The 72089-nt window shown below is 39.3% G+C and overlaps 1 protein-coding gene and 4 pseudogenes across 1 annotated transcript; 2 read left to right on the forward strand and 3 right to left on the reverse strand.

Annotated features, from left to right (window-relative positions):
* Positions 1–14634: 14634 nt before the first annotated feature.
* Positions 14635–19769, reverse strand: LOC103442961 (vacuolar protein sorting-associated protein 36-like; annotated as a pseudogene).
* Positions 19770–34705: 14936 nt separating this feature from the next.
* Positions 34706–38216, reverse strand: LOC103414656 (AP-5 complex subunit mu-like; annotated as a pseudogene).
* Positions 38217–51870: 13654 nt separating this feature from the next.
* Positions 51871–55386, forward strand: LOC139187532 (cytochrome P450 76A2-like; annotated as a pseudogene).
* Positions 55387–56300: 914 nt separating this feature from the next.
* LOC103442957 (cytochrome P450 76A2-like) lies at positions 56301–65780 on the forward strand (annotated as a pseudogene).
* A 569-nt stretch (positions 65781–66349) lies between these two features.
* On the reverse strand, positions 66350–69105 carry LOC103442689 (protein PSK SIMULATOR 1-like). Its single transcript, XM_008381506.4, has 2 exons — positions 68851–69105; positions 66350–68471 (listed from the first exon to the last, which is right to left on the reverse strand). Exon 2 carries the CDS (start codon positions 68406–68408, stop codon positions 66702–66704), a length of 1707 nt encoding a protein of 568 aa, XP_008379728.3. The 5' UTR covers positions 68409–68471; positions 68851–69105; the 3' UTR covers positions 66350–66701.
* Between the last annotated feature and the right edge of the window lie 2984 nt (positions 69106–72089).

Consider the following 72089-nt stretch of genomic DNA (forward strand, 5'->3'; position numbering starts at 1 on the left):
AAGAACTAAACAATATTTATGAAACATGACCAATAACTAGACACTATTTATGAAACGAAACCAAGAAAGAGATACTATTAATGAAACTGTACCATATACTATACATTATTTATGAAACTGGATCCAATAAATAGACATTATTTATGAAATATGATCAAGAACTAGACACTACTTATGAAAGTGGACAAAAAACTAGGCACTATTTATTAAATTGGACCAATAAATAGTATAGTACCGTTTAGTTTCATAAATAGTGCAGTTTCATAAATAGTTTCAATTTCATAAATACTGTTTAGTTTCATAAACAGTGTATAGGTTATGCGCACACGTCATAATTTTTTTTAATTGTGTCATTTTCATTAAAATTAAGTTTTTTTGTCCTTTTATTACAATTTAAGGGTTTTTCATTAAATTTTTATAGCATGATTTTTTGTTAAAATAAACTTAGCCCAAACCCTTTTCATTAAAGTTCATTTTTTTTAAAGGAAAATTAATGAAAATGACTTGAAAACTTTGAGTTTTAACAATAAGGACAAAATAAAGGGTAAGATGAATAGTACCAGAATTGACTTTTTAGTGTAAAAATGTGATTTTTCGTTAAAGTGGACAGTACATGAAGTTTTTGTTAAAGTTCCATTTTTTTAATCCCCAAAACTTGGGCCATTCCATTTATTGTCAAAGTTGGGCTCTTGACAACCGCTCTGGTGGCACTAGGCTTGGACCGGGGCTACTACGTGGTAACAACTTGTAATCATGAGCATGTGGTCCAAGATCCTAGTAGACAGGGTGTTGCGTTAGCACTTATGCATCCTGGTTCGAAATTTCCTCCTTCCTCCTTAATAATAATTAAAAAAAAAAAACTTTTGTTATATGATCATTTGTGTAGGATGTAGATAGGAAATTCATAAAACGTCACATGTAACCTGTAGTCTGTACTCTTTGTTCAGCCGTTGGCGAAGCTTTTAGGAAGAGATGTTGAATAAGTGATATAGTACTGAATGGGTAAAATGGGCATCAGTGCTTTAGTTGCTAGTGCTAGTCTCTGTTAATTAGTCATTACATCTGCACCGAGCTTGCTTTGGGTGGGAAGACGGCTTTTTCAGTGGTAGCACTGGCTGTCCGGATTGTGCAGAATTTCTAAATAAAAATAACTACCAGAACTTCTGATTTAAAAATAATAACTAAATATATAAGTTTTGCATAAATTCTGCGCCTTTTTATGTTAATGATCATTAATATATGTTCTGTCTTCTGTGCTGATGTAAAAATAATATATATATATATATATATATATATATATATATATATATATTCTGTATAATTTCTGCGCCTTTATATGTTAATGGCATTGCAGGTTACCGGAAAAATTAGAACTTGAAGAAGCTTTTAGAGAGCTGTTTAGTGATGCAAAAGTTCTAGAAGCACATCGTATTGGAGCAAAACAAGTGTATCATACTCTATCAAGTGGTATCGTTGAAAATGTTTGGAATCTATTAGATATTCGGATTCTCCAACAAGCTTTGAGCTAAAAAGTAAATGAAGATCAGCATACAACAACAGAAAACTAGGGTAAAGTTACCCCTGCCTTTAGCATCAGAGTATTTTAAACTTATAGTTAATTAGCATGTCCTAGATTAGTAATTTAGTTAACCTGGGCATTGCTGCATCAAAATGTATTATTCCAAACGACAGCTGATTGTAAGCGTTGTGTTGTTTGTAGCACTCTCATCGGGTATAGCGCTTTGGCAACAATATGTTTTCTTTTATTAAATTAAATCCTATAATGTGCCTTTTTGTCTAATCCTGTACTTGAGAAAGATATATACGCAAGGATAAAAGTTAAACCTCATACTTCTTATTCTCTATACACACGAGATTGCATTTTCTCCTGCAAATAAATGAAAACGGCCTGTATAGTGCATACTTTTTTCATTAAGTCTTTTAAAATGCTTAATGCACTGCTTTAATTTAGCACCTTTCAATCTACTGCTTGCTTGGTATAATGGTATTTATATGAAATATTTGAAAATAGAAAAAATAGCGACCGCAGATAACTGTTGCTGCTGCTTCCACCACTGCTGCTGTAATAATCTGTCTAGTGTGTTGAACTTCTCAGAAAGCCATGAAGGGGCAAGAGAATTGATTGCTGCTTGTTCCACCTCCAAGAGAGTGAACTATATCTTCAAACAGAAACTCGTCACATGGTATAGCTAAAATGCCAGGGCTATCATGACCATACTCTTCATATGCTCGATCTAGCAGTTGGCGTAGAACCGGGTGGTTCAGGAAACCCGCTTTTACAACAAACCTTCTTCTAGCTTCCCCTACTACTACAGCCAAGTGACCAGGAGGGACATCCCGGGATGGCTTTTTTTCACCACCTCCGGCAAGCTTCCACTTCACATAAAAGAAGGGGGCCATAGAAACTTCTTTTCGAACGACTCCACTCAAGGTTGTTTGGGAGCATATGCTCCTATCAACTTTACACAGGACACACAAAAGAAATACTTTGATCCTATTAGACGGGGGATGGTGAAGAAGCTAGGACAGAAGGGTAGAGTTCAAGAGAGTAGAATGCGTTTAGGAACGTGGAATATAGAAACCTTAACGGGAAAATCTATGGAAGTAATGGAAGTTATGGTGAGGAGAAGGATAAATATTATGTGCCTACAAGAAACTAAGTGGGTTGGTCTTAAGGCAAAGGATCTAGAAAACTCAGGGTTTAAGCTTTGGTATTCGGGCACAAATAGAACGAGAAACGGTGTTGGCATCATTGTGGACAAGACCTTGACACAAGATGTTGTAGATGTCAAGAGGGTAGGAGATAGAATCATGGCAATCAAGATTGTAATAGAACAAGAACTCATCAATGTGATTAGTGCGTACGCACCTCAAGTAAGGTTGGTTACGAGTTTGAAGGAGAAATTTTGGGAAGACCTTGGAGACTTGGTGCAAGGAATTGCTCAGACGGAGAAGTTATTTATAGGAGGAGATTTAAATGGACACGTGGGCAGGGAGACAGGCAACTATGGAGGTTTTCATGGTGGCCATGGTTTTGGGGAGAGAAACGAGGATGGGGAAGCTATCTTGGATTTTGCAATGGCATATGATCTCTTCTTAGCCAACACCTTCTTTAAGAAGAGAGAAGAACATGTGATCACCTACAAGAGTGGGTCGTCAAAAACACAAATAGATTTTCTTCTAATGAGGAAAGGGGATCGTATAACTTGTAAGGATTGCAAAGTTATACCGGGGGAGAGCTTGGCTAATCAACATCGCTTGTTGGTGATGGATGTACATATCAAAAGAGTGAGAAAAAAGAACAAGACTTGGAAGTGCCCAAAGACTAGATGGTGGAATCTAAAAGGAGAAAAACAAGTCATTTTCAAAGAGCAAGTAATCACCCAGTGTGTGTGGGATAGAGAGGGGGAAGCTAGCCAAATGTGGGATTCCATGACTAGCTGTATCCGAAAAGTAGCAAAAGAGGTATTAGGAGAGTCCAAGGGCTTTGCTCCACACCAAAAGGAATCTTGGTGGTGGAATGAGGAGGTACAAACAAAGGTGAAGGCTAAGAAGGAATGTTGTAAAGCCTTATACAAGGATAGGACCGATGAAAATGGTGAAAGGTATAGAAGAGCGAAGCAAGAGGTGAAGAAAGCTGTGAAAGAAGCTAAGTTAGCGGTTTATGACGATATGTATAAGCGACTAGATACCAAAGAAGGAGAGTTGGATATCTATAAACTAGCTAGAGCAAGGGAAAAGAAGACAAGGGACCTAAACCAAGTGAGGTCCATCAAGGATGAGGATGGAAAGGTTCTTGCTACAGAGAACGCGGTCAAAGACAGATGGAGAGGTTATTTTCATAATCTTTTCAATGAAGGACATGAAAGGAGTACTCCTTTAGGGGAGTTGAGTAACTCAGAAGAGTGTAGAAACTACTCCTTTTATCGTCGAATCAGGAAGGAAGAAGTGGTTGTAGCTTTGAAGAAGATGAAGCATAGAAAATTAGTGGGCCCAGACGATATACCGATTGAAGTGTGGAAAGCCTTGGGAGAGACAGGTATAGTATGGCTCACTGACCTTTTCAATAGGATTTTGAAAACGAAGAAGATGCCAAACGAGTGGCGAAAGAGCACCTTGGTGCCTATTTACAAGAATAAGGGCGACGTACAAAATTGCATGAACTATAGGGGTATTAAGCTAATGAGTCATACAATGAAGCTCTGGGAAAGAGTCATTGAGCATAGATTGAGGCAAGAGACACGGGTTTCGGACAACCAATTCGGGTTCATGCCAGGGCGCTCAACCATGGAGGCAATCTATCTTTTACGAAGATTGATGGAAAGATATAGAGATGGGAAAAAGGATTTACACATGGTCTTTATAGATTTGGAAAAAGCGTATGATAGGGTCCCAAGAGACATTCTTTGGAGGATTTTAGAGAAGAAAGGAGTACGAGTAGCATATATCCAAGCTATAAAGGATATGTATGAAGGAGCAAAGACTGCCGTAAGAACTCAAGAAGGACAAACCGAAAGCTTCCCCATAACTGTAGGATTACATCAAGGCTCATCCTTAAGTCCTTACCTTTTTGCGTTGGTAATGGATGAGTTAACAGGACATATTCAAGATGATATTCCTTGGTGTATGCTTTTCGCAGACGATATAGTGTTGATAGATGAAACTCAGGAAGGGGTAAATGCGAAGCTTAACCTTTGGAGAGAAGTGTTGGAATCTAAAGGTCTTCGCCCAAGCCGATCAAAGACAGAATATATGGAGTGCAAGTTCAGTGTAAATGGAGGCCAAAATGAGTTAGGGGTGAGGATCGGAGATCAGGAAATACCAAAGAGCGACCGTTTTCGCTACCTAGGATCTATCTTGCAAAAGAACGGAGAATTAGATGGAGATCTCAACCATAGAATACAAGCTGGATGGATGAAGTGGAAAAGTGCATCTGGCGTGTTGTGTGATCGTCGTATGCCACTGAAGCTTAAGGGAAAATTTTATAGGACGGCAATAAGGCCGGCGATGCTGTATGGCACAGAATGTTGGGCGGTGAAGCACCAATACGTACACAAAATGGGTGTAGCGGAGATGAGGATGCTTCGTTGGATGTGTGGGCACACGAGAAAGGATAAGATTAGGAATGAGGATATCCGAGGTAAAGTAGGAGTAGCCGAAATTGAAGGAAAACTGAGAGAAAATCGATTACGGTGGTTTGGACATGTGCAAAGAAGGCCTACTGACGCTCCGGTTAGAAGATGCGACTACGGGACAGAGATTCAGGGCTGAAGGGGTAGAGGAAGACCTAGGAAAACTTTGGAAGAGACTCTAAGAAAAGACTTAGAGTACTTGGATCTAACGGAGGACATGACACAGGATCGAGCACAATGGCGTTCTAAGATTCATATAGCCGACCCGACTCAGTGACTTGGATTTTTCAAGTCTCCAATCGAGAAGTTTTCCCCACTCGGGAAATTAAGGGAACACTACCTCAACCTACATGCTCCACTCACAAAGCTTCAACATACAAGCTTCAACAAAAGAAAAATTCAAAGAACTTAGTGAAGAAGGCTTTGGTGTATTTAACACAATACGTTGAAATGAAACAAAGCTTATTTATTGATATCTCTAAGAAGTTACAAATATGTACATATACACGAGTCAAAATAAACAAACAAGAGGGAGCCTTCACAAAGGTTGCTTAGGAGAAGTCTCAGCAGTCGGCAGAGCCCCAGAAAGAGAAGGCACCGGAGGGGGATCATTCGGAGCCTCAGTACTGGACAACACCCTAGAAGGAGGAGGCATCAGAGGTTGATCATTTGGAGCTTCATTACGCGGTACAGCCCCAGAAGACGAAGGCAATAAATGCCTTTGGAACAAACCCACAAACCTCTGATGATCATGTAAAATCTGACCATCAGATTCCTTCATCTGGTCAAGCTTCCTCTTCATGTTTGTAGCATAGTCATGAGCGAGCCGGTGCAACTGTTTATTCTCATGCTTGAGCCCTCTAATCTCCTGTTTGAGACTCATCACTTCAGCCGCCAATGATTCAACTTGGCGGGTTCGAGCAAATAGGCGTTGGGCCATATTAGACACAGAACCTGCACACTGAACACTGAGAGCCAGAGAATCCTTAACAGCCAACTCATCAGACCGTTTGGAAAGTAGTCTGTTATCTTTGGGAGTGAGAAGGTTCCTGGCCACCACCGCAGCGGTCATATCATTCTTCATCACGGAATCCCCAACGGTAAGAGGACCAGTAGGGGATAAGAAAGATGGGCGCCATATGTTGTCTGGAGAAGGCGTGGCTGGCTCTTTAACAAGGTTCAAGTCAAAACGACGATCGGAGGGGCCAGACATTTTCAAAGATGTTGAAGAGAAAAGAGGTCGGACAAATCAAGATCTTAGAAATGCAAGAAGGGAGCTTCTGCTGGTGGAGATTCAAGTGTGCTTTGGAACTTAATACCAGCCTCTATAAAAATCTGCACTCGATGGAGCTTCAGAAATCGAAGAGGCGCCTGCTCAGAAATCGAAAAGGCGTTTGCTTTCTCAAAAGTTGGGCTGCTCAAAGACCACGAGGGCCGATCTCAGGAATCGAAGAGGCGTTTGCTTTCTCAAAAGCTGGGCTGCTCAAAGACCACGAAGGTCGATCGCAGAAATCGAAGAGGCGCTTGCTTTCTCAAAAGCTGGGCTGCTCAGAGACCACGAGGGCCAATCTCAGAAATCGAAGAGACACCTGCTTTTTCAGCCTTGTCAGCACCTGTCACATGCACACTCAACTTTGCGGAAATTACGGGCATTCTGTCGAAGATTTCTAGTGAAGTAGAAAGCACGTGAATGTTACTGTTCAATCATTCACTTTCCACACGCAACATCAGCTCATGGGTACCACAGATAACTTTGCCAAAAATCTCTGACAAAGTTTAGACACGTGAAGCTTGCAGCTCCCATTACATCGCTATGACCAAGAAGGGTAAAAGAATAGCAAAGAAACAGCACTAACAAAGTTTAGACACATAAATTTTGAAGGTCTAGCTACCATATTATTACCCACAAGGGTAAAGGAACAGGACCATTGCTGGATAATTGGAAAGTCCCTGTGGGTCAATCTCTGTGCTCCGTGGCAAGGTAGACTAGCAAACAGGCCTAACCTTTACTCACATTCGAGAAAACACTCCCAACAAGATTGCTTGCTTCAAGATCGAAGAGGCACCGTCCTCCGAATCTCGAGAGACAGACTCCCAACATGATTACTTTCTCAAAAAGCGACGAGAAACCGCTATCCGAATCTCGAGAGCCAGACTCCTAGCAGGATTGCTTTCTCAAAAATCGAAGAGGCACCGTTCTCCGAATCTCGAGAGACAGATCCCCGACAGGATTGCTTGTTCGAAAACCGAAGAGGCATCGCTTTCTCAACTTCGAGAACCCCTTAGATAAAGCTTGTCTGTAATCCTCACACCGTTTTCCCAACTTCGAGAGCCAGATCTCCTTGGATAAAGCTTGTCTGTAATCTTCACACGTAGCATCAGCTTTCCAGATACCACAGACCACTTTTTCAAAATGCTCTGACAGAGTTAAAACACGTGAAGCTAGCAGCTCCCACTACCGTGCTATGACCAAGCAGGGTAAAAGAATAGTATTACTCCTTGTTAGGGAGACTCCTATATATGTTGACCTCCATCCTTAACGGACAGGCAGACCTGCAAAAATGCTCAACCCTTCCTCATATCTGAGAGGGCACTCCCAACGAAGCCTCTCGAAATACTCAGCTTTCTTTCCCCCCAAGAATACCTCTGCAAACAAGCTACACTAGAGCAAGAATATCTCATATCATCAGGGTTAAAAGCAAGAGTATCCCATATCATGCTTTTTCCCTGTCTTTTCCTTTGGCCTTGTTCTTACCTGCAAGACAAGGAGAAAGAGAGCAATCAGTCAGCACTTGGAATCAAGCTTCCAGTCCGGAACTGATTGCCTGGAACCCCATTGCTCTCGAGTACTCATCTTCAACATCTTATGCTTCCCGAGAAGATACCACATCTGCCTGAGGAACAAATAGGGCAAGTGAGAAGGATACAAGGAAGCATGTGGAGACAAGCGCAACAGAACACGTGCCGATACATCCACTACTTTGTCAACAACAAAAGTATCCCATATCAGCAGGGTCGAACGTACTCTAGATTTGATGGACTTGTTTTGACCCTCAAATTCTTCAGTTGGCCTTATACTCTGGCGGAAACAAGAAAACCCTCCAGCCCAGTTCAAGAATAAGCCTGTGGAAAGTTACTTCTTCAAAAGAAAAAGTATCTCATATCACCTTTTCTCCTTTTCTTCTCTTTATCCTTCATGCTACCTGCAAGATAAGGAGAAGGATAACAATCAGCCGGAACTCGAAATCAAACTTCTGATCTGGGACTGATTGCTTGGAGCTCTGATTGCTTACCTTGTCTGTCACCTCTTTCAGCAGATCCCCTAGCTCAGCGACTTGGGGGACTCCTACTACATGGTTTGTATCGCGCTTGACCAAGCCTGAAACTACAAGTAAGCGTCAAGTGAAATTGATACATTACCTTGTGAATCTCCACCAGTTAAAGATACCACCCCTGGAGGGAGGAAGAGTACTCCCAAAGAAGATGCCACATCTACCTATGAGACAGATAAGGCAAGTGAAGACGATACCACTCTTCGGTACTTAAAAGTTTCGTGATTACGAGATCATTCTTCCACAATATTTCCTAATGTCATTTGTACTAAATCATTCACTTGTACTCACTAAAGGAGAGCTTGAACCTATATACTGTGTAAACCCTTCACAATTAATGAGAACTCCTTTACTCCGTGGACGTAGCCAATCTGGGTGAACCACGTACATCTTGTGTTTGCTTCCTGTCTCTATCCATTTACATACTTATCCACACTAATGACTGGAGCAATCTAGCGAAGATCACAAACTTAATATTTAAGATGATATTCTTTGGTGTATGCTTTTCGCAAACTATATAGTGTTGATAGATGAAACGCAGGAAGGGGTAAACGCGAAGCTTAACCTTTGGAGAGAAGTGTTGGAATCTAAAGGTCCTCGCCTAAGCCGATCAAAGACAGAATATATGGAGTGCAAGTTCAGTGCAAACGGAGGCCAAAATAAGTTAGGGGTGAGGATCGGAGATCAGGAAATACCAAAGAGCGACCGTTTTCGCTACCTAGGATCTATCTTGCAAAAGAACGGAGAATTTGATGGAGATCTCACCCATAGAATACAAGCTGGATGGATGAAGTGGAAGAGTGCATCCGGCGTGTTGTGTGACCGTCGTAGGCCACTGAAGCTCAAGGGAAAATTTTATAGGACGGCAATAAGGCCGACAATGCTGTATGGCATAGAATGTTGGGCGGTGAAGCATCAACACGTAGGTGTAGTGGAGATGAGGATGCTTTGTTGGATGTGTGGGCACACGAGAAAGGATAAGATTAGGAATGAGGATATCCGAGGTAAAGTAGGAGTAGCCGAAATTGAAGGAAAGAGGAGAGAAAATCGGTTACGGTGGTTTGGACATGTGCAAAGAAGGCCTACTGACGCTCCGGTTCGAAGACGTGACCACATGACAGAGGTTCAGGGTCGAAGGGGTAGAGGAAGACCTAGGAAAACTTTGGAAGAGACCCTAAGAAAAGACTTAGAGTACTTGGATCTAACGGAGGACATGACACAAAACCGAGCGCAATGGCATTCTAGGATTCATATAGCCGACCCCACTTAGTGGGAAAAGGCTTTGTTGTTGTTGTTGTTGTTGATTGTTCAAGGTGGACGTGGGTATTTATACTTGGGGCTCTCCGATTTTTGCTTCTACAATCTATTATTTACCGTGCAAAGGCCTAAGGGCCAACACAATAAGGTAAAGTATCTTAGAGCAACTCCACCGTGGGAGCCCTCCCCCCACGCAATACAATATGCTATCCACCCAGTGAACAGTAACTGCTATAAATGAACAGTAACCGCATTTTTCATCTCCACCGTTGCACTTCAATAGCCCTGGCAATAGGTAATAAAATATTTTTTTTCTAAATAATACAAAATAATTTTATTTGTAATTTTGGATAGGATTTTAATCGGTCTCGTTGTACCATTTTCTATTAAAAAATTATTTTTATTATTTCTTTTCACTTCCAAAACTTTTTTTTTAATTATTTTTCTTCTTCTTTTCACATGGTGCCAACGCACCAATTTTTCTTTCTTTTTCTCAAGCTCAGCAGCTCCCACAACCCGTCCCCCCCTCGCGCCGCCCCCAACGCACCAATCCCTTCTCGCCTTTCTTCCTCCATCTTCACCACCCCACCGCCACCTCTCTTCCTCCATCTTCACCATCCCACCCACCTCAGCCTCCATCAACGGTCCCGATCTCCGGCGACCCATCTCTGCCACCCATCTCTGCCATTTTTCAAGCTCAGCAGCTCCCACCCCTCAGCCACCCATCTCTGCCATTTGTTTGTGGGTGTTCATCACCTCGGCGACGAACTCCGGTGAGAGCCGTTGAGTTCGAAGCCTGGGTTTTAGTTTTTTTTTAATTTTTTTAATTGTACTTTTTTTATTAATATTTTATATTTTTATTAATTTTATATTATGGCTGACGTCGCCTTGACGTCAGCTTTGCGTCAGATCCACCTCGGGCTCGCGGGCTGGCAATTCCTCACGGGCCTGGCGCTCGGGCCTCCCCTGTCCCTCGGGCTCCCCTACGCTAGAGCGTGTAGCCCAGACTCTTGGGCCCTTTTTCCTAGCCTGTCCCCTGAGCAAACTCCCATGCTAGAGTTGCTCTTATAATTGCTAATTGCAAATTATGAAGATAATAGCAGGTAAAATGTGTCAAATTGATTTGGCTTTTTATCAAAAATAGTGTTTTATAGGTGATGAGTAGTGTAGACATAACTGGCCGCCCAAGGCTTTTTCCATACGAAACAGTGACAGTACGTTGTTACAAAAGGTGGCCCCAAAATAGTAGTTCCCAGAACATGTTGCATGTTCCCTATACAAGATTTGATGGCTATGGGTCATGAAGCTGAAATTGGGTTTGAGTGCAATCAAGTCCAAAACTCTGCTAATTTGATTTGATCTGATCTAATCTAATGTGGGAGGTTCCATGTTCGATGCTCTGAGCTAGTGAGTTTTTTTTATTGTGGTGAAGGGCAGGGTTAAATTTCCCATAGCCTCTCTGGGGTCGGAAGGTGTGGATAACCGTGGTTTGCCACAAGTTTTCCTCATTTTTCAGTATAAAAAGATGGGGTGTCTAGTGTGTTTGGCCAAGTTCCATAGACTTTGAAGTCCCTCGTTCAACCACACCGTAAGAGCATTTTTGGTGCTTAGGATTGGATTTGATAGCTCACTAAATTTAAAGTATGTTGAAGCAAGAAATGAAAGTCAACTTCCCAATTATGTCAAGTTGAATAGCTAGATGGATTAGCCACTAGATTTAAGGTATGTTGTTCAGCCAGTGCCCCTTTTTTTGTTATCTAATCTTACAATTCTAGGAACCACCCTTGAACTACTATTTTTTCTTTCGTCTTACGTGACAAAGTTGAGTGGCATGTAGCGTCCGTTTAAAAATTTGTTGTGTTCACTAAATTCTAGTTATAAATAAAAAATTGTCATACATGATATGTTTGAATTGAACAACGCTTTGTCTTACTCAGCTTACCACTTGCATTAGAGATCCAAACATGTGTAAAGCATAATTAGTTTGGAAAGTTAAAAGGTGGATAGAATTGAGTACTTGATTTCGTTGGTCAACAACTTTGGCCGTAATTTTAGGCAGCTTTTTTATTTAATGTAGTACCTTTATCTACTCTTCTTTTTTATTTAAAACATCCAGGTTAGTCTAAATTTAATTTGTTTGTTTGGTCCAAACTCTTACTCATCAGGGTAATAAACAAGTAACAATTAAACTGATAATGTCCCTACCAACCCTGAGCCAGTTGACAAAGAACTGAGTCTGTATTTTGGGAGAACTAACTTGTATGCCAAGGGTAAACTGTCACGGTAGCGTCCTGTGTAAATTGTACAAGGACGCGTAAGAGAAATTATGATGAGACTTATGATGTCTTTGATGAGACTTATGATGATATTTAACAATATCGTTAGATCGTTGATGATTTATTTTCACCACATGGTCTCTTATATAATGTTGTATAGCTATGTTTAGCCATAGATTATTTGTAGGTAATATTTCTTCCTAGTAGATGCTAGGATTATTGACTATTACCGGTAGTGAGTTAAGCTAGATGATGCTAGTTATACTGCATGTTATACTTATGCTAGTGGATCCTAGTGTAATTGATTGAGTAAAGGTATGTGTTGATGCACAAAACCGGAGGGGTCTTGGAACAACGTAAATCCGATCGTGAATCTGCAAGAAAGTAAAGAACACAAGATGTATCGTGGTTCACCCCAATGTTTGGGCTACGTCCACACTAATGTTGATTGTATTTCTCTATATGAATGTATAGATTACAAGTGTGAGGGGGAGTCCCCCAGAAAAAAGAGAGAGTTTAAGAGAGTTTCTCTGTTTGTGAGAGGGTTGCCCTGAATATGAGAGCCTCTGTTTGGGAATGTGAGGCCTGAGGACTATGAGGGTGAGTAGTCCCTTTTATAGACTAAGGACTCCTCTCATTTTACATAAATCATGGGCTCAATGTCTGGAAGCCCAAGTAACAAGGCCTAATATAATATGGTACCAACAGTAGTCCCCCAAGTCTTCATTCAAAAGAGTCTTTTGGCCCGAGAGTTGAAATTCAGTCCATGTGTGGGCCGAAGTAACTAGATGTCGTTTAGAACTGATACTCAATATGAGACGGTGCTCAATGTGAAATGATGCTCAACTAGAAGTAGCACATGTTGCGAGGCTGCTCGGCTTATGGCGTTGAAGGTGAGGGAGTCTCTTTTATAGAATAAGGGCTCGCTCCTCAATACATAAATGATGGGCTAGAGTTGATGCTCGCGGCGAGGCGATTGCTCAGCAAGCAACAATGCTCTCTAATGATGGTGAGGGAGTCTCTTTTATAGAATAAGGGCTCGCTCCCCAATACATAAGTGATAGGTTAGGAGTGATGCTCGCGGCGAAGCGGTTGCTCAGCAACCGGCGATGCTTTCTAATGATGGTGAGGGAGTCCCTTTTATAGAATAAGGGCTCACTCCTCAATACATAAATGATGGGCTAGAGTTTCTCTCTAATGAAGGTGAGGGAGTCCCTTTTATAAAATAAGGGTTTGTTCCTCAGTACATAAATAATGGGCTAAGTCCCTCAAGCATTTTTCATGAGGCCCAGTTGCGGAAGCCCAATATATGGTACATAGTGTAGTCCCCTAAGTCTTCAGTCAATAGAGTCTGTTGGCTGGAGACTTCAAAGTTAATCCATGTATGGGCCGAAGTGGCGGTTTTTTGGAGACGGTCTTTGTATACCATGCACTGAAGCTTTGAAAGTGAAATTTTATAGGTGAGGCTTTGAAAGTAAAGCTTTGAAGCTGGAGCTTTTGTAAATGAAGCTTTGAAGTCGAAGCTTTGTAAATGAAGCTTTCAAAGCTGGAGCTTTTGTAAATGAAGCTTTCGAAGCTAGAGTGCTGTAATTGAAGCTTTCGAAGCTGGAGCTCTATAAATGAAGTTTTCAAAGCTGGAGCTCTGTAAATGAAGTTTTCGAAGCTGGAGCTCTGTAAATGAAGCTTTCGAAGCTAGAGCTATGTAAATGAAGCTTTCGAAGTTGGAGCTCTCGAAGCTGATTGACATGAGTAATGCTCATGAATGTTTATGTTGATTGACATGAGTGATGCTCATGGATGTTGACATGAGTGATGCTCATGAATGTTAACATGAGTGATGCTCATGAATGTTTATGTATGATTGACCTGAGTGATGCTCATGAAAGTTTATGTATGATTGACATGAGTGATGCTCATGTATTATGGTGATTGTAATGAGTGATGCTCATGTATGATTTTTTGGAGGACGGGTTGTACTTTTGATCACCTGGTTTGTGATAATAACGGCAGGCTCTGAATAATTTTGGAGTACTGGACGTACTTTTGATCACCTGGTTGGTGATAATAGAGGGTGAACCTTAAGTGGAGGGATGAAGGTTGGAGTTTAAAGCTATAGGGCCTGGCTCTTTTGGGCATATAGGCCTTCGCCGTCCACATAACATTCCAGCTCACTATTTTGGGCTTGCCGAAATTTTGACTTTTTTTTTTTGGCATGCTGCTTCTTTCTTTATTTATGATTACCCTCTGGTAGGGTTATACAAATGTCTCCAAAAGATAAGAAAAGTAAATCACATCATTCAAAAAAGTTACTGGGACTTGGCAACATCGAGATTTCTCCCTTCACATCAACCTCAGCTGTTTAGCTATTGGAGGAAACCTTCACGTAGAGGTAGGTCTGGTCCGCAGGCATGGTCTCTCATACTTTGATAGTACAATCTTGGGAGCAGAAGTTGGTGGTCAACACCACGTGCGGTCATGCTCATGTCGCACACTGCACTAAAGTATGTATATTCTCTGATAACCCACTCATCCATTATGCCAAGCTTGTGAACAGATGTGCAGCATTGGCATAGTTCCTTTGCATCAACCTTTATTCCTGTCACTTCTCCTTTCCCTTTATTTTTCTTTCTTTTGGCAGATGACAGACAAGGGAATAATAATAGAATTAATAATAGAAAGCTTATCTTCTTCTTGGTTTTCCTCTGGTGGTCGTGGTAGGTAGCCTCTGTAATATGACTCTTCGTCACCGTGGGACTTATTTTGGATGACCATGACTTCACTATCAAATTTTTGAAGCATTACTGGGACATCAAATTTCTTCCAGAGCGAACACGCTTGCAGTAAATCCTCTGGTGAGATCAATTATCTGCCTCGAGCACGATTGAAGAGACAATATATGTCTATAAGATTCATCATTCCTTCAGCCCTCTCAAGTGGAAGTCTGACAAAATCTGCTAACTGACGGGACAATTGTTGGTGATACTGAGTACCAGCAGACTTCCTAGTAATAGGCGATATAATACCAACACTCAACATCCAATCCTGCATCTTTTGTTTGGAAACCAATTCCTCATCATTTGGCTGCGAAGTCGAGCCAGATAAAAGCTTCTGCCTCATTTTTTCATGAGAGCATTTAAGTCCTGGAAAGCGTCATGCAAGCTTTTATCAGTACTCTCCCACATTTCTTGCTCTTTCCTCAATATCCCCGAAACTCCAACCATCATCCCCGTATCTTCCCTCGTATGCAACCTGGAATTGGATGTCGAACCCAAACTTGAAGCCGTATCAGAGCTGCCCTGTTCGTCTGCAATCTCCCAGGCTCTACCCTTCCAGCTTTCACAAAATTTGCTAAAAAACGCATCCAAAATCACCCTTCACCCTCACCACCACCGTCATAACCACCAACCTCGAACTCGAAACCAAATCCGGAACCCAACCTTCGGGCGAAATCGAGAGCTGAAATCTGACCCGGGGCGAGGCGAACATGGACTTGATTGACTCTTTGGTGGCAAAGATGTGAGTGATGGCAACGAGAGGGATAACAGAGGCTGAAGAAGAGGCGATGGCGTTTCTCTGGTTCTTAGGCCGTAGTTCAAAGATCAGGTTTAACCCAGCTGGTGTATAAGGAATCGTTCCACTAACTGAGTCCACTCACTCAGTAACTCGTCTTTCGTCAGTTATGTTTGCTGATCTCGAAAGATTTGTACATACTCGGCAGACTCAGCTGGAGTGAGCGAGGTTGGGATCAGGAGCTTCTCGAAGATGAGGCGGAGGCTGATACTGTGGATGGGTCCGCCGTGGTCAGATCTATTAGCATCATCCTTGACGAGTCTGCCATAACTAAAGCTATTGCAAACGCAGACAGAGAGAGAGGGAGAGTTGAATTTTTGGTTTCTTGGGTTTTCGCAGATTCACAGTGGTGAGATGAAAAAATGAAAGAGAACCGACATAGCTTTTCGTGTCGTTTCCCACAGACGGCGCCAAATGTTGATGCACAAAACTGGAGGGGTCTTGGAACAACGTAAATCCGACCGTGAATCTGTAAGAAAGTAAAGAACACAAGATGTATCGTGGTTCACCACAATGTTTGGGCTACGTCCACACTAATGTTGATTGTATTTCTCTGTATGAATGTATGGATTACAAGTGTGAGGGGGAGTCCCCCATAGAAAAAGAGAGCTTGAGAGAGTTTCTCTGTTTGTGAGAGGGTTGCTCTGAATATGAGAGCCTTTGTTTGGGGATGTGAGGCTTGAGGATTGTGAGGGTGAGGAGTCTCTTTTATAGACTAAGGGCTCATCCCCTTTTACATAAATCATGGGCTCAATGTCTGTGAAGGTGAGGAGTCCCTTTTATAGACTAAGGGCTCATCCCCTTTTACATAAATCATGGGCTCAATGTCTGGAAGCTCAAGTAACGAGGTCCAATATAATATGGTACCAACAAAATTTTTGAATTTTAGATTGAATGTTTTCAATTACGGGAATTTATATGATTTTCATTTACTATTATGGTAGTAAATACTATTTTGTAGTTTTCATTATATATGTTTTCGCAAGGTTCTAAAAAACGTTAGGCGCTAGTCGGGTGATGGACTCCTAGTACCTAGGCGTCTAGGTAGATTTAAGTAAATTTATTATTTATTATTATAAATATGTACATATTTTCTCATAAAAAACTATACTTCCATGTTCATTAGTTTTTAGTTCACAAAGAATGTTCTTTGATTAATAGGTAGTATAATAAACATTTAATTGACAACTTTCATTAATAGATTGACTAGGTTTATTTTGGACTTTACTATTTGGGTGAACAAGCCCATTAAAGTGTGCGGAAGCCCATTAAATTCTCACTTAAAAAATACCAACGGACAACGTCGTTGAACCTTAGGTTATTTTAAAATGTTACTATTCATCATCTTCTTCTTCTCTTCTCGACCTGCCCAACCTTTTTTTACCCAGATGGCAGAGAAGATGAAATGGTGCATCTCCAAAAACTTAGTTGATATGTTGCCTCCTAATGCCGCCTTGCCCAGCCTAGCCCCCATGGGCGCCTAGCGCCATACCCTACCTAGTCCCCCACCTAATGCCACCTAGAGGGTGATCCGATTTTTCTAACGATTAGGCCTTAATCGGAACGGCAACTAGCTATGGAGCCCTTAGGTGGCCGCCTAGGCCGATTTAACACTGTGTTTTTGAAACATGGGTTATTATGTTGAATGATTTTAAATGTGATAAAACTGGTCCACTCATGTTTTGTTTTATCGACCCCTTCAGAACGTAACGAGAGTAAGGAGGACATCGGTGGTGACAAGTTGGCTTGGTAGTGAGGCTTTCATCCTCTAAACTTTGGGTGATGGTTTACTTACTGCAGTTTTATCCAGTTTGTAATAAATTGCATGATCGTACTTTTGATTATGCATAGCACTGTATGTTTATGTGTTTACTATTATATGAAACTTCTAGCTGCTCTGGCGTGATGAGATAATAATGAGAGTTAAATCTCGAGATAATTTGTGTCCCCAAATGGGTAAGATGATAAGGAAACTATGTAGCAACTTTGGATTTTTATTAATGAACATTTTTGGTTTAAATTCTTACACATCATAAATATCTTACTATGGCTTCATCACTAAGTTGGTTTGTGACGTCATCTTCCGATAGGGAAATATGGTTAATTTAGTTTCGGCCAGCACATCGTGGCCTCATAACTTGTGTTATTAGGGCCGGAGTGTGTCAATTAGTTCAACTGAGACTTGTTGCTAACCATCAATACTCTTCAGTACAACTCGTATTTAGGCATCAACCAAATGTTTGCCTACACTACTACAAAAGTACCCATTAGTGTCGGTTTAAAAACCGACAAGAAACCCTAATTTTGTAAGATATTAGGTTAAATCGACAACAAATGGATGCACTCTTGGATAAGAGAACCGACTGGTGTCAGAAAAGGCTTTTTCTGTCGGATAAGACTCTAAATCCACCAAGAAAAAGGTGTCGGATAGAATCGACACTACCACTCATGTCGGATACAACCGACACTAACTTGAACAATATTGTCGGATATAACTGACAGAGAATATATTAATAATAAAAATATATAAAAATGACAAGTTAAATAAACACAAACAAAACTAATAATTGAATAAATAATACTAAAAATAAAACATATATTCACACACACGCACACACACACACATATATATAAGTTCGTTAATTATGTTTATAATCTTTTACTAATTATACAATTTGTAAAAATAAAAAATAAAAACCTACATTCGACTTTCTTTTCATCTTCCTTAATCAAGCACCAATCCTTCATCAAAAGAAAAATATACAATTTGGGATTCCACAGCTCCGAGTTCTCCGTTGAGGCATTGCTCCTTGTTAATAACAAAAAAACATTGTTGATGCATATTTACAAAAACAAAACCTACATAAAAGCTCTAAACAAAGACCAATTTTCAATTTTTGCATAATATTTGATAAGGTATCTCAAGTCAAGATTCAAAATACAGACTCGATTTAATAACATAATCAAAATTTAAAACACAAACTAAATGTAATACAAATAATTTAAAATGTATAGGTTTCATAATGTTGCTCCTCGAATTGTTCATCCATGGTGATTGAAGCGAGAAGCAGGAGGGGAGAAGAGAAGGAGTGGGGGTTTTTTAAATAGAATACATTTTTAAAAATTAAATAAATAGTTGTTTGGTTTAATAGATAATAACCCATGTAAAATATGCGATAAAGAAACAAAAAGATAATTGTACAATGAGAATGTCATCACACAAACTAAATATTGTCTAATCAATACTTGAAAAACATAAATAAAAATTTAGCACAAATTAACTTTCCCACTTCAAAATTTAGGCAAATTTAACGGAGATATGCATTCTACGAAACTAGTTTCAATGATCTAACCGTCAAACTTGTTTGTAGATACTACAAGATCGTATACGTAAAAATCACAAAAAAAAAAAAATATTAAGAGATTAGGGTAATGGAACAAAAGTTTTCGAGGGTTATAAACGAAAAATCACAATTTAACTGTTATTTTAGCTCTGGTTTTGATGATATTTTACAGCTACACTCCTTGACCCTATAAGAATGCAATGAATGAATTCAATCTTCAATTTAAAATATTTACACTAGTGGATACCACAAAATCTTATTTTACTTAATGGAAGTATAATATTAACTCAAAGTGTTTGTTTAATCTACCGTTTTGATGCGATATGCATTCTACGAAATTTTTTTCAATGATTCAACCATCAAACTTATTTGTACACACTCTAAGATCGCATATGTAAAAAATCTCAAAAAACAAACATTCAAAGATTACGTAACAGAATAAAAGTTTTCGACGGTTATAAACATAATTTAACGATTATTTTAGCTCTGATTTTAGTGATTTTTTATAGCTACACTCCTCGACCCTATAAGAATGCAATGAATAAATTTGATCTTCAATTTAAAATATTTACACTAGTGGATACCACAAAATCTTATTTTATACTTAATGGAAGTATAACATTAACTCTTAAGTGTTTATTTAATCTACCGGTTTGATGCTATACACATTCTACATAACTTTTTTCAAATCTCTTTGCCACTTCTCAAGGTAATAGCCTTAGCAGTTTCAAAACCTCCCTTTGGATTTACAATGGTTGAACTAGGAAGCTTGCCTTGTTCCCTAAATTGTCCCATGAATTCTGTCATCTGCCCCATTTGATTCTTCATTTCACCCATCTCTTTAGCTTAATTTTGTAAACCCTGAGTAAAAAAAGTTAGTGCTTGAAGAATTTTATCATTATCCATTGATGAACCTGAATTTGGTTGAGAAGGTTGTGGGGGCAGTTGTGGTGGTGCAAATGGCTTTTGATAGAGCCCAGGAGGTGGCTGTCTATATCCTCCTTGTTGTTGAGTTTGTTGAGGTTCTCTCCACTTCATATTTGGATGATCTCTCTAGCCCAGATTGTAGGTGTTGGAAAATGGGTCATTCCTTGGTTGATTTTGGCCTTGATAACCTATGGAATTGGCACTTTCCCATCCCCCATTCTTGATTAATTGAGGACATTGATCAGCAGGGTGTCCTTGCATAGAACACACGCCATAAGCAGCCACACCTTGCACTTTCGATCCTTCAACAACTTGTGATATAAGAGTAGAAAGATTGGCCATTTGAGATTGAAGTTCCGAAATAGCACTTACCTCATTAACTTGATTTTGCCGTGTATGTTCTCTTCCTCCAACTCCTTCGTATTTTTGTGCATTCAATGCTCGATTTGCTATTAAGATCTTCGCAACAACGGGTGTTTTGTCAACCAACGCACCTCTTGCTGAAGTATCAAGCACTTGTCTCTCAAGTGGAAGTAGTCCTTCATAGAAATATTGAATTAAAAGCTTTTCCTTCATTTGATGTTGTGGACAAGATGCAACTAAAGTATTGAAATGCTTATAATACGTTGGAAAGGATTCTCCTGGGCCTTGTTGAATTCCACTAATTTTCTTCCTCAAAAGAATGACTCTTGAAGTTGGGAAGAATTTCTCTAAGAATGCTTTCTTCATGCTTTCCCAAGAAGTGACGGTTCCAGGTGCTTATTCAAAGAGGCAATTTTTAGCCTTTTCCAAAAGAGAGAATGGAAAGGCTTTCATCTTCAAGATATTTCCATCCACATTAATTGGTGTCATACTCGAACACACCACTTCAAATTCCTTAAGATGCTTGTTCAGATCTTCCATGGACAGCCCATGGTATTTGGGAATGTGATGCAGTAAACTAGACTTCAATTCAAACTCATTGGTTTTGCCTTGAACTGCCACAGGGTATTGGATGCAAAGAGGAACGGCATTGTCCAATCCTGAGGCTGAGAGCTCCTTAATTGTTCGATTGTCAACAACTATGTCTTGTTCTTCTTCCTCTTCCTCAAATTCAGATTCAGAGCTAGAACTAGGTGGATTGAATTATGGCCGCTTCCTCTTCCTTCTTAAAGTTCATTCAAAATCGTCGTCAAACTCCAATATATGCTCACGAACAGGTTAAGAACTTCGAGTCATAAACTAATACCTAAAACAAAGAAAGTAAAACAAAACTAAATAAGAAACACAAGAAAAAAACACGAACAGGAACAAAAGGGAAGATTAGAAATTTTGCTAATCCCCGGCAACAGCGCCAAAATTTGATGTGGTATAAACTAACACACAAATTAAACCCTATAATTTAGATGATTGTAGTATGAGCAAGTAGGGATTGTTCTAGGCCGGGGATTAGGATGGATGCTAATCATTAAACTTAAAAACTGAAAACTAAGCTAGACTAACACAAAATAAGAATTGAGAGGGTTTTTGGACGAATTTTAACAAAAATAAAGTAAATTGCGGCAAATAAATTAGGTCTTGTACGAGATATAGGTGAAAGGCTAGCTAGAGGATTGTTCTCCACACATGAAACATATGCATACAAATTGATTTCCAGTTATTATTTCTATAAACCATGAATGACAATGCCCCAAATTAATTGTAAACAGTACTAATTAACTCTCAAATTTTCCTAAATTCATTGAATTGGACTCAGCAACGCAATCAAATTATTCTTCTCAAATTCCCTAACTATGAAAAGCATGATAGCGATACATCTCAAAGATCATTAAGTTTTGTGAAAATCATAAGCATTGACAAAGCATTCGTAACTATGAAAAGCATGATACTTCTGCCAGGAATTTACTTAACTTAATCATGACTAGTGACTTTCATTACTTGCAAATATAAGTTCATAATGATTAGGTGAAATTCCCTTATATTTTAGCATCAAATCCCTGCATGCAAACTAAATATGCATCCTTAATAATACAAGCATAAGGTAAGGATTCGTAGAATCAGATAGGAAGTGTTGGAATGTGATAAGGATTCCTCTTTGCAACTGGAGATAAGATAAGGTAAGATTGGATAAGATAGGATAAAATAAGGTTGGTTAAGATAAGATTGGATAAGGTTGCTCTTTCTTGTCTAATTCCTTATCTTCCAAGCCTCAATTTTAATTCCTCCAAATTTTAGCACAAATCGAACACCATTTAAACACCAAAAATGTTAGCCCAAATGCTCTCCACGCATGCTATCCTATCCAAGTCCAAAACTGCTCCAAATTGCTCCATTTTGCCTTTTATTGTCATCTTTACCTATTGGACCTACAATAATACGAAAATAACATAATTACCAAAATAAATGGAAATTAACTAAGTAAAAGCAAAGAAATAAGGTAACAAAGTCGCATAAATATGCTCCTATCAAATTTGCAGGAGAGTGTAATGAAGAGAAAGAGAGAAAGACAGACAGAGAAAGACTTACAAGAACCTGAATTCGCAAAGCACTTCATGTTCTTGTAAGACAGAGAGTGTAATAAGGTTCTTGTAAGCCTTGCATGCTTCGTAGGAATGCTTCTGCTTTAGCTAATATCAGTAACCTTGCTTCACAGAGCACTCTTGCAAATTCAAGTTCTTCAAAGATTCAACGAACTAACAATGCTCTTCTTTCTCTCCATTTTTCTTTGCTTTCCTCATTCTTATCTCTCATTAATATTATAATCCAAACTTCCAGGCAATGCTATAAACACAACCTCAATTCATAAAATTATGTGCATGCCTGTACCTGGACAAAATCAAGATGAGAAAAATTGAGAGCTGATGAAATTAAGACGGAGTCGATAATCGAAGTCTAATTAATTTGTAGTCTGCAATCGCACTGGGTTGGTCGTGGATGATGACAATTCGTTGGCTGTCGGGCTGATCTGTGGGGATTGATGGTGATTAGGTGAGGTGGGTCGTGGGTGATGACGATATAGTGGCTGTAAATTCAGTAAAAAGGAGAGTGTAATGAGGAGGAGAGAAAGACAGAGAAAGACAGAGAAAAAGAGAGACTTGCAGAGAAGTGAGGTGAGGAGAGAGCACGGGAAGAAGAGAAAGGTGAGGGATAAGGGAGACAAGATGGTGGTGTGGTCCTTGTTTTGCATGTGTGTACACATGCATGTGTGATGCTCGGGGAGGAGAGAAACACAGAGCACAAAAATGGGACTTTTGTAGTCTCAAGACTTTTGCATGTGTGGGTACGCGTGTACGTGTGTGTGGTGCTCTTTTGTAGTCTCCCGTTTAGTATTAAAGAACTGAAAGGTTTTAAATATAATAAATATTTATATTTTTTATTAAAGAATGAAACTGGGCGAGTTCGGGTATGGGTTTGGAGCGGATACCCCTATAACTATAACCGAACCTGAAACTGAAAATTTTACCCAACAATTACCCATAACCGTAAAAAACTCATAAATTTGCTCCTCGAAACCGAACTGTTCAGGTCGGTTACCTGCGGGTATCAATTTGACGAATTAAATTACCGTCACTAAATAGACCATATGAGCATGCCCAAGCCAAATGAATCAACAATTAGACTAGCAATAAGCAAGTGCATGTCATAAAAATAATCCCAAGTAAAGCACAAGTGATGCAACTCATAACGCAAATTCCTAAAAGGAAAACTACTCCTTGAAAATTAGTGCTCTTCTAAATAACTCACTCCCCTTAAGCTATACCCCGATGACTTTCAAGCTAGAATGCAAGAGAGGAACATACAAACATAACTCTTTAGAATGGAACTTGTCCTCAGAGACATAGCCACCTAACCCAAACTGACCCGATATGTCTTCTTCCAATAAGTGGACAGAAGCTGCAGTAATACTATAGGCGCATAATTCAAAGCATACAACCTCTAGGGTTTTGAGGAAAGGACCAAAACCATAGATAACTTAAATGAATGGTGGAGATAGAGTAGAATTGTAACTTGACATGAGAGAACCACAAAAGAATAGAGTTAGGAAATGAACTTAGTACATGCAATACACAAAAAAACAATAAAAAATTAAAAAATTAAAAAAATTAAAAATTTAAAAATTTAAAACTATACCCCCCCCCAATGAGTGCTCTCATAAATAAACAAGATTCCAGCATAATACCAGATGTGAAGATGGAGAGCAAGGCACAATATCAACACAAAGTGATAAAATGATACATATGGGTGCTTAAGAGATACCCAGACTTAGTGATGTCAGCATAAGTGATGATAATATAGTCATATGGTGAAAACCTGAGAGATGTGACTGAGATGATTCCATATCAAAAACATATAGAGCATTCAAATTGACAATCCCAAATGACCTATGTAACCCTAAAATTTTTCACTTTTCTCCGAGAACAAGTTACTCGACAAATAAGAAAACATGTCCATCTAAAAATGATTTTGTGCAAGAACACACAACAATGTACCCAAACAATTTGGACAATACACAACAAAAAATTGAGATCAAGGAAGATATGTATAATCTTAGCACCAATAAACTATAATTAACGAGACAATCCACAAAGGAATCGAAACACAAAGTAGTTTGAATATCTATGCTTCCAAGGTATGATTAGCAATTCAAGAACTTGAGAAATAAACATGCAGTGCAGCTCTCAAAAGACAAATCTTCAAACATGGACAGTAAAGCATAGATTAACATAAGCTCATAATGCAACAATGATGTGCCAAGGTATAGGAAGAGAAACATATGATAGCCTTCTTGAAATCATAGTTCCATGCCACTAGGCCCAAGGTTAATTCAAAGGCTAACCAAACTTTTAATAATTTATTAAGCTTAAGAAACAACACTTCCTTCATAATATGAACAAAGGACAAGACTTACAAAGAGCAAGACACAAGCCTTGAAAGAAAGTGAACTTTGGTCTGGAACTTTGAGTGAGGCGCCAATTTGAGATATGCCAAGGTCAATAGAATGAAGGTGAATATTTATGAGACACCATTTGATTTTTAGAAATTCAAATCCATGACCTGTAGAGGGGATCTTAAGGCACAACTTCATGACATTGCATGGAAGGCCAAATTAATGGGACTTTTCCATTTTTTTTATGATATATAATTTATTTTCGAAGACACCCTTCTCATACAACACTCTCCCATTTGAATTTTTTATTTGATTTGGAAGAAGACAAAATGAAGAAGAGAAATGACACATGGTCCAAATTATAGAGTAAGTAAAGTCACTACAACTTAATCAAGACCAAAGTAAACTTAGCCCTCAAATCAACCCAAGCTATAGTGAGGTAAGAAAAATGATTTTTCAAAGGCTATCTGAAGTAATAGGGAGAACCTTTGACATCACAGTAGAAAATTTATCCAAGGTTAATCCATAAAATACTAACAATGTATGACAATTAAGTCATACAAGGCAGAAACATGCACAGAAACTGGACATACTAGAAAAACTTGGAAGCTTAGCTATTCAACCTATTTAATTTAGTATAAAAACAGCTATTTGTATAACAGTTGGCACAAAGATTACCTTTCATGAGATCTCTAATGAAGTGATGTCACAAGTCAAATGCACACATGTTGACACAAAATCAAGAGATTGTGTGATCCCTAAAACCATACAATCGCAAAGACACCGAGCACTTGGAGTATATTACACCATTGGAATTGCTAGAATCCTCAAAACCATTTGGTGAATCAATATTGACTTCTTCACTTAGATGACAATTAGGAATAATAGTTTTGCCATCCATTTTGAACAATTTGAACTTTAACTTGAATGTAATGGCACAAGGGAAATTTATAGATTCAAGTTGACGAACAAATTTGAAGGTTTCATCAATGTCAACACCATCAAGTTGAGAGTAACCTTTAGTGCCAGTAGTATTGATGATGTATATCCATTTAGTGTCAGTAATATTAATGATTGATGGATGAATGGCAATGGACCAGATAACATTTCTTTCAAGATGATTTGGTTTTTCCTTAACAGCTAAGATCCATTTCTTATCAGTCAACGCATATTTGATTTGCATTAGCTCAGATTGGGAAACAAACCACACATGATCAATGTTGATTCTTATTAAAGCGGGAGCACCAGACGTAGATTTATTCAATGTAACTTTATACTTAATGAGAAATTGATGTGAAATGTTATTTGTCTCTCAAAATGCACACCCAGGTGGACATAGAGTAGTGATCCATAATTAGCAGACTGAAATTGTTCCCATTGACAAAGGAAGAATTGGACCGATAATATTCCTATGTATTACTTGAAGAGAAATAGATTTTCCAATGTTAGACAATTCCTTGTGGGCCACCTTAGTTTGTTTTCCCAAAAACCATGTTCCACAAACACAAGAGTTAGAGATAAAATGATGTGGTAGCCCCCTAACAACCTCTTTATTGGATAATCTATATAGATCCTTGATGTTCACATGATCAAGTATTCTATGAAACAACACTTGTTTCATCAATTGCTTGGTCAAACTTTGAAAATTCACCAATTTTAGAAGCATCATGAATGTAGCACTTGTCATTAGACCTTGGAAAGGCAAGCATATTCTTTCCAAATTTATCAACAATTTGGCAACCTTGTTTGGAGAGACTCACTTTAGCAACCACTTTGTATAAGGAATATTGATAGCTCGATTTTCAGTTATTAATCATATACAAAGTCACCACCATTAAAGGGAGCAAGGGATAAGAAGGCACTTTTGTCTTTGATCATGTGACGAGAACCCTAACTGTCAAGATGCCACACATTTAGTTTAATAACTGAAGGTGTATTGAGGATCACATGACATTTATCAAAAAATTTCTTGATCCATTTAGAGCTTGGTTGCGCATGATTAGTTTCAAATTATGTTAGCTTCAACGACTAGTTAATCAACCTGACCTTTCAACGAGTCATTCTTTGCAGTTTGATGCATCCAATACTTTGATCGAATATGACCTACTTCATCACAATGATGACATGTAGGAAAGAATCTTCTCACCGTACTAGGATTGATTTCAGTTGCCACAAGCTTTGATTCCTTTACACACTTTATCTTAGTAATCACGGAGCTTGAAGTACTTTCAACAGAACCAAGACCACTTTTATCACCTTATGGCATCCCAACACTTAGCATTTTTCAACCTTTTCAGGACCAATTGTTAGTTGAATAACCATGTTGTTAGCTTCATTCAAATCAGTTATCTGTGTCAAGTTAGTCTCATGGTACATTACATTGTTGGCCTTCAATACATGAACTTAATTTAGCATATTTTCTTGAGATTTCTTTAAGTCTTGAACTTAAGCTTCAAGGGCAGCAACAACTTCATCATTTTCTTTTCCGTCATCACAAGCAAAGCCCATTCCGTTTAGAAACTTGACTTGAGCCCTAAGAGAAACAACCTTTTCACCAAGTTCCATTCTGACAAGTTAGAGTGACTCATTTTCTTTATGCAGCTCATAAACTTTTTTGGACAACTCAACATTATCCACTTTAACAACACAAGTCTCATCAAAAAGTGAGTCATGCTTAATATACAGAACATCGTAAGTCACATCTAAAGGATCATCCAACACATGTTCATTAACATTGAGTTGGCCTTCTTCCAAAGAAGCAACAAGAGCAACAATTTGTACTTCATTATCAGATGACTGGTGAAATTGTTGAGAATGCTTACACTTACAATCACTTGAAGGTTCTGTCTTAGTTTTATCTTATCGTAAACTAGTATTTTAAAGCTACTGGGGCATAAATCAGCATGATGACCAGCTCTACAGCAAGTGAAGCAAGGTTCGGGCTCACTCGAAAATGATGTATCTTTAAGATTGAAAAGTTTTGCTTGCTACTTGTCAAAAAACTTCTTTTCTTGTGATTGAAACTTGGGATATTTCAAAGAGTTACTAGTCCTTTTGACATGTCTTCCTTTGTTCTTGAGAGACATTCTAAATTGTTTGATGAACAAAGCCAAATTTTCTTCAGTAGATAGATCTTTTGATCTCACATTAGCTTTAGCTTTTTGAACCCCTTGGAAAGTAACATCCTTCCATTTTTTCAAGTCTTCATCTTCCAAATCAAGAGTAAAAGAATCAAGGGCAATCAAACCCTGAGCATCCAAGAAGATTTGAAACTTCTCACTCCAAGCAGCATAATTCGTTACATCGAATAAGGGAGCTGAGTTATATAAACCAACAAATCAGTCACGATCAATAATGAGATTCCTCCTAGTACCAGTAACTCCCAGAGTCACCCTATGTATATCTAAAGCAAGGCTTGATACCAGTAGACTAGTCAAATAAGTTAGTCAACTAGTTACAGGTTAGTTAGTGATATAAAGAGTAATTGCAATAACAAGTCTTAACTGACCAACATGTCCAACTAATCAGAGTCTACCTAGATTAGTTTCACAACAATAATTCCTAAACTTGAACACATTTACATATCAGTTCATTATGCAAAAAACAATGACAAAGCAATTATGAAATAGAGTATGTTGGATTAACTAGTCAAGCTCACCAGCCAGCCAAGTACAAATTAGTCAGTTAATCGAATGCGAATCTACGAATCAAACTTAGTTCACTACAAGCTATCCTAGTCAACAAAAATTCAGTTCCTTGCTCATAACATGTAGTGTAAACTAGGTAGCTAACAAATATCAAAGAACAACTCATAGGATGTATGAAACATATGCAAGTAAGTAAGATATGTGGACAAGTTTAAGAGACAAGAAGTGCAAGAAGTTTTTGGCCAAAAAAACTCACCTTTAAAAAATCGGGGACTCTTCACTGAGTCCAATCCACTAGTGTAAACAAGGTTCTTACAAAGACCACACAAGCTCAATTCCTAGATCCCTATCTATGAAGCAACTTTACCTTCGTGCAAACTTGCCTTACACGAGATCAACTTCTTTGGTCTTCATGAAGTGGCAGCTCTTCCTGAGCTCTTCACCTTGTGGCATCGATATCAACATAGCCAGTGCAAATGATATGACAATGATGGTTTTGAAAAATATGGATATAATGACTAGTTAGTTTCTCCAGGAAAATACTTGAAGGAAGAAATATATGAGAATCCAAAACGGGTCAGTCTAAAGATTTGAAACTTCAAGAACTTGACCACAAAATTAAAACAAAACCATGAAGACACCCTAATATGCAGTGATTGGGTGTTTGATGCATGAACATGGTTTTGTGGCTAGGGTTTTAATGAAGAACACAAGAGGTAGCTTAAAGCTAAAATTAACTATTTTCTGAAAATGTAAAACTCCTAGCCAAAACAAATGAGCACATAAAATGAATTTAAGCAAGCAATTTCAAAGATAGATTTAGAAATATTCGATGAAGAACACTTTCCATTAAATATGCTTGATGCTCTAGGGGCTTTGAGATGGAGATTAAAAACAATGTTTCTTTCTAAAGTTAACCGCCCTCAGCCAAAAGGATGAAAACCCAAGCTAAGGTTATATAGAAAAATCTGATTTTTGCACATCCAATAAGGACAAAAACCACTTGTCAACCTAGCCAATCGAGGGCCAAAACCATCAGCAAAAAGTGTTTGTCAACCCATGTGGGCTGTCCTAATTTGTGTGCCCAGACAGTTAGAAGTCAATGCGCAAAACTAACGAGACAAGGTCACTAGTCAAAATGAACTCAGGTTTATGCATGAATATGAATGAACAAACATTTTGTGATGATAATTCTCCTCAACCAATGCCCTTGGATGCAAAATCCAGCAAGATAAAGTCATGGCAAAATCCAGCAAGATAAAGTCATAAAAGAGTTGTAAATTCAAAGACTATATAAGAGCATGTGTGGTATATTTACAACTTTTGACAAGGAAAGCCAAACAAATAAATATAGACTTCACAACATTGTAGATGGTTGTCGCAGGACCACGAGTGGCGTCAGAAAGAGACAACATTTGTCAATGGAACATAGATTTGGCCAAGACATAGAGAATGGTCCGAAGATAATATTTTATGCATGTTGAGAAGAATATGTTTGATACACTGGTCAGAACTATATTAGACATCGAGGGTAAATGAAGGACATGATCAAAGCTCGTATCGATTAGGAGTGAATAGGAATAAGGCCACGTTAATGGATGACTAGGGAGGGTGAGATAGCCATAAAGGGGCTTGCATCTTTTTTAGTAAAACCAGAAAAGAGGAAAGAGATTTTACAGTTTCTATCCTCTGTAAAGTTTCTAGATGGGTATGCTTCAAATATTAGTCGTTGGACAAACATGGACAGCGGCAAATTTTTTGGGCCGAAGAGTGACAATTGTCATGTCATACTGCAACGCCTGCTCCTGGTTCATATTCAACACCTTTAGTCAGAAGATGTGGTAAAGCTGATTATGTTGTTGGCGAAATTTTTTTCTCAATGATCTGCTAGGACATTGCGAAAGTCGGATGTTCAACAATTACGTGTTGACACTATCGAATTCTTATGCAAGTTTGAACAAATTTTTCCTCCATCGTTATTCACAAGCATGATCAAGTGGTGATTCACTTACTGGATGAGGCATTACTTGTTGGACCTATCAACTATCGATGGATGTATCCAATAGAAAGGTATAACGTCGTTAGTAATTTATTAATTCCCGATCAATTTACGATTTAACTCATTTTAATCATAACATTTTTTTTTTACAGACTGCTCATGAGTTAAAGAAGCGTACACTGAATAAGACGAAGCCTAAATGATCAATTGTTGAGGTTTGGATGGCATTTGAGACAAATACTTTTTGTACTACGTACCTACAAGACGTTGAGATGATGTCCAATCGACCGTAGTGCAATAATGACGGTCGTGTAAGAAGTGAAAACTCTATTTTTTCACCCAAATCGCATGACCATTTGGCGAACCATTACGAGGCGATTTGTTTACCGAAGGGACATGCAAGTAGCTCATTGGTTTGTACTTAAAAACTGTGGTGAGATAATTGAACCTGGACAAGCATGAAGAGTTGATGAAGTAGGAACATCCTCTAAATTTATATGCCATGAAGCACCGTGAATTGTTTCCTCTTTGGTTTCGTGAACAAGTAAGTTGTTTAGGTTTTTTTAGGGTTATTTCTAAAAATATACTTTCATATGAGTAGTCTTAAATTTTGGTAAAACCAACATGTGGAATGTTTGTTATAAATTAGGTGAAAATTTGATGGAAACCAATTCCACCGCATACACTGAAGAATTATACAACTTGGCTATTGAAACTCTAAATGCGGAACTATACTTAGGATGTCATATAAACGGCATAAAGTTCTTGAGAGCTGATCGTGATGATAAGTTGTGTACTCAAAATAGCAGGGTACATGTTCGAGAGTGGGAGATGTTGCAGACATTGATTTCTATGGCAAACTAACAAGTGTTTGTCCAATTGCTTTACAAAGACCGTTGCCAAGTCATCATTCTTAAGTGTCGTTGGCTCAATACAGACTCTAGTAGGAATGTGAACGTTAAGGGGGACGATGGTTTACTGTTGGTGAACACTAACCGATGTTGGTAAAGTGAAGACTCATACACTTTAGCAACTATGGCCAAACAAGTTTTCTACATCAATGACCCAAAGGTCGGGAAGGGATGGAAAGTTGTTCAGAAGATTGATCACAAAGGGGTGTATGATATTCTGGACTGAGATCCTGTAGACAACGACGATGACGACAACTTTGCTAACCAACTCCTCAAAACTTCAACAGAAAATGGTGCAGAAACACTTTGGGATATTGTCCAAGAATTGTTTCAGGTAGCTAGAGTCCTCAAATCGACATTCCTATAGATTCAATTACAACTGATCTCGAAAATCTCCCAAGATACAATCCACCTGAGGCTGCAGACAACGATGTTGATGTACCAACCGATGAGGATAAGTGGGAGACCGAAATTGATCAAAGTGAAGATACTGATATTTATTGTACCGAGGTTGAGTATGAAACACAACTTTGGGCATATATCCAATGTAAACAAATTTAATTTATTAAATTTGCAATAAAATAAAGGATACACAAAACAAATTAAATTAAATTTTGCTAGATGAAACATAAAAAAGTCGTCGTGCAAAAGACACTTTACGCAACAAACCTCTCCTATTCACCCCGCAATAACTTTTGTGCAACCACTACTTATTATTCGTCGTGAAAGTTCCTTAAATTTAAATTGCCAGCAAAAACATGGCGCACCAAGAAATTTATCTTTTAAACTTGTGCGACGAACTATATATCTCCCATCGTGCAATGATGTTATACGAAATACGACTGTTTACTCTTTCTCCTTTAGCTCATTCAAATCCATGACTTTGGGCAAATGTATGGACGGAAAGGCACTTGCTTTTCTAAAATTTGTAAATAATGCGATTGCAAACCAACTTGAAACTTTTTTAAAGATATATGAGTGGCCTTTTTTCTTCTTAACTCTGCTTTCTAGGTCAGTCTATTAAAATTTAAAATACACAATCCAAAAGGGTCCCTTGCCTATGTTTAGAAAATAATTTGGAATAATTATGATCGAATTAATAAAGGAATTAAAGGGATTCATTGACCCTGATTATTAGATGCCAAATTGGAAAATATCACATTCATTTGTAAAACAATGCAAAAGATCCTTGAATTGTTTAAAGGAAGGGGACAGTATTTTCACAACTTGTGTCAAATTGGAAAGGAAAATTTTATTTGAACCAATATAACATTTTTTTACATCCAACTTAAACTTTAATTTTAATTGTCTTTTTTACTCTGTTGTATAATTACCATCAAGTACGAAATGAAATTAACAATAAAACTAAAATTGATCAATAAACCCACTCTATAATTAAACTCTACCATCACCCCTTATTTCATCCAAATGATCCATGTAATGGTTTCATCCGGCCTTCTAGTGCAAGCATGGTTCATTCGTTTGATTAAAATCACTGTAGATACAGTTTCAAGGGTGAGACAGAATTCATTCAAGTCATGAAGCTGGCTACCATTGAAACTTCATCTACTTCTAGTATGGATAGATTATATAAAACTTCCCTTGAGAAGCCCTTTAAGAATTGATAAAGCCATTTCAGATGTGAAAGAGTAACAATACCTAATTGACTGAACTAATGTTAATAAACAAATGGGAGAGAGAGAGAGCTAGAGAATGAGAGAGATTTTAAACCATGGAGAAAAGGGCCATGCTTCAGTAGGTTGTTTGATTTTAACTTTGATGAGCACTCTCCAAAAAAAAAACCCAGTGCATGGTTTTTATAGTTTTACAATTCAATTTAGTGAAACAAATAACCTATTATAATATGATTGCAAGGACGATCATATTGCGTAGATTATGAATTTGTCCATTTTTTCGTAGTACTATTTTGAAATGGATTTCTGTTTTCATATTCGGGATTTGTATTTTCTAAATGGGTGTAGAGAAAAATTTATAAATTGAATTAGGTTTGTGAGGATAGTTTAGGTAGTAAATTTGGGTTTAAAGAGATATGATAGTTTAATTAAAAGTAATATGGGTGAAAAGAGTAAATTAAATGTAAAAAAAGGTTACATGGGTTCAAATAAATTTTCCTAATTGGAAAAGCTGTGTAATGCTATTTATAAAATGATAGTGCATTAAATATTAAAGTTAATGAGAATAAATATAAATTTGTTTATTTAAGTATAATATACAATTTTTAATGGCAAACGTACAATATTGTCTTCGATTATGTTGTTCATTTGTTTTTGCTCTAACCGAAGTTGGTGAACACTAACTGATGTTGGTACAGTGAAGACTCGTACACTTTAGCAACTATGGCCAAACAAGTTTTCTACATCAATGACCCAAAGGTCAGGAGGGGATGGAAATTTGTTCAGAGGATTGATCACAAAGGGGTGTACGATATTCTGGACTCTGATCCTGTAGACAACGACGATGACGACAACTTTGCTAACCAACTCCTCAAAACTTCAACAGAAACTGGTGTAGAAACACTTTGGGATATTGTCCAAGAATCGTTTCAGGTAGCTAGAGTCCTCAAATCGACATTCCTATAGATTCAATTACAACTGATCTCGAAAATCTCCCAAGATACAATCCACCTGAGGCTGCAGCCAACGATGTTGAGGTACCAAAAATATGATACAATTTAGGGAGTTTTAACGAAATACTCCCGGTAGTGTTCACTTTTAACAAAAACCACATTTTTACTTTTTCCTGATACTATTCACTACATCTTTATTTGTTATTTTTCTTTAAAAATAAAGTTTTTTAGATTTTTCGTTAATTTTCCTTTAATTTTAGCTTTTAACATATATGGGTGGAGCACTTTACTCCATATTGTTTTGTTTTTTCTTCTTAAATAATAGTTATAATAATGTCATCCCACTTCATTGTGGCCCATTGGGAACTAGACCTTACAAGAAAAAATAAATAAATAAAAAATGGAGTCCAATTTCGAAATATTCAGTAGGTTTTCTTCGGATTTGGATATGCTTTGGACCTTAGTATCCGGAGCCTCCTAATCCATTAATCTGGGCCGCACAAGTTGAATCCAACGGTCCCTTTTAATTCATTTTCCTAGCCCACCACACACACCCAACGGTCTTGATTTAACTTGCACACCAATCAGCAGCCCTGATTTGTGGATAAGGAGGCTTTGGACACTAAGGTCCAGAGCGGATCCAAATCTGTTTTCTTCAATGCAAGATAGAACAGTTGCGGGATGTGAATAATCAGTCAACAATTCACTCACATTGTGCAACTATCCCGTGTTGGAAAATTTGTTCTCATCGCCGAGAAGAAAAATTAAACACGCGTAATGAGTTATCTAGAACATAGAACAATGAGGTATAGAGAAAAAAAATGAAGCTAAGATAGGTGAAAAACGAGAGAGAAGTTCATTTAATTAGAAGTGATTGTTACATCGATCTCACATTGGATCCGACTGGTAAGTCACTTTGGACCCGTTTTGTAGATCAACTGTAGCATTGCTATGATTTCATATAATATACTTATGCAAGTTCTATATACGATGAGCACAATGATGTCGGAAAACATTTTCTAACAATTTTTCCGCAATATGCACTGTCAGAGCTAATAAAAGTTTATCAAGCTTGAAGATGGAGAACTCTAATGAAAAACCCACCTGAGTAGAGAACTCCACTGGTGCTTTAACAGTTGGATAAACGCTCACCTGCACGTAGAAGAAACAATTAAGAGAGCCAGCAAACAAAAAATACAAGTATATATGAGCTAAATACAACAAGAATACTCTCATTTTGGCCTATCCCCGGGTTCCTGTCGAACTAGGCCATGACAGGAGAATTAAAGGCAGCAAAACTTACAGATTTTGGATCTCATGACATTCCAGACAATGAAGCCCCAACAATCTTGAACAATACCTATATAAACATGAGTCAGAAAACACCGTCCTCTGTTAAAGCTAGGTTATCAATAAATTCTTAAACACTTTAAAGTACAGAAGTGTGCTCGACTGACACAGAAAATATATTCACTAGACATAATTTGTATTATCATTACTATTTTAGTATTCAATCCACACAGACACTGGCAAGAGTATTGTAACAATAACAGAGACTGAACACAAATTTAATTCCCAATATTCGACCAATGGAATGGAAGCCATATCTCCAATTTCTAACAGACTTTTTTGGACAAGACATCACTCTCTGTTGCAAGAAATCCCGACTGATTTTTGAGAAAGAAGAAAAAAAACAAAGATGAAGCAAGTACCTTGGCATAATTGTATGCATGCCAGCAAAATGGCTCCTCCAAATCAGCTGGATGAAGATCCTTGCTCATTTTTTCCGTTAGGAACTCAACTACATTTGCCATATTAGTATTGTTACCATCTGTCTCAATATCACTACCTTCATCAGCTATGCTTCCAAAGGCTGAACTAGTGGTAGGTGATTTTTGAGGTTTCCATGGTGCAAACTGAACTTTCCCAGGGAAAGTTGCCTCAATACTTCTGGTGAGGGCCCTCCCACCCATGACAATCTTCCATTCCACAGAATGGTCTGTAGTGGATACCAATCCAACTGATGGAGTGCCATCAAAAGATACAACCCTTCTTGTAGGAAAACGCATAGTCACAGTACAAAACTCCATAGCGAGAGGTGGCTTGTATCCATCCATTAGTCGCAATTTGAATAAGAAATCACCTTTGTCTTCAGAGACCATAGACAACTGGTAAAATCCTTATATGGGTGGTCCAGACCACATACTGCTTGGTAACGCATTAGAACAAAATTACCTAACGGGGGTGAAAACATCACAGCTTGCTTATCAACACCTTGTTCTGGAACTTGAGCACAAGGAAGAAATGACAAAACTTCAATGTGATCTGCGTTCAACCCTATTAAGGGGAAGGACACGTCGGGGCAATCCTTCTAATTCTGCTCGGCATTTGACCAGAAATTGATACACTATCTGGAATCTCGTCTCGGTCATACAAAGCAGCATGGATAGTCTCATGAACTGAGAATAGTATTCTCTGCCTTCCTTTGTATTGGTAAGGCTTCCAAGCTGGTTGCTTCAGGTCCGCAGGAGGAAGATCTGGCGAATAAAAGCCATTAACCCTAATGGAAAGAATATTGGGGAAGCTTAAATCCAATGGTGTTCGTATATGTACAATCAGCAAGCACATAAGACACTAAACCAGCACCAGGCCAAAGCAAAGGTGAACCACTAAATTGTCAATAGTGATAATGATCCCGAGATGAGAAACACCATAGTAAAAAGTACCAACCAAATGGCATTGAACTACTTATGAAAATTCGGAGAGCATCTTTATCTAAAGGCCTAGAATCAGTCTTGTGAGCATCTGATGTAACAGTTCCTGTTGCTGCAATGCCGGAAGGGGTTGAGGATGCAACTGGTGCAGCTACAGGTTTCGCCCTTGAGGAGATGCTTGATATTCCTATGCTGCCAGTTAGTGAGTCTAACAATCATCCGACAGATGGGGATGCACTTACAACCACTTCAGGTTCCACCACATCACCAGTTATTATGTCACCAACAGCATGTGCCACCATAAAAGCACTAGGGGAAACGAAAAAGAAAAAGAACTGCTTAATGTCTATAAAGAAAGTCACATATGCCATTTACACAGTAGATTCAATTTATACTTTATAGGTTTATACAAACATGCAATGCCAGCTCCCTGAAATGTAATGGAGAAAAGAGAAACGTGGTGAAAAAACAGGAAAAGAAAAAATTTGGAATCAGTTGCATCCCATCAATAGAAAGCAAATACGGAATGTGCAAGGTTTTAAATTTACACAAACATCTGGGACACACTAACTCATTTGCATTTTAATCTAATTTATGTGCCCTTCACGAGTTTAATTCAGGCACTGCTCACAAGTCAATTTAAAAAAAAAAATTGATTTACAAAATACGGCGAGGAATGAAAAAACAACTAAGGTTTCTCGTATGATATTCTTCCTGTACAATACTGAAGGTATCTTACCATACCCTGTGATGGACGGAAGATCAAGCAGAATGGTAGACATACTGTCCTCCACTCCAACAGCATTGCCATAATCAGATTTATTACATAATTTTGCAAATGCCTTCAAATGCCTAGGCTCCACCATAGGCAATACAAGGATGCAATAATGGCCCTTTTTGTGCAAGATTAAAGGCCAGAGTAGATTACTATCCCCTCCCTCTTCTTTCTCAAAAAATTCTATAAATACAAGGCCATTTCATTCATTTTAGGACACCAATTCATAACCAATTCACATCACATCAAAACCTTGAAGTTTTGAAACTCTAAAGCTCCCAAGCCAATCCCGAAGGATCAAGAAAGCTCTTTTCGTTCTTCGTCAAATCCTCCTTCAAGATCAAGCCCCAACGGCCCTTGAAGAACTTCCACCAATTCATGATCAAGCCCCGACGACCCTTGAAGAAAATGTTCATCGTTCATCATCCGTTCATCCTAAGATCAAGCCCCAACGGCCATTTGGATCAACAACATCAACAAATCCACACATCCAACTGTTCTTCAAGATCAAGTCTAAAAGCCCTTGAAGATCCGTTCACCCATCAACCTTTAAGATTAAGCCCAAAAGTCCTTGAAGAAATTCGCACAACCGTTCTTCAAAATCAAGCCCAAAAACCCCTAGAAGATCCGTTCGTCAACCTTCAAGATCAAGCCCTAACGGCCCTTGGATCAACAGCACAATCCACAAATTTACGCATTACAAAGATCGCATCAGAGGCTAAATTTGTAGAAGAGATTGTAACCCTTAAATCATTAATACAAATATTATTTTGTACACGTGTTCTTGTCTCATTCATTGCAGGAATATTCGTGTTTACAAATTTGGCACGCCCAATGGGACAATCTCTACCTCTCATCTCTATCTGCAAATCCGTAAAAAGCACAAATGGCATCGAGGAAGGCTCAAGTTGTTCCCGTAACCAACGCAAAGAACAAGAGCATCCTCGCTGCAGGTGGTGCCATTTCGGGCATCACAACTCGAAGTAAGGCAAGAGCTCTTTCTGCCATCTCTTCCACCCCTGCATCAACTCTGCCGAAGGAACAAAAGCACCTGAGGCACGAGCCCGTGATCACCTTGGCCTCGCTAAAGGCGCCAAGGGAGGAAAGACCGAGGAAGTACTCCAAGTCCTTACTTTCCGATGCCGACTAGAGCGACAGCACAGCCATGCAAGTCATGGCTACCGGAGCAACTTCAATTGAAGAGCAGCTGGCTCAAATGAATTAAGCGATCATAAAACTCACACGGACTGTGGAGCAAAAGACTTGCAAATTGCCACACTTGTCGACCCAATGGTTAATCCATTACAGAAAGAAGTTGGTGTAGAAGTGATGCGTAAAATAACTAAACACACAAATTAAACCCTCTTGTTGACAATTGTAGTATGGATAAGTAGGGATCGTTCTGGACCGGGGATTAGGAGGGATTGCTAATCTACTCTAAACAGACTTAGAAACACAAAAATAAACTTAAAAACACTTAACAAGACTCACAAGACTCAAAACAAACTTAAAAGACTCAAAACAAGCTAAAAACACTCAAAACTGCCTAAAAACACAAACTGGGCAGTTTTGAGCTCTAAACACAATTTGGACGAAATTTGGGTTTCTAAAGGCTCAAAACACTTAAAAACACAATCTCAGACAAGTTCTAACTAATATGACTTAATAAAGTAAAAGGGGGTTTGGTTTTGGACGAAAATAAGTAAATTAAAACAAGAACAATTTAAACAGATTCTTAAGCAAATTTAGGTGAATTGATGAGATATGGGGTAACTAGAGGGTTCTTCTCCACACATGACACACTAGCATTCAAATTGATTTCCAATTGCTTCTCTCAATAAGTCATGAAACTCAATACTCCAGGTTAACTGTGACAACACTTTTTTAACCTTCAAGTTTTCCTTAAGTTAATGAATTGGATGGGAAAGCACATACAACAATTCAAAGCATTCTCTAAAAGTCCCCTACATGAAAAGCACAATAAAGGTACAATCAAAGATCATTAAGTTTCATGAAAACTATAAGCATTGACAAGGCAATTGTAACTATGAAAAGCATGAAACTTTTGCCAATAATTCACTTAACACGATCGTTTATAAGCGACCTCCACTACTTGCAAATATAAGTTTGTAACTATTAGGTGAAACTCCCTTATATTTTAGCTTCAAATCCTTGCATGAAAACTAAGTGTGCACTCTTAATAAACATACAAGAATAAGTTATCAATCAAACGGTTAAGCAAATTGAATTCACAACTTATGAAATAACAACTGAAGGTAATCAATTCATAATGCAAGTATAATCATGGTATTGAATAGCCCCCTAGCCAAGAGGGGCTTAGTTCCTCATGTTCGCAAAACAAAGATACATAAACTTAAACATTGAAAACAAAAGAAAGATTACACCTAGAAACACTCCAACAATCCAACGTCTTGAATGGCAAGCACGTCCAAGGGTCTCCTTCTTTCTTCTTTGCTGCGACACAAGGGTGTTTGGTGATGATTTGTGGTGAATTGTGGTGGTGGATGGATGTAGGTAGGTTATGGTGAAGGATGGAATGGCTGATTAGAGGAAAGAAGAAGAGAGCTGCGGTATAGGGCTAGGGCACGGTTTTTATGAGTTTTAGGGAAAGAAATAACTTAGCTATTTTTTCCTATAATTAAAAGTCAGAAATCAATGGAAATAGGCAAGTAAGGTGCAGGAATTAAAGAGAAAAGGAAAGGGAAATTCGGCAGAAATTGTAGGCAGATTTTAGGAATGTGTTTTAGGTCAGAAAATAGGCAAGAAAGGATATAAGGTGCGGCATAGGTTAAGGGAGAAAGGGAAAGGAGATTTGGGACACAAAATAGGGAAGAAAACAATCCCCTTGCACGGCAAAGCATTGGACAAAAATAGGAATGTGTTTAATTGCAGGAACTAGGAAAACAAGAAATGGAAACAAGGAAGGTAAAGTAGGAAAATAGGAAGGTGGGTGCGGCAAAGATAGGTCTAGGTCTTCTAGAAGCATTTATTTAGTGTCCTAAAATATTTAGGAAGCCTCCTTGCGGCTGTAACATAGGTGAATTAGGATTAGGAAAGTTTAGAGCCAAAGATGGAAACCTTCACAAATGGAAACCTCCAAGAATAGAAACTTCCAACTTTAGAAACTTTGGCTTCCAATTCTGAACTCTTTGTTCTAATTTGTCTTGAATCCAATTCTTCACATCATCATTCAATCCTATGCTCATTTGATCTTCAATTTCGTCCATCTTCTTACCTCCAAGCATATGCAATCCATTTGATGCCCAAAACTGCTCCAAAAGGCTCCAAAATGCACATGTTTGCATACTTTGGCCTTAGAATCTGAAAACACACAAAAGTGACTTTAAACACTAAAATAACTAAAGAAACACAACGTAAGAGCACGAGAACAAGCCAATTAAGTCGCATAAATATGCTCCTATCAAGAAGAGGAGCCTCCAGCGGAAAAAGTCAAAGAGAAGCCTGAGCCAAACCAAGCAATGGCATTCATGGGATCTCTCTCTATCCAGCAGTTGTATGAGATGATCGCCAGCACCATCAAGGAGCAGTACGAAGGAAGCTCGCATGACTCCGTACTATACTCAAAGCCTTACTCCAAGAACATTGACATTTTGAAGATGCCGAGAGGTTATCAGCCGCCAAAGTTCATGCAGTTCGATGGAAAAGGAAACCCAAAGCAACATGTCGCCTATTTCATTGAAACCTGCAACAATGCTAGAACAGAGGAAGACTACCTCGTCAAGCAGTTCGTACGCTCACTGAAAGGCAACGCCTTTGACTGGTACACCAACCTCGAGCCCGAGTCTGTTAACAGTTGGGATAAGCTAGAAAGGGAGTTCCTCAACCACTTCTACAGCACTCGCCACATCGTAAGCATGCTAGAGCTGACCAGTACGAAACAGTAGAAGGATGAACCTATCATCGACTACATCAATAGATGGCGATCATTAAGTCTAGATTGCAAAGATTAGCTTTCTGAAACATTTGCCATTGAGATGTGCGTTCAAGGCATGCACTGGGGGTTACATTACATCCTTCAAGGTATAAAACCAAGAACATTTGAGGAGCTGGCAACTCAATCCCACGACATGGAGCTGAGTATCGCCAATCATGGGAAAAATGAGCCGATCACCGACTTCAAGAAGGATAAAGTGTTCTTCCCAAATGTAGACAAGACTGGAAAAAAAACCCTCAAATGAAGCTTTTACTGTCAACACCGCACCCATCAAGACTTCCCCCGTGCCCATCAAGACTTCTTCCGCACCTATCAAGATCTCTTCCAAGACCAAAGCAAATGAGATAAAGAGAGGTGAGCCTTCTCGCACCCAAGACAAGTACAAAAACACCTTGAGGGAGCTGGAGCAAAAGACGTACCCTTTTCCGGACTCATACATGTATGCAATGTTAGACGACTTGCTGGAAAAAAAGGTGATCGAGTTACTGGAATGCAAGTGCCCTGAAGAGATGAATCGCGTAAACGATCTTAAGTACTGCAAGTACCATCGTGTCGTAAGCCATCCTGTTGGCAAATGCTTCATCCTCAAAGAACTCATCATGAAGCTAGCACAACAAGGGCAAATCGAGCTTGACCTTGAAAACACGGCCGCAAGACATACTATTACAATTGCATTTGGATTCTTCGATCCTGTGCCTCTCCAAGTGACACCCGACCATTCCCGTCAATGCTCAAGCTGCACGATACATTCTGCATAACCATCATCGGGGGTAAACGACCAAGATACACATATCGATGACGAAGAAGAATGGACATTGGTGACCTATAAAAAGACAAGGAAACCAAAACCACAAGCCACAAGGCCAAAGGTGGAACAAGGGAGAAAGCACCGTCGCCGCAATAATAGGAAGCCCAAAAGAAACGTAAAAGCTGCTAAGCCAACGTACACTGGGGAACATGTGGAGCAAAAGCCACGTATTCCTGTTTCCTTGCACGAGTACTTCCCGAATGACTTCTTCCAACAGTGCACTATCATTGCATGTCACATGGTCAAAGTAGAAACGGAAGAACTTTCAAAAGGAAAAGTCATCGCCATTGAGGGAGAAATTACCCTCACACCCAAAGAAGGCCTGCCGACACACTTTAGCATCGAGGAAGTGCTACGATTGCCAAAGAAAATGCGAAGAGCACTAACAACGGTCTTGGCAAGTCCCGACGACCACGAAATGCAAGAAAGCAAGGACGAATGCTTGAAACTTCGACCACATAAGTATGCCACTTGTTGTGCTACCTAAGACACAATCCACTTCATCGATGAAGACTTGCTGCTAGGATCAAAGCCTCATAACCGTCTTCTCTTCGTCTTTGGGTACGTAAGGGAGAATAAAGTCAATTGCATGCTTGTGGATGGTGGTTCGGTCATAAACATCATGCCGAAGTCAACAATGACCACAATCGGCATCAAGATGGATGAGTTATCCCTAAGTCGTCTACTAATCCAAGGTTTTAATCAAGGAGGACAAAGAGCGATGGGCATGATTTGAGTAGAGATGACCATTGGTGAACTTAAATCAAGCACGATATTCCACGTGATTGATGCAAGAACTTCCTACAGCCTGCTCCTAGGAAGGCCTTGGATCCACGGAAATTGAGTAGTACCATCCACTCTCCACCAATGCTTAAAATTCTACCTGGAAGGGGTAAAAGTGATCCAAGGTGATACCAAGCCATTCACCGAAGCGGAATCACACTTCGCAAACGCCAAGTTCTACATGGATGAAGAAATAGTGCCTGAAGCTCATCCAGAAGAGATTAAATCCACGGGCAAAGCAGCACCTAAAAAGCAAGAATGGCAAATCGTGCCATTTTTAGGCAAAAACGATGACGAGCCTGTTAAACCTGCAACAACCAAAGGGAGTAGGACGCCTTCAGAAGCATCGAACACACCCATATTTTCATACATCCCGATGTCAAGAAGAAAGAATGGTCATTCCCCGTGCGAAACCGGAGCAAGCAAAGCCGACACACAGTGACATAAGGATAATGTGAAGTTGCTTAAGACGAATGCAGTTTTGCCTCTGACACAACTAGGCAGTACTAAGGTTGCAAGACTACCACAAGGCCTTATAAAAGCTCTGCCAAAGGGGGTGGAACCAAGCTTTCTTCCAACCAAGAGAACCGAAGAAGGTTTTGATCCAAATGCCTACAAGCTCATGTTGAAAACTGGGTACGACTTCGCTTCCTCTTCGAATCCTGGAGAGAAGGTTTCAAACATCGTTAACGACAAAGAACGTAACCTCACCAAGACTCAAAAGAAGTTGAAAGAGCATGGTTACCGAGTTGACAACAACAAAGTTGGGCTCGGCTTCACACCAAATGCACCCGTGAAGATTTCAAGCATAGCGAAAAATGCTAGCACTCAACACATCAGCGTGAGCATTGAACAAAATCAAGAGAAGCCTAAGTCCGCTCATCAGACGTCAGTCTTCGATAGGATGAATCGGTCAAGGCCTAGAATTTCGACACTTGATCGCATTGGTGGTCAAGACCAAACCTCCGTTTTCAAGAGGCTTAACACACCAACATCCCAAAGCTCTGTTTTTGAAAGTTGTCAAAACCCAAGCAACAAAGCAACACGGCTAACTCTCCTTCGCGATGGTCAGCTTTAGAAAGACTTGAAGACAACAAGAAGCTTTCTAGAAAGGGGGAAATGACGCCAAAGGAAGAAAAGCTCGACGGTCTGGCAAGAAAAGATGATGTTCAAAGTTCTATTCCTTCAAGAATGAAACGCTAAGCAATCTTGGAGGTTAACACAATTGGATCACTGAAAGTAAGAAGGTGTACCATCATTTACACTGGCCAATCTTCACGCCAATAAGCCCGAAAAGACGACAATGAAGAGGAAGTCCAGGATATCTTCCATATCCCGATCCAAGAAGGTAAAGAAGACGAAATCCCCGAGGAAGACATCACTGCCGCACCACCACAACTAGAGGATGGGGGGCAAGCCACAGTTGATGATCTCAAGGAGCTCAACTTAGGCACAAAAGAGAAGTTGAAGCTTATCTTTGTAAGTGCGCTACTAAGTGCGGAAGAGACAGAAGAGTATTACCAATTGCTACTAGAGTACAAAGACATCTTTGCTTGGACCTGTAAGGAAATGCCCTGCCTTGACCCTGTCATCGCTGTGCATCATCTTGCAGTTAAGCCTAGAACGCGACCGATAAAGCACACTCAAAGGCGATATCAATTGGAGCTCATCCCACAAATTGAGTTTGAGATTGACAAGCTAATCGAAGCAGGCTTCATTTGAGATGTGCAATACCCTAAGTGGATTTCCAACATTGTCATCATCCTTAAGAAATCTGGACAAATACGTGTTTGCGTAGACTTTCAGGACCTCAACGATGCTTGCCTGAAGGACGACTTCCCCTTGCCAATCATCGAAATCATGGTGGATGCAACCACCAGCCATGAAGCACTGTCATTTATGGACGGCTTTTCTGGATACAATCAAATTCACATGGCTTTCGAAGACGAGGAACTAATAGCCTTCCGCATCCAAAAAGTATATACTGCTACAAGGTGATGCTCTTTGGTCTAAAAAAAAGCTTGAGTTACATATCAACGGGCAATGCAGAAAATCTTCAATGACAGGCTACACAAAAACGTAGAATGTTACGTAGACGATGTGGTGGTCAAGATAAAGAAAATATCAGATCACTTGAAGGATTTGTAAATACTGTTTGAAAGGTTGCGAAAATACAACTTTAAGATGAACCCATTAAAGTGCGCATTTGGCATCACCTCTGGAAAGTTCCTCGGCTTTATTGTTAAGCACCGTGGCATTAAAGTGGACCAATCAAAGATCAAGGCCATTCAAAGCATGCCTGAACCAAGAAACTTGCACGAGCTAAAGAGTCTACAAGGACGACTAACCTTTATTAAGCGTTTCATCTCCAACCTTGCAGGGTGTTGTCAACCGTTCAGTCGACTCATGAAGAAGAATGTTCGGTTCGTATGGGACGAAGCATGCCATAATGCTTTTGAAAGCATAAAAAAGTATTTATCAAGTCCACCTGTCCTGGGGGTGCCTATGCCTGGAAAACCGCTCATATTGTACATCGCCACTCAGGAAATTTCAGTTTGAGCACTCTTGGCACAAGAGAATGAATCCCAGAAAGAATGAGCGCCCTACTACCTCAGCCAAACTTTCACAGGTGTTGAGTTGAACTACTCCCCAATAGAAAAGATATGTCTCGCCTTGGTGTTCGCCATCCAAAAGCTCAGGCATTACATGCATGCTGACACCATCCATCTGGTTGCTAAGGATGACCCGGTCAAATACGTCATGTCCAAACTTGTTTTGACAAAGCGACTAGCTAAATGGGCGTTGCTTCTTAATCAATATGAGATCATCTACATCCCAGCTAAAGCTGTCAAGAGATAAGCGTTAGCAGACTTCCTCGCCGATCATCCAATCCTAGCTGATTGGAAAGTCTCAAACGACTTGCCTGACGGTGAGGTGTTCTACATCGACATCTTCCCGACATGGACGATGTTCTTCAACGGATCCGCACGAGCAGATGGAGCGGGGGCAGGAGTAGTATTCATGTCGCCACAAAGGCAAATACTACCTTACTCTTTCCAACTAAGTGAACTATGCTCCAACAACATTGCTGAGTACCAAACACTGATCATCAGGCTCCAAATGGTGATCAACATGGAAATCATATCCCTTGAGGTATATGGCGAATCCAAGCTCATAATCAATCAACTTTTAACTGAATATGAAGTGAGGAAAGATGATCTCGTCTCATACTTCCAGCTAGCAACTCAGTTACTACAAAAGTTTGCCACCCTAGGCTCGAGTATGACACTAGAAGAAGACGAAGCTGTAGACGTGCCAGTTTGCCAAAGATGGGTGATCCCACTCATTACTAAAATGATATTGGATGATACAAACGTCACTCGGTACTTCTAGTCGACGCTGAAGAGTGGAGACAGTCGTTGATCGACTACTTGAAACATGGAAAGCTTTCAGATGACCTTAGATATCACTTTGAAATACGTCGACGAGCACCTCGCTTCCTCTACTACAAAGAAACACTCTACCGACGCTCTTTTGAATGAGTATTTTTGAGATGCCTAGGCAAGGAAGAAGCCAATCAAGCCATGGAAGAAGCACACTCAGGTGTATGCAGAGCGCATCAGTCTAGACCAAAGCTACATTTTCAGCTCAAAATGATGGGTTACTATTGGCCAAGCATGGTGAAAGATTACCTAGAACATGCCAAAAGGTGTCAAGCCTGCCAATTCCACGCCAACTTCATACATCAACTGCTTGAACCATTACACCCTACAGCTGCCTCATGGCCATTCGATGCATGGGGATTGGATGTTGTAGGACCAATTATGCCAAAGTCATATGCAGGAAAAGCTTACATCCTAGCAGCAACAGATTACTTCTCCAAGTGGGCTGAAGCCATACCTCTAAAGGAAGTCAAGAAGGAAACTGTCGTACGTTTCATCAAGGAATATATCATCCACTGATATGGTGTGCCTCGCTACATCATCACTGACAACGAAAAACAATTCTCCAACCGACTCATGGACGAGCTCTGCGAGAAATACAAGTTCAAGCAGCACAAGTCTTCCATATATCATGCTCCGGCCAACGGTATTTCAGAAGCATTCAACAAAACATTGTGCAACCTCCTAAAGAAGGTGATCAACCAAACAAAAAGAGACTGACACGAAAGAATAAGTGAAGCACTTTGGGCATATAGGACAACACATAGGACACCTACCCAAGCTACGCTTTATTCTCTCGTATATGGCGTGGAAGTTGTTCTACTTCTCGAGAGTCAAATCCCCTCACTAAGGATAGCCATACAAGAAGGCTTGACTGACAAAGAAAATGCAAAGTTACGCTTTCAAGAGCTGGAAGCGCTGGATGAGAGAAAGCTCGAACCTTAGCAACATTTGGAGTGTTATCAAGCACGACTCTCCAAGGCCTTCAGCAAGAAAGTCCGCCCTCGTTCTTTTCAAATGGGATATCTCGTCCTTACATTGCGTAGGCCTATCATCATAACTCACAAAACAAAAAGCAAGTTCACATCAAAGTGGGATAGACTTTATGTAATACAAGAAGTCTACACTAATGGTGCATACTTAATCATGGCAGAAGACGGCTTGAAAATCAGCCCTATCAATGGCAGATTCTTGAAGCGCTACTACTCCTAAAACAAACGGACCATGCTCCTGGCCCGCAAGAGCATAAACTGCGCATGGCACAAAAAAAATCCAAAAAAAAAATGTATTTGAACTACGTCATGACTTGATCCCTCCTCAACCGAGGGTATGTAGGCAACTTGAAACTTCAAAATTTCAAGTACAGTCACATCATCAATAAAAACACAAACACTTTGAAGAATAAAGAGCAAATTCAAAATGTGAATACTTTATTTCTTTAAAATGAAGGATTTGGCTACAAAACTTTATTACAATGATCAACAGCAAACAAGGCTTAAGGAAGACATTACTAGAGAGCTATGTCTCTAAAACTACGCAAACGATCCTCAAGCAGGCCTTCCAAAGTCTTCAAAGTTTCATTGTCAGTGAGAGACAAGGTGGGCAACTTCATAGCCATGCTTTTCTCTTGCTCTAGGCATGACATTTCCTTATAGTACTGAGAAATTGTAGCTTCCTGCTAAAACACCTTCAAGTTATGATGCTTCGATTCCCAACTGCTCTCGCTCCCGCTCCAACTCTTCTAGATGAACTCGTACGGAAGCTAAAGAGGTCCCTGTAACTTGATAATCGTCCAAAACAGCTTGCTGAAAAGACCGGACTTAGGTAATTGATAAATCCATTGCCGCAAGTTGTTGAGAACTAACATCTGGACTTAACTTCTTCAAGGAAATAACACGCAAGGAAGAATACTTAATCTGGACCCTCAAGGGCGAGGAATCAACGTTAAGGTTGTCAATCGTAGAAACAAGTTTCGACAAATCCTCCTTAAGCAATGCAAGGTCTTCCCATGGGCACTTTGAAATCCTCTCCTCAATTTGGCTTTTGACATCCATGGTCGCATTAAGTTTGATGCAATGGATAAGTTACTCAGTACCACGAAGGTTCGGCCCTCTTAAAGAGACCTCAGAGCTAGCTGGCAAAGGTGTTGGATGCATGACGGGCCTTTGCATACCCTCACCTACACGTGGAAAACTAGGGCAACTTGGCGGATTCGAAACGGGCTTTGCACCAACGGATTCCCAATCTCCCCGTTGTAGGTAAATTACCTTTAAATAACATCTCCATATAAGAATGAATGCATGTGTTCGCCAAATCAAAAGAACAAGAAGGCCCAGCCTAAACAAGACAAAGAAAGATGTTAGAAATCAAAGCTAAAACAATGAAAGCAAAGTAAGTCACAAGAAAGAAATGAATATGTACATCTTTATCAAGTGACACACGACCACCAAATTGAGAAAGCCTAAACGCTTCTTTCTTCTTATGACAAAAATTGACGTCGCTATCAGCCTGAGCACCTTCAAGTGGTCGCTTCTTTATAATTTGTTGACACTGCTACAAAACAAATCCATCTTTGTATGAATCAACTTCATCATCCGCCTCTTCATAAGCATCCGGATGTAGAGAAGACGAGCACGGGCGCTGAGGAACTAAAACCACAGGTCCATATTGCAAAGGAACTGCACTCACATAATCAAGCGATACTAGCTGCGTAGGAATCACATAACAACCATCTCTCGGAGCATCATTACGTAAGTAAGAAGAATTGGTACTGATGCGAAAATTAACTTAACACACAAATTTAACCCTCTTTTGACAATTGCAGTATAAGTATAAGTAGGGATCGTTCTGGACTGGGGATTAGGAGGGCTTGCTAATAACCTCTAAACTGACTCAAAAACATAAAACTAAACTTAAAAACACTTAACAAGACTCAAAAGACTCAAAGCAAACTTAAAATACTCAACACAGCTTAAAACAACCAAATAAACTTGAAATAGACACTAGGAATGACTTTGGATGAAAATTGACTTTTACTTGAATCAAAACACTTAAAAACACAAACTAAAATAGATTTGAAACACTTTGAAACAAGAAACTAAAAGGGGGGTTTTGATTTGGATGAAGTTGAAACAAACAAACAAGTACGAAAAATTAGACAGATTGTAAAATAAATTTGAGAAATAAGATGATGGATGGGATAGCTAGAGGCTTTTTCTCCACACATGACATGTATGCAAATAATTTGATTTCCAGTTACTACTTCATTGAATTATGAACGACAATACTCCAAATTAACCGTGACATCACTAGTTAACTCTCAGATTTTCCTTGTTTTATTGGATTGGATGACATCATTCGACAACCCAAAACATTCTTCTAAAGTTCCCTACATGACATCATAATAGAGATACAATCAAAGATCATTACGTTTAATGAAAATCATAAGCATTGACAAAGCACTTGCAACTATGACATCATGTCACTCACGCTAGGAATTGAACTTAACGCGATTGTTTATAAGCGACCTTCACTACATGTGAATATAAGTTTGTAACGATTATGTGAAACTTCCTTAACAACGACGTCGTTTAAAGTTAATTAAAGAATAAGGGATCTTGGCTCTATTATCCCTGTTACAAAGTCATCAATAAAATAGGGGCGGTGCTATTCAAATGTCATTTTTTATCTCTTACATTTTTACGTTAATTTTTTTTATTGTTTTTAATTCATTTGATCCAATGGTCGAAAATTGAAAATAGTGTAAAAGATTAAAAAAACAGTGTGTAAAATTCAATGTTTACTCACAATGTGAACTAAACACATAACCATAGCTCAATGGTGCACGGTTATGCATATTTTGACGTGATGCCATAAATATATTTACGGTCACGAATGTTATTATAATTATTGTTGTGAATTACGAAATTTCTGTAGCATGATCATATTTATATTACTGCTCATCATGCATGCTACATTGGTGTTTGAACTCGCCCGAGTCAGGGCCAGGCTTCACGTGTATGTTCACATCCCACCAACACGCTCACTTTGGATCCATTGTAGGTGCTAGTCCTGACCTAGATTGCTATATGCAATTAGGACTCATATGTGAAGCTCATAGCGCCAGTCTTCACGTACTTGAGCGTAAATCATACTACACCCAGTCTTGTTTATGTTAGAATACCTCTGCATGAACTTGTGTGTCAGCATACATCAATAAGCACCTGATAGTATATGTTCGTTTATTCAAGATATGGTGATTTCTGGAAGTTAAATGTTTTATATGTGAAATATTGTGACGTATTGCATTCTTGAGATTTTGTTGGCTATGGTAAGTATTTTCATACTATATGCAGTATGTTATATTTGGAAACTATACTTGTTTTACAATGAAAGTTATTACATTTTCGAAAAGGTTTTACAAAACTTTATTTTTTAGGCCCACTAACCCTTGTTTTTCGCCGCTCCAGGTTTGAGCTTAGTTTTCATGTCGACGAGGATTTTTGGCAAATCTTGGTATAGATGATTATCTTCAATGGTATAATTCTTATCCTACTTTTACTGTATTTTACTTATACTCTAACATTACGTGTGAATTGGGTTCAATCCCGCTCACGTGTGCACTCTTACATTTAGACACCTTTAGGTTTAAATTTATTCACATTTTCCACATCACTACGCTTTATGACTTCGTCACCTTTCTGCAGTCGGCCAGCACAGCTCAATTCGGAGTCCGGGTGGACCTTTTGGGTCGGGGTGCTTCATGATTAGAATCATATTTTGATCAATGCACTAAAACACCCGAATTTCAAGTCAGTTCATTTATAAAACTTATATTGCACAATCCTCATATTAAAATTTAAATGTTATATTTAACTGATTTAACTATGTAAAATAAAATAAAAACTCCGGACTACGGACTGCAATGATGTTTCTATCCGAAAAATTGGAAGGATTCCCAGGTACAACACTACAAAACACATCCTTGAATGCATAAAAACCAAGGGAGTCTTAATGAAGCACTCCTAATACTATTCAAATTTAATCTTAAGGACACTTCAATGTGAAAAGTCATTAATGGACCAAACTCTTTTCTTTATTTACTCTTATGCTATTATATCATTATTGTAGTGGGGTCCACAATGATTTAGAGATTTTGTCTAGTAAAAATACATTATTTTGCATGATACTATACCACTTATGTTACTTTTCATCTTTTGCTAATCTGCTGCAACTCTTCATGCTTTCGTCATGTTGTCGATGTTGTGTAGCTCTTTTTCTATCAAATTGTTTCAGTATTGTTCATCTCCTTCTACTAGTTCTGCCTCTTTTTATCTATCTTCTTCTTTTACCTTGTAAGACATATTTGATGTTTTTCCTATGAAATTCTTATGCTTCCATTAGGGCTGATAACGGACTTTTGTCTTGTTGTAAATATACATATGAATTTGATATTGTGAAGCATGATTTCAATTAATATATTTCTTGAGTCCTTGACCGTGATGGATTGGCCTTGGAATTTTCTTGTGTATTCTTTCATCCTATCTTTACCCGCCCTGCTCTTCTTAATCCCCCGGAGATCATCAAACTTGGGTCACGATCGGCTTCCTCCTGGACCACCGGGACTGCCCTTGTTTGGCAATATGTTTTGACCTCGGCACAATGCCACACAGGACGCTCGCTGAGCTAAAACACAAGTTTGGTCCTGTAATTTGGCTAAGAGTTGGTGCAAGAAACACCATGGTAATTCAATCTGCTAAAGCTGCCGCCAACCTTTTCAAGAACCATGACATCTCATTAGCAGGACGCCCCACGACTGAAGCAAGCCAAGTTTATGACTACCACAAAGGTTCATTAGCCCTAGCCCCTTACGGCTCACACTGGCGTGTGTTAAGGCGGTTAGTCACGGTTGACATGCTGGTGAACAAGCGCATCAATGAGACGGGTTTCGTAAGGAAAAAGTGCCTTGAAATATTGCAATTGTGGATAGAAGAGGAGGCGTCAAAACTGAAAGAAGGGCACGGAGTTCATGTGGCAAGGTTTGTGTTCCTTATGAGCTTCAACCTTCTTGGCAACCTCATGTTGTCTAAGGACTTGGTGGACCCGAATTCGAAAGAAGGGTCCGAGTTTTTTACAGCAATGACTGGAATGATGGAGTGAGGTGGCTTGATCCGCAAGGCTTGAAGAGGAAGATGACAAGGGATCTCGGAAAAGCTTTAAAAATTGCTGCTAGGTTTGTGAGGCAGCGCATGAAAGATAAGCAGCTGGGTGGAGTGAGAACTAGGGATTTCTTGGATGTGTTGCTTGAGTTTGAAGGCAACGGGTGATGAACCAGCCAAAATTTCTGGTCATGATGTCAATATTTTCATACTGGTAAGTGATGATAAGTTGTATTTATTTAATTTTTCATCCAATATAGAGTATATAATTAAATACCTTAATCAAGTCCTAATTAGCCATATGTGCTTACCATTCTATTAAGTTCATAAAATTGGTGCTAATTACTTAAAGTTTTGAATTATATTAAAGTTGGGTTGAGATCACATAAAATGTTGTATCAATGTCATACATAAAATTCTTTGACCAATCGTTCGGTTAAATATATGTTTAGTGTAATTCGGTCATAGTATGTGCTCTACATCACCCAATTATAATTTAGAACTTCTTAAAGTCATCCAAATACATGTAACAAACGTGTAGGGAGCTGTTACATTGATGCTGGCTTCAAAAGATTGTAGAGGATAATCCTAAATTTTGTGATGGTTTGTCGATTTGAGGAAAGCACAATGTCTAAATTGGAAATAGTAGTTTGCATCTTATAATGAGTATTTTAAGTTATGGAGAGGTTAAGGACTTTCCTACAAATACCTTAAATGTTGGGAAATATGCTCAAGTTTTAGCACATTACTTACAAAAGTCCTAACATATATATATTTTTAAAGACTTGACATTGAAAAACAACTACTCTCATATGAAGTATAATTTCATAAGATGGACTGTGCACACCATTAAAGATAGTCAACCTAGTAATGGATCCAATTATTAAAGGTTAGACTAAAGAGTAAGTTGATCATCGAGGAGAATGAGGCTAAAGCCAACATAACTAATGGATTAGCCGGGCAGAAACCTAACTTAGTTGATTCGAGATCCTATGGTCTAAGTTCAATAGGCAAACTGGTTGGGCATGATTTAAAGAAGTTAACACATTATATACCTCATTCCTATGATGGAAGAAAGGTGTTGTAGTTTTAGGTGTATATTTATACTTAATGACATTGACATCTTATAATAAATAAGAGGAGTAAAGCAGACTATTCTTAATCAATAGTCACCTATGTGAGAGTAGAAGTGAGATCGCTTCTATAAGAATGAGATGGCTAAATTCTCTAAAGGTTTTATGAATCTGGGATTTTTCCAAGACCAAAATGAACACAATCTTATGAACCATTATATATTAGGATAAAAGATGTGTATTGGTTATTGTCTTAGTTTACCATACATGGTGAACAGTTCAATGTCTCCTATACACACTACTTCACTAGTAAATCCGATAAGTATTCATCAGGGTAGGTTCAAGTTCAAAAGATATATTTCCCGATGCATCTCTTGTTCACCTGTGTTCTCATATTCTTCTAATTTTTCATTCATGTAGGAGATTGTTGGAACTTATATATTATAATTATTATAATATTTTATTATAAAATATATATGAAAAATAAGAGTCAATTAAGTGTTAAAAGTTATGTATCAAAGGGTGCCGTAAGGGGAGCAATCCCCTTTAGTGATGTGTCTGTTGAAGTGTATTACTTAATTACCTAAAACCCAAAAAGATACATCTCCGAGGCATACGGTATATTGGGTTCTATAAATGCTTAAGAACTATTGTCTTTAAAAAAAAAATAAAGAAAGAAAAAGTAGAGTTTTCTCCGATGTCTTTTTATCATTGTTAGTCAAATTTTGAATCGTGACTTGAGAATACGGAATATATAAGGTTCTGCTTCGACTTTAAATTATAGATTGTTGAATCTTGAGAGACGGACGCCTACCAAACTACTAGCACAAAATAGGGATGAAATTCTATTTTTAGGACATTGCATTTATGTAAGCCTCAATCTCCAAATTCGTTGTATTTCTTACTTTCTCTCTAGTTGTTTATATTAACCTTGTGCACAATTAATGTTATGATTTGCTTGATGACTATTATCATTAAAATTCTTTTATTATTTTCATATTTTCTTATATTGCATTCTTGAAACGATACTTTGCTTTGTCACACATATTTGGATTTAGATGCACCAAACGGCTTAATCTTTCTGTTCAAAAGTGGCCACAGAATTCGTAGACTTATACTTCTGTTGAACAGGAAATATTTCTGGCTTGCTCGGAAACGACGAGCAGCACAATAGAATGGGCACTGACCGAGCTGCTATGCAACCCGGAGAAATTAATCAAGGCCAAAGCTGAGCTCACTCAAGTGATAGGTCCAAGCTGCAGAAAGGTTGAGGAGGGTGACATTGAAAAGCTTCCATAATTGCAGGGTATAATTAAAGAAACACTGAGATTGCATCCACCAATCCCATTCCTAATACCAAGAAAGGCTATGGAGGAAACCAAATTCATGGACTACTTTATACCCAAAAACACGCTAGTTTTTGTGAATGCTTATGCAATCGGAAGAGAACCCCGACGTGTGGGATGATGAGCCGGCATTGTTTAAGCCGGAGAGGTTCATAGGCACGAAATGGGACTGTAAGGGTCAACATTTTGAGTTCATTCCATTTGGAAGTGGAAGAAGAGTTTGTGCAGGGTTGCCACTAGCTCATAGAATGTTGCATCTCACTTTGGGGATGTTCCTTCACCAATTTGACTGGGAACTTGGTGGAGATGTTACTAGAGGCAACATTGATTGGAAGGACAAGTTAGGGATAACAATGAGGAAGTCTGAGCGTCACTCAACACTTGGTCAAATGGTGTGGCGGGCCATAGCTTACGAACGTTTTTTTTTTCCTTTTCCTTAACGAACGATATTATCTACAATAAAAGATGGAGGATGGAATAAGCCTCACAATGGGCTAGCAATAATGAGGTTTAAGTTCGCATTTAGCGAGAATCGAACCTAATACGTCTTACTTACAAGTAAAGAAGAATATCGTTAGACCATAGTACTAGTGGCAAATTATTCAATCGTATTTGTTAAAAATAATGATGTGACCAGTGATAAGTTACCGTCTTACCTATAAAAAAAAAATCAAGTTCAAAGTGATCTCACATGTGTACAAATGAAGAAAAAATGTCACATTACTTGCATAACTAATTATATATTATCTCAAGGACTATCTTGAGAAAATGATTTCTGCACTATCGTTTTATGTTTCTGCACTCTTTTGTTTTTGTTAACTGGGTTGTCCTTGTCCTTAATGACCAAATGCGTTCTCAAAGTCCAAGGGATATATCCAATTATATGTTGCCATTTCAAGATCACCTGTTGGTAGATGTATAACAAAACTTCAAAGTTCAAACCTCTAAAGTAATTGTGTTATTTTTGACATAATCTAATAACAATACAATGGTTGGAAAGAATGTTGCCTTTACACCACAACATGGGTTCGAACTCCGTCGGCTCCCTAATCTAACATCTAATCTAATAAGTCTATCATTTGACAAAAAAATAACAATACAAATTCTAAAAACTGAGTAAAATATTTACATCACAGCTAAGAACAGATCGTAATAAATTCAATAATACTCATTATTACCATAACTAAACACTAATCCAACGGCTAATATTTTTAGACTTTCCCTTAAGATCTATCTAAAAATTGACAGAAAACTTTGCCCACTCTGCTCACGAGAATACAAATGCAAATAAAGTTTCCTTCATGCTTTGCACTTGCACACAATACTGCTGATTTTTAGAGACAAAAACGTTACAATGCTTCATTTCTTCAACTTAAGCGAGTGGAGTTTTCTTGTATGTTTGATCATCTTCTTTTCACCAGCTCTACTCTTCTTGATCCGCCGGAGATCATCGAAATTGGGTCCCCATCGGCTTCCTCCGGACCAAAAGGATGGCCTGTACTCGGCAACATGCTCGACCTCGGCACAATGCCACACAGGACTCTCACTGACCTAGGACACAAGTTTGGCCCTGTAATTTGGCTCACACTTGGTGTGAGAAACATTGTCAATTCAATCTGCCAAGGCAGCTGCAGACCTTTTCAAGAACCATGACCTCTCATTTGAAGAGCGCACAATAAACGAAACCGCAAGAGTTTATGACTACCTCAAAGGCTCACTGAGCTCCGTACGGCACACATTGGCGCGTGATGAGGCGGTTAGTGACAGTGGAGATGGTGGCAAACAAACGCATCAACGAGACTGCTTTCATACGAAGAAAGTGCATAGACAACATGCAGTTGTGCGTTGAAGAGGAAGCCTCCAAAGTCGAAGAAGGGCGTGGCGTTCACGTGGCGCGTTTCGTGTTTCTTATGACTTTCAACCTTCTTGGCAACCTCATGTTGTCTAGGGACTTGGTGGATACGAATTCGGAAGAAGGGTTGGAGTTTTTAAGGAAATGAAAGGACTGATGGAATGGAACGGGAATGCCAACGTGGTAGATTTCTTTCCATGGCTGAGGTGGCTTGATCCGCAAGGCTTGAAGAGGAAGATGAAAAGGGAGCTTGGAAAAGCTATACAAATTGCCTCTAAGTTTTTCAAGGAACGCATCCAAGAGAGGGACGTAGGTGGAGAGAAAACTATGGACTTCTTGGATGTGTTGCTTGAATTTGAAGGAGACGGAATTGACAAACCGGCTAAAATTTCTGATCATGATCTCATTATTTTCATACTGGTAAGTTCTCTTTTTAGCCCTTAAACCTTCAAATTTCTTTAAAATGCTGTACTATTCATTAGGTTGATTCTTGTGTTAACGTGTGATCCAGATTCACAGTTTTGCAATATACATACTCGTCTATCTCGCAAGAGAACTGTAATTACCCTTCACATTTCACTTCTCAAGCCTGAATACAAACAACAACAACAACAACAACAAAGCCTTTTCCCACTAAGTGGGGTCGGCTATATGAATCCTAGAACGCCATTGCGCTCGGTTTTGTGTCATGTCCTCCGTTAGATCCAAGTACTCTAAGTCTTTTCTTAGGGTCTCTTCCAAAGTTTTCCTAGGTCTTCCTCTACCCCTTTGGCCCTGAACCTCTGTCCCGTAGTCACATATTCGAACCGGAGCGTCAGTAGGCCTTCTTTGCACATGTCCAAACCACCGTAACCGATTTTCTCTCATCTTTCCTTCAATTTCGGCTACTCCTACTTTACCTCGGATATCCTCATTCCCAATCTTATCTTTTCTCGTGTGCCCACACATCCCACGAAGCATCCTCATCTCCGCTACACCCATTTTGTGTACGTGTTGATGCTTCACCGCCCAACATTCTGTGCCATACAGCATCGCTAGCCTTATTTACGTCCTATAAAAATTTTCCTTGAGCTTCAGTGGCCTACGACGGTCCCACAACACGCCGGATGCACTCTTCCACTTCATCCATCTAGCTTGTATTCTATGGTTGAGATCTCCATCTAATTCTCCGTTCTTTTGCAAGATAGATCCTAGGTAGCGAAAACGGTCGCTTTTTGTGATCTTGGCTAGATTGCTCCGGTCATTAGTGTAGATAAGTATATAAATGGATAGAGACAGGAAAGCAAACACAAGATGTACGTGGTTCACCCAGATTGGCTACGTCCACGGAATATAGGAGTTCTCATTAATTGCGAAGGGTTTACACAAGTACATAAGTTCAAGCTCTCCTTTAGTGAGTACAAGTGAATGATTTAATACAAATGACATTAGGAAATATTGTGGGAGAATGATATCGTAATCACGAAACTTCTAAGTACCGAAGTGTGGTATCGTCTTCACTTACCTTATCTGTCTCATAGGTAGATGTGGCATCTTCTCTGGAAGTACTCTTTCTCCATCCAGGGGTGGTATCTTTAACTGGTGGAGATGCACAAGGTAATGTATCAATTTCACTTGAAGCTTACTTGTAGTTTCAGGCTTGGTCAAGCGCGATACAAACCATGTAGTAGGAGTCCCCCAAGTCGCCGAGCTAGGGGATCTGCTGAAAGAGATGACAGACAAGGTAAGCAATCAGAGCTCCAAGCAATCAGTCCCAGACCAGAAGTTTGATTTCAAGTTCCGGCTGATTGTTCTCATTCTCCCTATCTTGCAGGCAGCATGAAGGATAAAGAGAAGAAAAATGAGAAGAGATGATATGAGATACTTTTGCTTTTGAAGAAGTAACTTTCCACAGGCTTATTCTTGAACTGGGCTGGAGGGTTTTCTGGTTTCCTCCAGAGTATAAGGCCGACTAAAGAATTTGAGGGTCAAAACAAGTCCATCAAATCTCGAGTACGTTCGACCCTGCTGATATGGGATACTTTTGCTTTTGACAAAGTAGTGGATGTATCGGCACGTGTGCTGTCACGCTTGTCTCCACATGCTTCCTTGTATCCTTCTCACTTGCCCTATCTGTTCCTCAGGCAGATGCGGTATCTTCCCTGGAAGCATAAGATGTTGAAGATGAGTACTCGAGAGCAATGCCAGGTAAGTAATCAAGTAAGGGGTTCCAGACAGTCAGTTCCTAACTGGAAGCTTGATTCCAAGTGCTGACTGATTGCTCTCTTTCTCCTTGTCTTGTAGGTAAGAACAAGGCCAAAGGAAAAGACAGGGAAAAAGCATGATATGGGATACTCTTGCTTTTAACCCTGATGATATGAGATATTCTTGCTCTAGTATAGCTTGTTTGCAGAGATATTATCGGGGGGAAAGAAAGCTGAATATTTCGAAAGGTTTCGTTTGGAGTGCCCTCTCAGATATGAGGAAGGGTTGAGCATTTTTGCAAGTTTGCCTGTCCGTTACCATGCTTGGTCATAGCACGGTAGTGGGAGCTGCCAGCTTCACATGTTTTAACTCTGTCAGAGCACTTTGAAAAAGTGGTCTGTGGTATCTGGAAAGCTGATTTTGCGTGTGAAGATTACAGACAAGCTTTATCCAAGGAGGTCTGGCTCTCGAAGTTGAGAAAGTGGTCCCTCTTCGGTTTTCGAACAAGCAATCCTGTCGGGGATCTGGCTCTCGAGATTCGGAGAACGATGCCTCTTCGATTTTTGAGAAAGCAATCCTGCTGGGGGTCTGGCTCTCGAGATTCGGAGAGCGGTGTCTCTTCGATTTTTGAGAAAGTAATCATGTTGGGAGTCTGGCTCTCGAGATTCGGAGGGCGGTGCCGCTTAGATTTTGGAGCAAGCAATCTTGTTGGGAGTGTTTTCTCGAATGTGGGTAAAGATTGGGCATGTTTGCTAGTCTACCTTGCCACGGAGCATAGAGGTTGACACACAGGGACTTTCCAATTATCCAGCAGTGGTACTGTTCATTTACCCTTGTGGGTAATAATATGGTAGCTAGACCTTCAAAATTTATGTGTCTAAACTTTGTTAGTGCTGTTTCTTTGCTATTCTTTTACCCTTCTTGGTCAGAGCGATGTAGTGGGAGCTGCAAGTGTCACGTGTCTCAACTTTGTCAGAGAACTTTGTCAAAGTTATCTGTGGTACCCATGAGCTAATGTTGCGTGTGCAAAGTGGGTGATTGAACAGTAAGATTCATATGCTTTCTACTTCACCAGAAATCTTCGACAGAATGCCCGTAATTTCCGAAAAGCTGAGTGTCCGTGTGATAGGTGCTGACAAGGCTGAAAAAGTAGGTGCCTCTTTGATTTCTGATATTGGCCCTCGTGGTCTCTGAGTAGCCCAGCTTTTGAAAAAGCAAGCGCCTCTTCGATTTCTGAGATCGGCCTTCGTGGTCTTTGAGCAGCCCAGCTTTTGAGAAAGCAAACGCCTCTTCGATTTCTGAGATCAACCCTCGTGGGCTCTGAGCAACCCAGCTTCTGAGAAAGCAAACGCCTCTTCGATTTCTGAGCAGGCGCCTCTTCGATTTCTGAAACTCCGTCGAGTGCAGATTTTTATAGAGGCTGGCATTAAGTTCCAAAGCACACTTGAATCTCCACCAGTAGAAGCTCCATTCTTGCACTTCTAAGATCTTGATTTGTCCGACCTGTTCTCTCTTCAACACCTTTGAAAATGTCTGGCCCCTCCGACCGTCGTTTTGACTTGAACCTTGTTGAAGAGGCAGCCACGCCTTCTCCAGACAACATATGGCGCCCATCCTTTGTCTCCCCTACTGGTCCTCTTACCGTTGGGGATTCCGTGATGAAGAATGATATGACCGCTGCGGTGGTGGCCAGGAACCTTCTCACTCCCAAAGATAACAAACTACTTTCCAAACGGTCTGATGAGTTGGCTGTTAAGGATTCTCTGGCTCTCAGTGTTCAGTGTGTAGGTTCTGTGTCTAATATGGCCCAACGCCTATTTGCTCGAACCCGCCAAGTTGAATCATTGGCGGCTGAAGTGATGAGTCTCAAATAGGAGATTAGAGGGCTCAAGCATGAGAATAAACAGTTGCACCGGCTCGCACATGACTATGCTACAAACATGAAGAGGAAGCTTGACTAGATGAAGGAATCTGATGGTCAGGTTTTACTTGATCATCAGAGGTTTGTGAGTTTGTTCCAAAGGCATTTATTGCCTTCGTCTTCTTGGGCTGTACCGCGTAATGAAGCTCCAAATGATCAACCTCTGATGCCTCCTCCTTCTAGGGTTCTGTCCAGTACTGAGGCTCCGAATAATCCCCCTCCGGTGCCTTCTCTTTCTGGGGCTCTACCGACTGCTGAGACTTCTCCTAAGCAACCTTTGTGAAGGCTCCCTCTTGTTTGTTTATTTTGACTCATGTATATGTACATATTTGTAACTTATCGAGGATATCGATAAATAAGCTTTGCTTCATTTCAACGTATTGTGTTAAATACACCAAAGCCTTCTTCGCTAAGTTCTTTGAATTTTTCTTTTGTTGAAGCTTGTATGTTGAAGCTTTGTGAGTGGAGCATGTAGGTTGAGGTAGTATTCCCTTAATTTCCCGAGTGAGGAAAACTTCTCGGTTGGAAACTTGGAAAATCCAAGTCATTGAGTGGGGTCGGCTATATGAATCTTAGAACGCCATTGTGCTCGGTCATGTGTCATGTCCTCTGTTAGATCCAAGTACTCTAAGTCTTTTCTTAGAGTCTCTTCCAAAGTTTTCCTAGGTCTTCCTCTACCCCTTCGGCCCTGAACCTCTGTCTCATAGTCGCATCTTCTAATCGGAGCGTCAGTAGGCCTTCTTTGCACATGTCCAAACCACCGTAACCGATTTTCTCTCATCTTTCCTTCAATTTCGGCTACTCCTACTTTACCCCGGATATCCTTATTCCTAATCTTATCCTTTCTCGTGTGCCCACACATCCAACGAAGCATCCTCATCTCCGCTACACCCATTTTGTGTACGTGTTGATGCTTCACCGCCCAACATTCTGTGCCATACAGCATCGCTAGCCTTGTTGCCGTCCTATAAAATTTTCCCTTGAGCTTTAGTGGCATATGGCGATCACACAACACGCCGGATGCACTCTTCCACTTCATCCATCCAGCTTGTATTCTATGGTTGAGATCTCCATCTAATTCTCTGTTCTTTTGCAAGATAAATCCTAGGTAACGAAAACGGTCGCTCTTTGGTATTTCTTGATCTCCGATCCTCACCCCTAACTCGTTTTGGCCTCCATTTGCACTGAACTTGCACTCCATATATTCTGTCTTTGATCTACTTAGGCGAAGACCTTTAGATTCCAACACTTCTCTCCAAAGGTTAAGCTTTGCATTTACCTCTTCCTGAGTTTCATCTATCAACACTATATCGTCTGCGAAAAGCATACACCAAGGAATATCATCTTGGATATGTCTTGTTAACTCATCCATTACCAACGCAAAAAGGTAAGGACTTAAGGATGAGCCTTGATGTAATCCTACAGTTATGGGAAAGCTTTCGGTTTGTCCTTCATGAGTTCTTACGGCAGTCTTTGCTCCTTCATACATATCCTTTATAGCTTGGATATATGCTACTCGTACTCCTTTCTTCTCTAAAATCCTCCAAAGAATGTCTCTTGGGACCCTATCATACGCTTTTTCCAAATCTATAAAGACCATGTGTAAATCCTTTTTCCCATCTCTATATCTTTCCATCAATGGTTGAGCGCCCTGGCATGCACTCGAATTGGTTGTCCGAAACCCGTGTCTCTTGCCTCAATCTATGCTCAATGACTCTCTCCCAGAGCTTCATTGTATGACTCATTAGCTTAATACCCCTGTAGTTCATGCAATTTTGTACGTCGCCCTTATTCTTGTAGATAGGCACCAAAGTGCTCGTTCGCCACTCATTTGGCATCTTTTTCGTTTTCAAAATCCTATTGAAAAGGTCAGTGAGCCATGTTATACCTGTCTCTCCCAAAACTTTCCACACTTCGATCGGTATATCGTCTGGGCCTACTGCTTTTCTATGCTTCATCTTCTTCAAAGCTACAACTATTTCTTCCTTCCTGATTCGACGATAAAAGGAGTAGTTTCTACACTCTTCTGAGTTACTCAACTCCCCTAAAGAAGCACTCCTTTCATGTCCTTCATTGAAAAGATTATGACAATAACCTCTCCATCTGTCTTTGACCGCGTTCTCTGTAGCAAGAACCTTTCCATCCTCATCCTTGATGCACCTCACTTGGTTTAGGTCCCTTGTCTTCTTTTCCCTTGCTCTAGCTAGTTTATAGATATCCAACTCTCCTTCTTTGGTATCTAGTCGCTTATACATATCGTCATAAGCCGCTAACTTAGCTTCTCTCACAGCTTTCTTCGCCACTTGCTTCGCTTTTCTATACCTTTCACCATTTTCATCGGTCCTATCCTTGTATAAGGCTTTACAACATTCCTTCTTAGCCTTCACCTTTGTTTGTACCTCCTCATTCCATCACCAAGATTCCTTTTGGTGTGGAGCAAAGCCCTTGGACTCTCCTAATACCTTTTTTGCTACTTTTCGGATACAACTAGTCATGGAATCCCACCTTTGGCTAGCTTCCCCCTCTCTATCCCACACACACTGGGTGATTACTTTCTCTTTGAAAATTGCTTGTTTTTCTTCTTTTAGATTCCACCATCTAGTCCTTGGGCACTTTCAAGTCTTGTTCTTTTTTCTCACTCTTTTGATATGTACATCCATCACCAACAAGCGATGTTGATTAGCCAAGCTCTCTCCCGGTATAACTTTGCAATCCTTACAAGTTATACGATCCCCTTTCCTCATTAGAAGAAAATCTATTTGTGTTTTTGACGACCCATTCTTGTAGGTGATCACATGTTCTTCTCTCTTCTTAAAGAAGGTGTTGGCTAAGAAAAGATCATATGCCATTGCAAAATCCAAGATAGCTTCCCCATCCTCGTTTCTCTCCCCAAAACCATGGCCACCATGAAAACCTCCATAGTTGCCTGTCTCCCTGCCCACGTGTCCATTTAAATCTCCTCCTATAAATAACTTCTCCGTCTGAGCAATTCCTTGCACCAAGTCTCCAAGGTCTTCCCAAAATTTCTCCTTCGAACTCGTATCCAACCCTACTTGAGGTGCGTACACACTAATCACATTGATAAGTTCTTGTCCTATTACAATCTTGATTGCCATGATTCTATCTCCTACCCTCTTGACATCTACAACATCTTGTGTCAAGGTCTTGTCCACGATGATGCCAACACCGTTTCTCGTTCTATTTGTGCCCGAATACCAAAGTTTAAACCCTGAGTTTTCTAGATCCTTTGCCTTACGACCAACCCACTTAGTTTCTTGTAGGCACATAATATTTATCCTTCTCCTCACCATAACTTCCACTACTTCCATAGATTTTCCCGTTAAGGTTCCTATATTCCACGTTCCTAAACGCATTCTGCTCTCTTGAACTCTACCCTTCTGTCCTAGCTTCTTCACCCTCCCCCGTCTAATAGGATCAAAGTACTTCTTTTGTGTGTTCCGTGTAAAGTTGATAGGAGCATATGCTCCCAAACAACTTTGAGTGGAGTCGTTCGAAAAGAAGTTTCTATGGCCCCCTTGCTCATTTAACACTGCATCCGGGTGCCGATGGAGATACAGCGACCCTTGCTCATTTATCACTGTGCTCGGGCCACACAGCGCGCCACTTACGGGTGACGCCCTAGCTTTAGCACGATTTCGTTCTGGATTCATTTTCATAAGGATTCGACGTAACCCTGGAGTGTCGGCTGTCGACTACCTGACGCCCTCCCCCTCCTCCTTTATCCTGGCTTGGGACCGGCAATGTGAGATAAACTTACATAGGCAGAGTTACTTCTCAAGCCTGAATAGTGAACAAATTTAAAATGTGTGGTCCGGTGCAGGAAATATTTCGGGCTGGTTTGGAAACAACAAGCAGCACCACAGAATGGGCATTGACCGAGCTGTTATGCAACCCAGCAACACTAATTGAGGCGAAAGCCGAGCTCACTCAAGTAATATGTCCGAGCAGAAAGATTGAAGAGAGTGATATTGACAATCTTCCATACTTGCAGGGCATAATCAACGAAACGCTAAGATTGCATCCACCAATTCCATTCCTAGTACCAAGAAAGGCAATGCATGACACCAGTTTCATGGGGTACTTTGCACCCAAAGACACACAAGTGTTTGTGAATGCTTATGCAATTGGAAGAGATCGAGATGTGTGGCGTGAAGAGCCGATGTCGTCTAAGCCCGAGAGGTTCGTAGTGTTAGGAGTCTGTGACAGATGGCATAATTCTGTTGGTTCTGTTGGTAATAGTTGGATGAGAGTTAGTTGGGTGGGTTGTTTGTTAGAACTTACTACATATAACGAATTGTAAAGGAAGTTGAGATATGAATGAAATTGTGAATGTTCTCTGTACTCTCTCTGTGCAATCTCTCGAAGACGTAGCTAGGTCTTAACACGTCGGCTCAAAGACTGATTATAAGGGGCAGAATTATGAGTTGATTCCATTTGGAGCTGGGAGAAGAATGTGTGCAGGTATTCCTCTGGCTCATAGAATGCTGCATCTTACATTGGGGATGTTGCTTCAACGATTTGATTGGTCACTTGACGCAAATGTTACTAGAGAAACTATGGATTGGAAGGACAAGTTGGGGATAACAATGACAAAATCTGAGCCATTGCTAGCAGTGCCTTAGGAAGTTGGGGATGCAAATGTTACTAGAGAAACTATGATTGATGCTAGACAACAATTTGGTGTTCTTGAATGAGTGATCTTAATCGACTTGTTTAATATTGAAATATCATACCGAATGTCAAACGTATTCATTGAATAATGTGACAGTGTTTCACTAATTCAAATTACGTAAAATACTTACACAAGCATTGCCCCACCTAATTTGTAAACAAATTTGGTGAATGAATTTGATGATTCAAACGATAATGCTAATAGTATTGTATTATGTCAAATTGTTGCTCAACTATGTGCTACAAACAACGTTGTATTACAAAATGTGTGAAAGCTGTAAGTTTTTTTTTTTTTTTTTTTTTTTTTGGGGGGGCGGGGAGTCTTAAAGAAGTAAGTTCTATGGCATTATTGAAGAATCATTGTGTAGAAAAAGATCAATTGATTGATCAGGCATGGTTTTTGATTAAAAATTTACATAAGAAAAAGTTAATCATCTAGAATTTTCCCCAAACAATAGGGACGACGTGATCAACACATAGACAATTTCTGACCTTTGATACATATGAAGAACATAATTCATTAATACTATTACCAAAAGAGGAGTGATTTCCGCCTTTTCACCTCTTTGACTCCCCTTTTTTTGTGTCATTAGATTGAATAGATCAAATGAGAATCAATTGATAAAATTAGGAGTGCAGGAGGTCAAAAGGGAGTGTGGCAATCATTTACCCTTCCGAAAAACAGAGGACAAAAAGAGGAGAAAATAACTAAAAAGATGCAATCAATCTGATTAAATGAATGTAGCTACGGATATGTCAAAAGATCAGTGCAAATAAACCTATTCGTGATGCCACAGAGTTTCGTATTACAAGATAAGCTTTACAAGAAACTGACCATAGGCCCCCAATTCATCCAACATATGAACAAACGAAAGAATCGTTGAGTTCCAAGAAGAAGAACTAAACAGCAAAACAGAAGCGAAACGTGTTAATTTGATGTGTTAAACATCTCAAGAGTGGAGTAATTCGATTTCTGATCACTTAAAACTACTTCTTGGAAGTGTTGTCTAGTAACTCATGCTTCTCTAAACCACTTTATTGATGAACATCTCCATCTTATAGACCTGTGCAAGTCCAAAATCCGCTAATGCCATCTGCAGAATTTGTTAAGCAATTTCATCCTGCTTGAGCATATAATCATCGTATGGCCGGCTGCCACCAGCGTCTCGCATAGCCTTCCTATTAAGTTCGTCAATCATGCACATATAGTTCAGACCAATGAGAAGCTCTGTAATTGCATCTTCAGTTTTAGCCTGACTTGCAAAGTAAAGGGTCTGGACCAGAAGCACATTTGTCTTGGAAACTTCCTGCTGCTTCACAATATTGCGGTCAGAATGCCACCGTATCATGTTATGGGCGAGTGGAGCAAGCCATCCCAAGATCTGCTCCATTGCTCGATTCCACTCTCCTGCAAGGGCAGGATTATACACAGATGAGCCCATAGTTTTGGCATATGACTTTAGTCTAGCTCTCAGAGCAGCTCTTATGGTTGTGGTCAACATATTGTAAAGATTAGATCTTTCGTCAAGGCTGATCAAGTGAGGTGATGAAGCTATCTTTTCAATCAAAGCTATCACATATGCGTAATGGAGAGCTAGAGCAGCATCGCCAAGGGTAGATGGTGGAGCATTCAATAGTGTGCATTTTGAACTGAACAGGGACAGTTTAGAATAGATGCCGTGGCTGAAAGATTGAGAACCCATATGCGTGTACTTTAAGTTATCAAAATGTTTGATACCGGTACTTCTCAACCTCATAGAACCACCCATATCTGGCTTGCAGCTCTCAAGAACAGGAGAATTGCTTCCACCTGTCACACATTCTTTAAAAGACCGAACATGAGCAAACCGTTTGGGTTTTAGATGGGAATAACTTCCATGTTGGATGGATGACTGGTGATGAGCTTGCCGCTGCTTGTTTGTTATATTCTTGCCAGCATTAAGCCTCGGCTTTGTAAGAGTCCTCCCAAGAGGTCCAGAATAGAACCCACATGGATTACCATCAGATGGATGAACGGAAGAGTGCATAAGAGCAGAAAATGAATGACTGCGGGAAAGACAAACAGAATTGATAACTTCAGAGCTATCCATTCCCTCTCCCAAAGCCATTTGATTAAATCCAAAGACCAGCTTTATCCTCTCTAACATTGTAAAAAGGGATCTTGCCAAAAGTCGGACAATGTAATCATACGTTCTACTCCAAGGAGACGTATCTTGTAAAATTTTCACTTCTTGACGCCGCCACATTACCTTCTGTTGAAACTCAAGCAATTTTACCCGATTTACTTCAGGATTAGCGCGCATTCTCCTCAGAGTTTGCTCAAGCTCTGCCAGCACTTCCAGCTCCTGCGATAATTGCATTGTAGCCTCAACAAATTTCTCCATTTTCTTCACTTTCCTCTCCATTTTGCTCCACCTGTAAGCCCATCCAAGCCACTGAAAACCATTCTCGACAGGGTCCTCGAAAATTTCTTCAAAACGGTGATACACAGGGTCAGTGCACTTCTTCCCAAGCCTGACGACAGACATTGCCAGATATCCCAAATCCTCAATTATCTCATTCAGTGCAAGTTCCATCAAGTAATCATCGTTGTCAGACACAAGCCTTCTGACCCCAATCAAGTTAACAATCTCTTCCCTCAACCTAAGCATCTCATTCTCACTCACACTATTCCATAAATTAACCATCTTTAACATCAACCCCGCAACTTCAAATGCCAGAATTCCAATCACTGGCTTGTCAGCCTCCGCCAAACGACTCCATGAGAACCTCAAACTACCAATCCAGGACCCAGAGACTATCTCACCCCCCATTTAAGCACATACACCGCAAAGTGCGAAACTAACCCTAATCAGAAACCTCAGTAGATCCCTTTCCTGTCCCAAAAAAAGAAGTACAACTATATTATATTGTTAAACACAAAACAAAATCACAATTTCTTGACCCCCAAAAAACACAGAAATTTCATGGAATCAACCCTAAATCCCATAATATATCTTAGCTCAATAGTAAAACCATACACAAATATAAAACAATCATGGCTTTAACCCTTCATTTGGTTGCTTGTTAAGACATTAAATACCCAAAAATCAAATAAAGAAAGTGATAATTTCCCGGGTCCAAAACACAAGAATTACAACATTTTCTTACCAACCAAACAGCCCTCACAGATTCAAACAACAATACACTAACACAAGCATATACACTGGTACTAACGCTGTGCATACTTACAGTTACAGTAGGAAGAACACTCACCGTTTTACTCGAACAAGCTTGACATTGATCTGAAGCGCAGAATTAAACAAACATGGCTGAGCTACAGAAAGAGAGGAAGGAGGAGGAAGGTTTGAGCGTTTGGGGGTTGGAGTGGGAGGGAGTGCGTAGGTTTTGACCGTACGCTCCACCTGCGTACAAATAGCCGCGCCCGCAACGCGGAGAAAAACAGGGGAGACAAATCTTAAGTCGAAAAGAGTCCGAAACGAGTCGTAACCGGTCCAATCGAGGTGAAAAACAGGATATTACGTTGCCCCTTGTGGAATACCAATGGTCCGCTTCTTTTCATTTTTAATATTATTTTTAGGGATTTTAACAAAACACTTTTAGTACTGTTCATTTTTAACGAAAAATCACATTTATACATTTCTCTGTTACTATTCACTATACCTTTAAAAAGGGCTTTTCATTAAAAATGAAGTGTTTTTGGATTTTTCGTTAGTTTTCCTTTATTTTTATTAGAGCAATTCCACACTTAAATACTCTGTAGGCCAGAGGTAATTCAATTCCTTCAAGTGAACCGTAACTGTTTTTAGTGGACAGTAATTGCCTAAGTGCATCTGTACTTCTAAATTGAATAGCCTAGAATATTGGTATTAAAATATTACTATGATTTAGTACAAGATAATTTTATTTTTAATTTCGAATAATAATAAAATATTGGTTGAAAGTATTTGAAAATATTGAAATATGGTGTTAGGTGGAAAAACTTGGTTAGGTATTTATAGAAAAAAAAATATATATATATATATATTTTTCATTTTTTGTATTTTTTATTAATCCTTTTTGTATTTTAATTTTTTTATATAATTTTTAATTATTTTTTAATTGTGGCTGTCAGCCTTGCGTCACATGGCCTAGGGGCTGGCCCTGTCGACTCCTGCCTGGAGGAACAACAGGGAGCCTAGTGAATTTTTTTTTTTTAATAAACCATATTATCTACCTTAAGAGGTGAGGGAGTGGCAGCTTGAAGGGTTTTTAGGTGGGGAAATGGATTTAATTGACTATACCTCTAGGGGATTTTTTTGGGCTAGTGCTCAAAGGGAGTTCAGATTTTTTTTAACAAACAATATTATTTACACTAATGCCATCTTCAACCCTTAGAATTTTAGGTTTTAAAATAACTCAATCATTCTCCAATGGTTGCGCTTAAAATAAGTTTTTTGAGTTAAAACCTAAAATTTGAGCAAATATAACCCATAATTTAAACTTAGGATAAAATTGCATGCATTAGCACTCCTAAACAACTCTTATATTAAAGATTAAAGGCTTATTCTTAAACCATTAAATGTGCCGACAATTCTTAAACCATTGAATGTGCCCACAATATCAAGAACCGAAGGATAAGTTGAACAACCTAAATATACCAAAATACGTATCCAAAATTTTAGATACTTGATGTCATCTTTTATTCTATGATCCTAACATATTCTTATTTTTTATGAGGAAAAAAATAAAAACATGTATGTTATTTATATAATAAATGTGACATTGTCAAGGCAAAATTAAGTATATTTTTGGATGATTTGGTTGGTGGGTTGATAGGGACGTGTAGTTGCGAGTGGGTGTTCTTGTACATGGGTGCTTTGTGGTTGGCAAGAGCATTGGGCATTTCACTGTGGGGTTGCGTTGGGCCGCCAGTGATCGAGGCCGACAACAACAAAGAAGAAACAAAGAAAGGGTGTTTTGCATTGTTGAATGTTGAATGTTTTTGTGTGTTAGTTTGCTGGTTTTGTTGTTAGTGAATTGTGTTTGGGGTATTTCCAGGCGCATATAATTGTCACCTAAGATAAAATTTGATTAACTTTCCTCTTCTAAACTGGAGATATTATAAGGATGAGAATTTTCTCCGGATCCTCTTTGTGAGGATTTCGGGGATCACTTCATCGTGTCTGTTTATGTGCGGTTAGTTTTCGTCAGGTATTGTTTGTGTTCAATTTTAAATAAAAAAATTCAAAATAATTTATGGCCGTATAATGATAGATGAACTGAAATGATGAAGTGATTCTCAAAATCCCCACAAAGAGGATCCGGATAGGATCATATTCCATATTATAATGAGAGGGTGTGCAATGGATTTTAGAGAGAGGGACTTCTCATATCAGATGGTACATTTGTTTTGTTCCGCACTTGGTTTAATGAGGGATAATCGACTGAATTTAAAGTTTAAGGAGAAATTGGTAGGGCCTTATAAATTCAAGATGAAAATTAGTGAATACCTCTTTTTAAAAAAACAAGAGTTTTGTCTCGATTTGGGAAACTTCAACCCTTCTTTCATAAGCCTTTCCCCTAAGTTTTATTGTTTTGGTGCTCCTAGCATGGTTCTTAGTTGAAGTACCATACCAACTAACCCTTTCTCAAGGAATCAACCCATAAACATAGCCTGAGAAAGCTCAGTTTAAAACACAACACTCTTTGTTTCAACCCTATCACTGTTAAAGTGACGCGTTTGGCCTTGTTTTACACTTATATTTATGATTTGATTTACCTTTTTACATTTCCAAATTGTGTAAAGTTCATATTATTTAGTGTTTTTTTTTTTTGCGTCATCGTCGTTGACTGATTGCACTTCTCTGGCGAGACAACGGCAGAAGCATGGGTTACAAGAAGATCTTGCAGCGGAGTGAGTTTCCGATCGGATCCATCGTTTCTATCATCTCATTGCAACTATGTCCTGATAACTCATAAATTTCAAACATTTATATCATCCATTCCTAGACCCTTTATGATATTTTTTAAGTTAAACTAGTTACATTTTACCCTCTTTTGTGTTAGTGTGCAGCTAATCGTATTTTGGAGCTCAGTTGAGGACAACAAATAAGGCAAAATGGTGCTAAAAGTGAAGAATTGAATAAAGATGCTGTTATAGACAAAGAATTAAAAGTGAAAACTGAATATGGTGATGAATATGGCTCTTTATAAGACCAATAACAGCAAAAAAACGTGGGAATTAAATGCCCAATTACTGGGATGTATTGACAATCTGGAATAGCCTCTTTAACATCATAAAACCTAGCCTTTCAGCCACTTTTACAAACACCCTTCATTATGAGAGAATTTCACAACTCCAGTCACTATTTTTCTCTCTTTTCATCCACACTCAAAACTCCACCCATTCTATAAACTCCAACATCATTGAAGACTCATCCCGACAGGCTATTCTTGGAGAAGTTCAACATCATAATTGCTTCAAGGGTTTCCTCTCTCTTGAATTTATTTTC

The sequence above is a fragment of the Malus domestica genome, chromosome 12 (assembly GCF_042453785.1).
Source record: "Malus domestica chromosome 12, GDT2T_hap1".
NCBI lineage: Eukaryota > Viridiplantae > Streptophyta > Magnoliopsida > Rosales > Rosaceae > Malus > Malus domestica.

Bases quoted from the DNA above. Each gene is read 5' to 3' on its own strand.
- LOC103442689 (XM_008381506.4), bottom strand. From the start codon at position 68,408: ATGGGGGGTGAGATAGTCTCTGGGTCCTGGATTGGTAGTTTGAGGTTC.